Source organism: Leopardus geoffroyi, chromosome B1, assembly GCF_018350155.1.
Source record: "Leopardus geoffroyi isolate Oge1 chromosome B1, O.geoffroyi_Oge1_pat1.0, whole genome shotgun sequence".
In the NCBI taxonomy this organism is placed as follows: domain Eukaryota; kingdom Metazoa; phylum Chordata; class Mammalia; order Carnivora; family Felidae; genus Leopardus; species Leopardus geoffroyi.
Window position 1 is genome coordinate 5,327,082 of NC_059327.1, and position 72,089 is coordinate 5,399,170.

Genomic DNA, 72,089 nt, shown 5'->3' on the forward strand with positions numbered 1-72,089 from the left:
AGTGATAAAGGGCAGTGATTGTGGGGACTCAATTCACAAAACCCTTTCTGTCTCCAGACCCAATGTCTCCCATGGTCTCCAAACTTCAGTGCACATAAAATCACTGGGGTGATCAATCAGAATTACCTGAGGCCACTTGAGGATGCTGATTTCCATTCACACAGTATCAGGTAGAATAGAAGCCAACCTTTGGGCTAAGAAGAGGTCACGTGGGAGTAGGAAACGAGTAGTTAAGAGAGTTCCGGGTACATCTGCCAGCCCTGGCTTGACCACCATGAAGTTCCTTTACACTTTGGGGCAATGTTCCGACATTTGCAAAGGTGATCTTGTGTACCTAGGGAGTAGTTTCCCAGACCTCGATTTTTGTTTTCCTTATGGATTTTTTTCTTTCAGTCAGATGCTTCCTGCACAGAACAGGAATAAAGAGCTAACAGAGGGATTGCTCAGAAGCAAAAAGAAGCAGCTCTCACGCCCCTCACCTATTCACCCACAACACTTTGGTGACCAGAAGTGTGGGCCTTCCCCCCACGCCAAACAATTCCCCAACTATCCTGACACACGGTGGGTGTCCCGCAAGTCAGTTAGTTCCATTCTGACACTATCAACCTACCTACCTGCAGATCCCACAAGACAGCCGTCACTTCACATGCCAACCACCAGTCCCAGGTTGTCACCTGCCTGACTGGTTTTAAGTCAGGGGTCACATGACCCCCTCCTCAGGCTCAATAATCTGCAAGATGGCTCAAAGAACTCAGGCTACTTAGACATTTCCCACTTTATTACATAAAAGGGATATGCTAAAGAATATAGATGAACATCCATATGAAGAGATGCATATGGAAAGTTCTAGAAGCATCCAGAGCAGGAGCTTCTGACCCCGTGGAGTTGGGGGGGGGGTGACTTCTTCCCAAACGTGGATGTGTCACTAACCCAAAAAGCTCTCAGAACCTTTTACTTTAGGAATTTTTTATGGAGGCTTCTTCACAGGCATGATGGATTGTGAACAATCCCTAGCTCCTTCCCCTCCCCAAAGGACAGGAATGGGGCTGAATATTCTAAGCTTCTAATCACACTTGATCATTATTGTGACCAGCCCAGGTCTGGAAGCCCATCAAAAGATGCTCCTATCACCCAGAAAATTACAAAGAATTTAGGAGCTCTATGGAAGACACTCCTATCACCCCCATTCCTCAGAAAATTATACAATTTCTGTGTCAGGAACCAGGGTCAAAGAGCAAAGAGTAGCAGTTATGGAGAACAGAAACCAATACATGTTTCTTATGATTTCCCAGGGTGGGAATCCTGGAACCCCACATAGTCTCTATCCCCTTGCTGAGGAAATACCTGAGGCACTCAGGAAACGGGCCAGAGCCGTGCTGCTACGTGGAAAGCCCTGGCACAAATAACAAGCTGTGGTGTAGACAGAGGACAGAGTTGGCAGAGGACAGGCTTCAGGATACAGCCCCTGTACAAGTGCATCATAAAGAAGGCATGGTTAAATGTTTCTCCACCAAGCTTGATGGGACGTTGCTCAGAGTAAAGTTGATGATACTGCAATGTTTCTTTTCCCCATGAGTTCACACATTTAGCCTTACTCTTATAACTGAAAACAAAGTAGTTCCCCCATACAGAGAAGTCTCCAAAGGCCAGGCATCATGTTTGTTTTGCTCGATGATGCATTTGCATCCCAGAGTACAGTCTTCGGTATTTTGTAATTGCCGAATGACTCTCTTTTGAATGACAAGATGTGATGAGAAGAACACGAAGAGCAAATATATTCAGCCACAATGTCTGAAAGGCAAGCAAGAGGTAGAAAGTGTAACTTCAGTGTATCACACAATCACCTTCTGGGCAGAGAAAGGAGTCTGGGAAGGAACCAAAAAAGTACGAAGTAAATGAAACCCATACACCCTGTAGACCTTAGAGTCTACCAGGCCATCCAAAACCTTGCAGTCAAGTTAGAGTAGACTGCGCCTCGCCAAATTCACCTGAAAATATCCCAGGGAAATGGCACAAGAAAAATGGGCATAACACGTGCACATCTCATTCACATGCATCTATAAGTGAAAGTCCTGATAAATGATCGTGTCTCTGACCTGTTTTAGACTTTCTCATTGAAGGTGATGAATTGGAGAAGGAAAGCAGCTGAGACATGGCTGGAATTATTTGGTACCTAAGCTGCATATTTTAGAGTTGATATTTACTTTGACCTACAAGGGCAGCCTTGACCATTCTTACTCATTAACACATCTCCTTCAGAGGCTCACATACACATTCCGGTTTCTTGGAGGTAACTGGTAAAAATCTATTTGGCTGCCCCTAAAATATATGAAGAGTCTGTACACAAGAGAAATGACTTACACCAGCAGCACAGAGATCGGAGACCATGAAGGGGTTAAGAGATGGATTAAGAGAGAGAACAGCACTGATTCCCAAGGTGATCCATCACCTGCCAGGCATGTGGCTTAGAAAACTCCACAGGTAGCCAAAGAGCACTGGTTAGCACAAACAGATAAGGTACTCGCAGCTAAAAGTTAAAGGCTCACGATTCAGTAGGTTTTGGCTTCTTCCTGAGTGGGACATGTCCAAAGGAATGGAGTTTATGGTGATTATACAATAATTATTAAATAATACATTTGAGTCACACCATCTTGAGGTGAACACATTGCATTAGCTCTGGTTTTCATGCAGCCAGCCCAGAGCTGAGGCTTAATGAGATTACATGAATAAAGACGAATGACTTAAAACTGAAAAAAAAAAAAAAAATGATGCACAATCTGGAGAAATACTGAAAAATAAATGCTATCATCGCTATCTTCCGTAAAGAATTAATAGCTATGTTAATCTAATACTTTGGTCTGCTTCAGAGTTTTGCTGTTTTCTTTAAATATATATTTTTTGATTTTGATATTTATTTTTGAGTGAGAGACAGAGTGTGAGTGGGGGAGGGGCAGAGAGAGAGGGAGACACAGAATCGGAAGCAGGCTCCAGGCTCTGAGCTGTCAGCACAGAGCCCGATGCAGGGCTCGAACTCACGGACTGAGAGATCATGACCTGAGCCAAAGTTAGATGCTCAACCAACTGAGCTACCCAGGTGCCCCTTAAGTATTTTAAAGTAATCTCTCCACCTAATGCAGGGCTCAAACTCAGAACCCCGAAATCTCTTCTGACTGAGCCAGCCAGCCGCCCCTGTCTCCTTCATAGTTTTTTTTTTTTTTAAAGATTTTATTTTTATTTTTATTTTTTTTTCAACGTTTATTTATTTTTGGGACAGAGAGAGACAGAGCATGAACGGGGGAGGGGCAGAGAGAGAGGGAGACACAGAATCGGAAACAGGCTCCAGGCTCTGAGCCATCAGCCCAGAGCCCGACGCGGGGCTCGAACTCACGGACCGCGAGATCGTGACCTGGCTGAAGTCGGACGCTTAACCGACTGCGCCACCCAGGCGCCCCTCCTTCATAGTTTTAAAGCCATTAAAACTTGGACCATTTTCTGTCCATCCATAGGCCCGTGTCTTTTAAACAACATTAGTCACTTGGCTTTACAAGTCCTTCTTTGTCTAGCTGTCATTCACTTGTCCATCCATTCATTCCTGTATCCAACCATTCATTCGTGCATTCATTCACACATACACCCATTTCTCACACCTGTCTCTGTCTACATAGCTTTCTGTCCCCCTCTGCTGCCTGAGTGTCTGGAGCATTTGGAAAGCTGGCTACTGGTTCCTCTTTATTGTGCAATTATAATACAAAGGCCCTCGTGACAGCACATCAACGCAGCTATTTCCCCCTCAAACCAAGAGTTTGCCCGGAAGACTCAGGACATGGTTGGCAAAGCCACCAAACTCAGAATTGTCCCTTTGCTTTCCTCTTCTTAACCGTTCAAGAAGAGCTGTTGAGGCTGTTTCTATGAATCATGTTAAATATGAGGCTAATCACAATATAAATGAATCCCCAGCCACGGAAAAAATGGGAGCAAAGAAGTCCACATCAAATTGGGGAAAAGAACGCAAGCCAATCCAAATAAGGACGCCAGAACCATCAGTAAGCGATATGGAAAAGGAGAACACACGTCATTCTCTCATTTTTAAGGCTGCCGGGAGAAAGAAAACAATTAGCATTGGCACTAATAGAAAGTTACGGAACACACATGGTGATACAAGGATTGTCCTTCCACTAAGAGCCCTCTTCCCTCCCCCCTTTGCTGTCTTTCACTTTTAAATAGTACACTGTGGGTATTTCATGTTTACTTACTCTTCTGGCTTTCACTATCTGCACCTGCGCTGAGTTTGCAAAAAAAAAAAAAAAAAAAAAAAAAAGTCATCTTCTGCAGAAAATGTATTACTGTACTATCCCACGTGCCGTCTTAGAATATTTCAGTTCTAAAGCAACTGTTCCCGATCTAAGAAAAAAAATATCAAGGGTGTCACTTTCTTTGTATTAATTTTTAAGCTTTCTGTTTTATCTTTCTGAGATGTCAGGGCTTTCAAGAATGTACCACGTGAGAAGATCCACACTTCTTATCTTTTGCTTTAGTCTGTAGGCCCCGCTTGCTCTGAGAAGCATAGAATATTCCTTCGCCACTTCCTCCAGCTCCACGTGCCGATGCTTCCGTGTACAATAAACTCCGTGGGCTTACTACATAGGTTTGAAAAATAAATTTGACCTCAACGGAAAAGAGAGGATTTGACCAGATTTTGTGAACTTTCTCAAGATCTTTAAAATCGATTTATGAAAAGTTTGTTCTTGTAAACTTACAGTGAGGAGGGCATCGTGCAGAGGGAGGAACAGAGAATGTATACCAATAACCTTACTCCCAGGGAGAAAGGGAAAGGAGTTAGACCAGAAGGAAGGAAATGCCAAAGTAATTAGTTGAGACTTTAATGGTAGGTATGGAAGATTTTTAAGCAAAGAAATAACCATCAGTGCTGTGTTCTAGGAAGATCTTGGAAGCAGAGGGTGTTTCTCTAGATGTGGAATGAATTCCAATGATGTCCACATCACTGATGTGCCTAACTCTTAAAGATTTGTGGGATGATACGGCATTACCAGAAGACTCTTTGTGACTATTAATACCCTATCCTCACAGAGTGCTTCCTAGCTAAAAAGTTTTGTGTTTCCTCTCTGATTGTAGCTTAGAAATTGCCTCACGAAGCACCAATATCCCTGTTAATCAATTAAAAATACATTTTCAGTCCTGAAACTTTTCACACACATCGTAATTGGGAGAACAAAGACCAGAATCCAGGATTGTGAAACCAAAATCTCATGTGATGTCAACAGCTATACAAATTAAATGTCAGTAAACGAGGAAGGAAATCAGGGACTTTGGAAATAACTGGATAAAAAAAGTAAAGTTTTTGGAACAGAGGTGCCAATTCAGGAAAACTTCCTGCTTTTACATTTGTCCTACTTAGAACACATAATTCTGCTTTAACGAGAAAAGAACAGGAGTCAACGCAGAGGAGTACAGATGGGAGATTAAAAGGAGGGAGCCAAACTCAGTGCCACGGTCCCTGAAATGGAGCATGTGAGGCGGCACATTTAAGTTCTGTAAGATCATTTCATTCTGACACTCTGCTGGTGTCTCTCTCAAGACCCTAAAACTCTAAGAGGCGTGACGCTTAGGTCAAAGATCACCATGCTCTTCGCAAAAGCCACTGCAGTTGTTTGACTAGCAAACTTCGAGAATTTAGAATCAGCGTGAATTTCAGAAGGAAAACTCGTTGAGAGGAGGAATTTTAAGATCCGCCCACCCCCTAAGATTCCTGGCCTCTAGTGTGCACACACCTTCTTCAGTTGTTCAAACACTAGTCTCGAATATTGCAGGCATAATTAAGGTCCCAAATCAGCTGACCCAAAAATAGGAGAGTATCTGGGTAGTCCTGACCTAATCACCTGAGTCCTTTAGAAGCACAGAGTTTCCTCCTGACGGTTGCGGAAGAGAAACACACTCTGGCCACCCTGGGGCAAAGCAAGTTTGTGGTATTTTTGTAACAAGAACCACAAAACAAATACACCCTTTGTGTTAGAGACAACAAAACAGGCTAAGAAAGATTTCATTATTTGATTTCAGGTCACCCAGCTAGCTAGTGAGAGATGTGTAACTAAAACCAAGGTCTCCTGACTCCTACTACAACGTCCTTTGTTCTTCCCTGCTCTGGTACGCTCCAAATCTCTGGCTCTCGTGCCTTCAAAGCACCTTTTCCCGGACCGGGTCTCCAGTATTGAATTTCTTACTTAGCATCTGTGACGATTAATCTTGTGTGTAAACTTGGTTAGACCCCAGGGTGCCCAGGTAGTTGGTCAATTACTATTATTTTGGATGAGATTAGCATTTGAACCCATATACTGAATAGAGCATATTGGGCCCCTGATGTAGGTGGGCCTGATCCAATCAGTTGAAGTCCAGAATAGAACAAAAAGACCAAGGGATGCCTGGCTGGCTCCATCGGTTAAGCATCTGGCTCTTGGTTTCAGGTCAGGTTTTGATCTGACTGTGCTGAGAGCAGAGACCCTGCTTGGAATTCTCTGTCTGTCTGTCTGTCTCTCTCTCTCTCTCTCTCTGCCCCTTGCTCACTGCTGTATTCACGTTTGTGCTCTCTTTCAAAAAAATTAAAAAAAAAAAAAAAAAAAAAAAAGACTGAACTTCCTATGGAGTAAATTCCCACCTAATTGCCTCCAAACAGGGACATTGATTTTTTCCCTGCCTTGCTCCTGGGACAGAAGCATCAGCTCTGCCCAACATCAGTTCTCGTCAATCTTTGGCTTCCTGAGTGACAATCTCGGGGACTTCTCAGCCTCCATCATCATCACATAAGCAATTTCCCTTTCACATATTGTATCAAATGTCATAAGACACTGGCATGCTCTCCTTCACGCCATCGGTCCTATTTCTCGAGAGAATCGTACCCCCCCCCACCCACCCCCACTCCGCCAGCCTGACACACTGGCCACAACACCCACCCCATATCCAAAGCTGTGCCCTCTGCCTTGACCACACTGCTAAACCTTAGTCCACAGCGAGGCAATTTCACAGTTGTGTGTGCCTGACCCGGCTGAGACCACGTGAGGAAGCAGAGGCAGTGTAATGGCATGGCATTCAGGGTGTGACAGGGCCACAGAGTCCATCTGTCATCAGTCTGCTCTCTCGAATTCCACAACTGGCTTTCTGGCAGGCCTCTCCATACTCCCCTCGAGAACCGTGACTGCTCCCTTTTTCTTCACCGAGTTGCGGTTTCTACTCTGGTGTCTCTTGTGCCCTCTGTTGACAGATCGACTTTCAGAATCATCACACGTGACCCCTATGGCTTTCATGAAATGGTGCAGCTCATTTCTGTCTCATCCTAAGAATACCACGCAAACTCAGAAGGGTACTTATTAATGCTTTTTGTTCTTACTGGGGTCAGTTGGCACTTCAACATGACATCGGTTGGAATCAAGAATAAAAAATAAAGCGGTTTCAATCAAAATAAACTTTTGCATTTGCCAAGGATGAAAAAAACAAAATCACAGGCCATGAGATCAAAATTAAAAGTACCATTCTTACTGGTAATGCTAACAGCCAACAGCCACAAAAAGATTATGCCCCAAGCTGCGATTCAGTTCTATTTAAGGGCTGAAGTGTACATGCAATATCAGAAGGAGAAGACAAAATTAACCTTATTTATCAAAACTAAAAGATGTTCCAGCCTAGAGAATTGTCAGTGCTTAAAAACAAGATTTTTACAACCTCATAGTACTAATGCCCTTCAATTTTCTTAAGGGATTTGAATTTCAGTAATGTTATCAATCTAAAAAACTTCATCCAGTTGACTTTTACATGGTGCCTCGAATTAGAAGTTACTGAGTCATGCTCACATTGTAAGTACATACACATAGTTTAATTTTCTTTCAAAAGTTAGTAACGTGCAGATCAGCCCATTGAAAAATAACTAACTTGCTTTTATCAGCACATTTTTTAAATAACAGCTAATCCAAGGGTAGACATTCATGTTCTCTGAACAAAAACCACTTGCTTCATTAAGCAATATGTTGACAGCTAATATGATAAATTTAAATAACAAACATGAATTTTTACAAGCACATTAATGGATAACAAAAGATGCAAAAGGGCATACTTTTGAAAAGGGTGATTACCTCATGTAGATAATTTTTGTCAAACTTACTTGAAATACACATAAAAGCATACTAATGGTGCATAAATTATCATAGTAATCCACCTTTAATTTCTATTATGATACGACTTATAACTACACTCATGCAAAGATAAAAAAAAAATTATGAGTAGTAGATGAAGCAGTGGAAAAACAGATAAATTGATGCTAAATGTGTGGCCAAAGTATTCAAAGAAAAATTTAATCCTTAAATTTGTTAAGAATATTACATATAATAACTCAATTGAAATCCACAACCCTGTTTTTGAAGTTGTCTTCATCCATTTATCTATTGCTTCTAGAATAAATCACTCCTTTTTAGCAAGACATAAGCACCATGCCTCCCAATGGGAGTTCAGTGAATGGTGGGCACAGAGTGTTTTACCACAGGGAAATTTCTCGTTTGCGAGGCAGCATCGATCTGGTAATAGATGAAGATATTCCAAACAAACTTTTTCACTTTTGAAGAACATCCTGTTGGCTTTCTTCTCCCTACCACTACTGATCAAACGTTGCTAGCACAGAATGTTCCCTGTGCTTCCTGAGCTCTAAGGTGCCCCAAATCGGTTGGTAGTCAATCTGTGACGAAGTTCTTACAGAAAATCATTTCATTTTCATAGTACATGAAACTGATCTCAGAAGATGGCTTCCCAACTTCAACAAAGCCAACTAGGTACAGGGTCCAAAGAGTCCCTGGTTTCAAAGTCCGTCCTTCAGGCGGTGCCTCTTGTTCAACAACGTCCAAGTGCATGCTGGTGTTGAGGACTGATGCTGAGTCACCCAGAGAAGCCCTAAAATGTGGAACCGACAGCAGTACTGTGTTCTTGCAGAGACCATCCGGCAGGTCCTGACCGCAGTAGGAGAGCAAGTCCTAGATAAAAGAGAAAAGTCTCACAAGGACCTGGCACCTGGTTTGGCAAGATCGAGACCTGCCAGGCAGGTCAGATGGAGCCCCTCAAATGATTCAGGAGGGACATCTGCTTGGGAAGCTTTCCATTTTAAAAAGTAAATCTAAATCTCTGACAACAAGGCTGTGTGACAGGAAACCTAGTGACACTGGGTCAAAGTGGGCTGCATGTCACCACTCAGCAGTGCAAATAGCTTCTCCAGCAGGGCATCTTGTATCAGAGGTGGAATTAAGCTTGTTTTCTTTTAAATACTGAGAGAATGGTGTCTTTGTTTCCATCCTGATACTTATCATCTTGAATCCTGTATTCAAGATGTATTGGCATTAGCTGGTAACTTAAGGGAAGTCGTTCTTCCTGATCCATTTTGTATTCCCTTAGTGCCTAACACCACGCATTACATGGCAACCACATGCTTGTTGGTTTATGCAAGCTAACAAATGACTCTGATAATTTCCTAAAATATTCAAAGTCCAAATGTCAACACTTGTCATTGCACCTCCAGATCAGCTCATTCAGCTCCTAATGAAGGTTTAGTCTATCACCAATGGTCCCCTTTTACAGCATCTTCTCGTACTATGGTAGTAGGTGCCATATTGTCACGGTTTCCCGATAAATCTGCAAGTATTACACGTTCTCTGAGATTCCTGTTGTCTGTCCAGTTCAAGACAGTGGAGCTGAATTATCTATGGGTTTTAGAACTTTTGAGGAAAAACTATAATCCTTTATTCAGAAAGCAACAAATAGCCGCTCAAAATGCATACTTAGAGCGTATAAATAAACACCGCGTGGAAAACCAGTATTTTCCGAGGAATGTGACCATGCAACTTGATGGCACATTTACACAACTGCTTTCTTCTTTTCATGTCATGGAGAAGACACACAGAGGTGTGTTTGGGTTGTTTGGTAGCCTCCCATGTGGCCAAGGAAGGGCCAGGCTCTGAGGTGTCAAGGACCTGCCCTTTGCAAGGTTCAGAGCCTTTGCATTGAGTCACTGGCTGGAAGGAGTATGCTGATCACGTCCACCCCCTTCACGGGCTAGAAATCAGCTCCAGGGTAACCACCTGCAAGGGAGGCTGAGGCAGGTGGAGTAACTAGGACTCGAAAGAAACCGAGTCTGGTCAACAGCTACTGTCACTGACACTTAAAATGTACAACAAGAACAGGGAGATCACTTAACAAGTCTGTCACTGATAAGGTTTCCTACTGCTTTCGCCAAAGTTGCCCATGAATATGGCAGGACCCGCGTACGAACACAGCACGGAATATATTCTAAGTGTCTCACTTTTAAATTGTTCGACAACTCCTTCCTTCAGTCTTCACATTTACTTGAAAAACTGACTTCTTTCTTAACATTCACACTCTTCTGAGGAAAAAGTCTGCACTTGGTGCCGCTCATCAAGACTTCCCACAGATGTAAATTTCTCTTTAGAATCCCAGACATTTTTTCCTGCACATTTATTTGCTCGAAAAACACCTTTGTTCCCACATACCTCGATGCAAGCTCTCTCTCTTCTTCTCAAGTCAGAATGACTTCCACTCAGGTGGGATTCCCACTTGCTGAATCACAAAGCTGTCCTCAACATAATTTAGGAACCATTTGATAGCTGTATTTGTAACCCGACAGATTTCTCGTAGTTGAAGGCCCCTGGAGGATAGTGCCATGCAATTTGGAACTCTTTGAAAGTGGTCCAGTATTTTTCATCGTTGCTCTCGCTCAGTCCCAAGGGACCCCACCAGATGCAGCAGATGCCCATTGGAGTTTCTTCTGTCTTGTTCATTCTTTATATCCTCTCCTAACACCCAGTTTTGTTTTGTTTTTTTGTTAAAGTCCCTTGGCGATCCAAGTTGAAATGACATCTTGAACAGAACCAGTTCCTTCTAAAGAGGTCAAAAGGATTCATGCATGAGATATTTTCCGTATGCGACGGAGACACAAAAAGAAGATATGGCTTCATCACGTGGAACCATAATTTTGAGAATTCAGAAGGAAAAGAGCACGATCATAATCTAATATTAACATTCAACACTATGTAAAATTACAAGTGTACACATGTTAAAATTGATGTATGCTATTTCATTGCTCAAAATGATAACTCGTAGGGAAAAGTCATTTGGCTTTTAGCAGGGGCAAGTGCTGTTTGCTTTCCCTCCAAATACTTTCTTCATTATCCACCCTCCGTGTCCTCTTGTTCACATGCGTGCTCCGCACCATGTGCGTGGTCAGTCATTCACTCAGAATGCAACATTCCTTCTTCCTATTCCACAAGCCTCTTTCCCACTCTGTTTCTCACACAAACACACATATCCCCCACCCACCCTCTACAAGATAATCCAAAGAACTGGCATACAGTTGAGACAAAGGCACAGATGCCAAGAACCCCACGCCATATTTTGTGGACAGAATATTTTAGCCAACAATTTCTTTGTGATATGATATGTACTTGTTGATTGGCCAAGATGAAAGGGACTCAGCTCAGAAATCACATTTTCTGAGTGTCATGAGAACCTGACAATACAGTGACTAACAGAAGGGAAAATATTATTATGGGATCATTATTATAGGATCATAAGTATGAAGGAGTATGAAGCCTACAAGGAGGCCAAAAATTCTTGGCTACCTTCTTTAGTCAGAGAACAAACACAATACTTAAGAACAAGGAGAGATAGATTTCCTCTCACTTAGCAGTTGAAAGACCAGTTTTACTTATCACATACACACAGAAGATTCCAATCCATAGGTCACGTTTCCATGTAAACAAGCACATAATTTACCTGTTTAGGGCATCAACTCTTCATCAAAAAGAGTAGTGCATATTTAACAGAGTATGTCTCTCAGTAAATTTAATATTTACTAAATAGAGCTTGAGATTTGGGAGATTCTTAGGACACTTGCCCTCCAGGGATGTTATTTTCCAACTCCTCTCACTAAAATGAAGCTATAGCAGGGAAAGACTTTGTTGTGGTGATAAGAGTCATTCATTCATGCATCTCTTGGACCTAGAATAAGTCCTAGCACATAGCAGGTGCACAGAAAATTGTTGTGTCTCTAAATAAAGACCTCCAGGACTTTAGGCTAAGTGAAATAATCCACACAAAGAAAGACCAATATTGCACGGTCTAATTTATAAGTGGAATTTTAGAAAACAAACCAGAAAAAGGCCAAACTCCCCAAAACAGGAAAAAAAGTGGTTGTCAGGGGCGAGAGGCAATTGGGAGAAGTTGGTAGATGGGTACACACTTCCACCTATCAGATGAAAAACATCTTAAGGTCTAATGTAAAACATGGTGACTCTAAGTGTGTAACACTCTATTACATAACTGAAACCGGCCAAGAGTACAAATTAACTGTTCTCACACACAAAATAATGACAAATTTAGTGTCAAGGGGAACAGAATGGTTCTGTTGTCATGAATGTTTATGGTGGAGAACTCAAAGGAAAGTGCAAACATTTACATTTAAGTGTTCATAAATAGATATACACCTCTTCATCTCATCAGAGAGGATTCATCCTCTATATTATTTTTATTTGATTGGGGCTATCAGATATTTAACAGAAAATTTATGCACTTCATTGATCTGTCACACTTAACCCAGAAAAGATAAATAGCCCCAAATTAATGTGACATTGGTGGAACTCTTTCCTTATTTTTCTAGGAATGACTTGGCATGTGGGCACCAAAAGGAACAAGATGATTCACTAAAAGTGATTACATCCAATAACTGACTGTAGTTCAGCCAAATGCCTGAAGAAGGAAAAATGATAAAGTTGATTCCATGTATTTCTGCATATCTCTCTTTTGCATAGATCTGTGTGGTCCTTAAACACAAAGACAAGTTAAAAAACAAAAGTATTTATTCCAGTCTCCTGGACTTAGATTCAGTATCATTCATATCAGGAAAAGCCTTCTGTAATTTCTTCCACATGGTTTCTTCATTTGAATTATATGTTTAGTCACACGAATTTATACAATAAAGTAGATTCAATAATATTAGATCTTTGTTTTAATCATATCACTGCATATGCAGTTGCTTTTTCTGAACCAAACTAAGGCAAGTAAGTAGCCCTCTGATGCTCAGAGTTTTGGGTCTTTGTACTCAAACTCAAAGCTACTTAGAGGGCCCATGCTTCATTCTAAACATCCTCCCCAACAACACATTTGAGAGAGAATTTCACACAATTTTTTTCTTCAAACCATCCAAATAGTAGACCAATGAGAGTTAAATTCTCCTTCCTATGCCTTTAGAGGCTTTTTTCCACATTTTACTGTATCAGCCAGTGGGCCTCAAGATGTGAGAAAGGGGGTGATTTCAAGTTGACTTTCGAGATAGTTTCAAGTATCATTCCCATCATCTGTGGAAAAAGATAGTCAAGAGATGCGACTATCTTGGGGACTCTCTTTAGTTATATATGTATACAAACCAAGATCAAAAGGCTTACCACACTGCCAGCAAGCTTCCTGCAATTCCCCCATCCTCCAAAGCGTATATGCCCACGCTGAACTCAAAGCTCTTTCTTGTTCCACCACTTTGTTAAGCTGCAAATGCCTAGTCAGCTTTCCCAGGCTCAACTCAAGACTTAGAAAACTCTATGGGCCCCTCCTGACCCCATCAGTGTCCAGGTAAACTTACCTATACCAATGTACTCACACTACACCCCACACAGACCGTGATTAGAATTTGAGAATACTCCACCAGATTCTGAGATTTTAAGGAAAAGAACCATCCTTATAGACACAAAGCAGAGCATCGTTTGAACACGGGATTTATACTCAATAAATATGGGTTGAATGGATCAATGAATCAGTAAGTCATGACATTCAAACGATGCACCAGCTCGTCCAGTCCCCCAAAGATCTTCCCGAGTTATTTGAAATCAGTTGAGAGACCATAACCAAGTTTCCTTTTAATCTGCCAATATCTGTCGGGATACTTTCACTGAAAACAATGGAACCAAATGCTAATAAGAACAAAGCATAGTAACTACAAGTAGATTTATAGCTAAGAGAACCAAAGGAAGGTTAAGAAGTTCTGGGATTTGGCAAACGCCAAACCAAGTCCAAGGGCTACTGGGGTATATGCTGGATGCCACTGTCAGGATACATAAGCTCCCTTAGTTTTCAGACCTTGTCATTCCATTCAAAATTGCAGTTCCAGGAGAATACCTGATCTTGGTCTAATTTGAGTCAGATACCAGCTGGCTATATGGGAGAGTCAGTCAACTTTCGTGGCTGTGTCATCTGCATTTTTATGATTGGGAAAGGATTTGCATTGAAACAAAAATTAGTCTACCTTTCTAAAAAGGCAGCAAAATATATATTGGACAAGAAACAAATTAGATGTCCTCTACGCTAATCATTTGCTCACTGGTCCTAGCCAGCTTTGACTTGTGTCCTCTATCTTTATCTTTGTTCTGATAGAATTTTATTGCTTATTCTCTCATTCGACGAATACACATTAGGAATCTGCTGTGCCAGGAATCACTCAAGCAGTAAGGAGGCAGCAGTGAATAAATCTGACATCTCCTCCTCTCAGGCATCTTACATTTAATAAAAGGAGACGGAAATAAACTAATATGCAATATGCCATGAGGCAATTAGTGAAATGGAGAAAAATGGATCAGAAAAAAAAAAAATGCTGCTGTTGCTAAAGGATGGATGTGGTTGCTATTTCATAAAGCATGTTTAGAGAAGAAAACCTTCTCTGATAAGGTGACATGTGAGCAAGAACCTCCCAGAAGAGATGATAAGCCATGGCAACACCTGCGGATGTCAGCAGGGACATTTTAGGCAGGGGGTGGGGATATTATTGGAAATTTAAAGTAACAGCAAGGAGGTCATTGTCCCTGGAATGGGGTGAGGAAAAGTTGTAGGAAAAAGACCATAGGGGTAACAGCAAGGCCACATTATATACATTTATAATTATTACGAACATTATAAATTTAAGTATTATAAGCATGTTATATTTAATATACTATAATTAATATATGTAATTATAACTTTGTCAAATATTCTTGATGATCTTGGTAAGTACACTGATTTTATTCTGAATGAGATGGAATTTCTTCGGAGGCATGTGAACCACATCTAATTATATTTTAAAATGGTCCCCCAGATTTTAGTGTGCATGACAGACTACGTGGGCAAAAACAGGAGCACGGAACCCCATGCTGTTGCTCTTACAATCCTGGTTAGATAGAGTTTTGCCTTGGAATAGAACAAAAGAAATAAGGGATAGTTTACTGAATGTATTTGGGGGGAGGGGGGTAGCATTAACACAATTAGCAATGAATTCAATGTGGGCCATCAGGGAACGTGTCTAGCTTGATCCAAGGCAATAATGGAGTTTCCACTTCTTAGAAAATAGAAGAATGTGTAAGGAGGACATTCAAAAGCCAAGTGTGAGCAGGAATCAGGAACGCAGTTGTGGACCCGCTGATTTAGAAAGGCCTCCTATAAATCCAAGGGAAGATATCCAGTAGATAGTTAGATGTGAGGTCAGACCTTTCTCCTAAATGAACACTAAGGACACAAATATAGAAGTAATTAAGGTAAATGATGTTTCCACACCACATTTCTTCCTTTCAGTCTACAGTTACATAATCAAATAGTTCACCCAGCCCTAGGCTTTAATAATTAAGTGCTGTGGCCCTCCAATTTTACAGGTCAGGAAACTTATTAAGACCCATCAGAGGAGACTAAGAGATATGGCTGATGTCGTCACAACCTAAGAAAAGGACGTCCCAGATGTCAAAAACAAAACAAAACAAAAAAACAAAAACATAATCCATGAAAGAGTGACAACTGGCGGGAATGTATAGGTGGTTTAGCTACTTTGAAAACAGTTTGGTACTTTTTCTTTTTTTTTTTTTTTATAGAGAGAGCAAGCATGTGCATGAGTGGGGGAGGGGAGTAGAGGGAGAGAGAGGGAATCTTCATCAGACTCCACACTCAGCACAGAGCCTGACATGGGGCTCAGTCCTGCCACCCTGGGTTCATGACCTGAGCCAAAATCAAGAGTTGGAAGCTCAACCAACTGAGCCATCCAGGCGTCCCCAGGTGGGCACTTTCAAAAATATTTTAGAAAAATTACAATCCTACAATTCCATTCCTGACCATCTACCCAAGAAATTAAAATCTGTGTTCACACAAGGACATGGGCACAAGGGTTCACCACATCATTATGCCTAATAGCTCACAGAGGGAACAATCACTATGCCTACCAACTAACAAAATGAACAAAATGTGGTACATGTGACCATGGAATACTACATGGCAGTAAAAAGGGAAAAAGAAAAGCAATACATACTACAGCATAGACGAGTCCTTAACCTATAGTAAGCGAATGCTACTAACTGAAAGGGAACAGAATAAAAAGAGACCGTATAACCTATAATCTACATAAAACCATATAACCTATAATCTATATAAAATGCCAAAAAAAAAAAAAAAAAAGGCAAAAGCATGTACACAGAGTTTAATGGCTGCTGGGGACCAGAGATGGGAATGGAGAGTAAACACTAAGGGGCACAAGAGGCTCATCTGCGTGGCGGCCATGTTCTCCCCTTACATCGTGCTGATGGCTACTCAGCTCAGTTTACTAACAATCACTGAATTGTACTCTGAAAGTGGTTGTGGTTTACTGTATGCAGGTAATACTTCAATCAAATTGTTAAAAAAAAAAAAGGAAGTAATCAAGTCAGATGACTTTGGGATTTGGCCACCTGGGGTTATAAGTAGAGTTTACAAGAGCTGCTTGTGTGGTCTGGGGCAGGAGGCCCTGAAGACAATGGGAGGGTAAACACTACAACACAGAAATCATTCTCCAAAATAAATTCGAGCCTGAATCCAGGGCAAGGTGCCAGGCAGATGGCGGGACGCCACCCACACTCAAGTCCTCGCGGCTCCCAGCCCTTTTTGTTTTCACAACTTCATTCCCGTCTCTTTTTTGTTTCATTGTGTTTTGAACTTTTAACATCTACTCTCTCAGCAACATTTAAATATTTATTTTAGTGTTTATTTTTAAGAGAGAGAGCATGAGCACAAGTGATGGGGGAGGGGCAGAGAGAGAGAGGGGGGACAGAGTATCTGAAGGAGGCTCTGTGCTGAGAGCAGAGAGCCTGATGTGGGGCTTGAACTCTCACGAACTGTGAGATCATAACCTGAGCTGAAGTCGGACACTTCACTGGCTGAGCCACCCAGGTGCCCCTAATGGACAACACAGCATTATGAATCGTGGCCATCTCACTGTACCTTATCTCCCCATGACTGGAAGTTTGTACCCTGTTTTGCAAGCTCTTTTTGTTACCTGAAATTTGTAAGTCTGAACTCCCCAGGCCACTCATTTTTCAGGATCCAGTTCAAAGGGCATTGCCTCTGTGAAGCCCTTCCTGGCTCCCCCAGGTTCCAGGAACACTTTATACAACTGTCTATTATGACAATACACTTTGTCTTGTCCCTTTGTTCTTTACCAGTCTGCCTCCCAACTACTCTTCGAATTTCTTGCCAAATGAGTCTGGCATCTCCTGAACCCAGCATTGTATTGGCACAATGTAAGATCTCAATAAATATTTGACAGTAAAAACCAACAAACAAACAAATAAATAAATCTGATTAGTAGGGGTACTTGGATGACTCAGCTGGTTAAGCGTCCAACTCTTCATTTCAGCTCAGGTCATGATCTCACAGTTCATGAGTTCAAGTTCCACGCTATGCTGTGGAGCACAGAGCCTGCTTGTGGTTCACACTCTCTCTCTCTCTCTCTCTCTCTCTGCCCCTCCCTCCCTCTCCCCCCTCTCCCGCACTCACTTGCTCTCTCAAAATAAATACAACTGTTAAAAAATTTTTTAAAAATTCAAGTACTAGATGAAAATTTAGTATCCCTGGAACTGCTTAACAAAAGCTAAAGAAGAATCACTTTACAATAAGTGTCTAGTTTCCCAAGTTTTTCATGCACAATGTCCAACAATAAATCTATCACCAGATGCAGGGTCAAGGAGAAATGACATATTAGAATCACTGTCTGCAATTAGGGATACTTAGTCTTACTCAAAATAGTGGTGATTAAGATCTTCAGAAACACAAATATGTGAAATAATAAACTTTGGTGATCTAGAATTTTATAAATTCTAGAGAACTGTAATTTATAAAAGAAAATAGTGGTAATGATAGAATCAAATAATAAAAGAACATTAATAATTATTGTGTTAAATAGTAGATTAAATGCGAAGAGGATTAGTGATCTCAAGTATTGGTCAGTAGCCAATATCCAAATCCTTCAACACAGAGGGAAAACAGATGGGAAATACAGAAGAAAATTTTGAGTCATACAAGGCATGAAAAAATACTGTCATGTATATATTATCGGAATCTTAAAAAGAATCGGAATCTTAAAAAGGAACAGGACAGAAGCATATATAAAAAAGTGACAATTTCCCAAAACTGAAGGAAAACATTGACTCTCTTAGATTTAGTTTAATAAGCAGTAGGAACCACCAAAAAAAAAAAAAAAACCAAAGTACAAAAAAACAAAAACAAACAAACAAACAAAAAATCCTCACCAACAATTCTTATAGTAAAAGTGCTAGAACCTGGAGATGAAGTAATCTGAAGAATTCAGAGTAAATGGCACCTGGGCGGCTCAGGCGGTTGAGCATCCAACTCTTGATTTTGGCTCAGGTCACAATCCCAGGGTTGTGGGATTGAGCCCCGTGTCAGGTTCTGTGCTGAGGGTGGAGCCTGCTTGGAATTTTCTCTCTCTCTCACCTCCCCCCTCCCCCTGCTCAAGCAACTCACACTCTAAAATTCAAAAAAGAAAAAAAAATTAGAGCAAATAAAGCACATTGCCTCAAAAGGAGCCACGATTAGGTTTACGGCCGGTTTCTTAACAGAAACGATGGAAAGAATTCAATGGAGTCACACAGTCAACTTCTGGAAGAAAATCAGTGCCTACCAAAGAATGTATGTCAAGGAAAACCATCCTCCAGAATACAGGGGGAAGAAACTTAAAAAGAAAGAACAATTCCACAATTATAGTCATCAGCAGCAGACACATATTAAATGAATTGTTGTAAACCAGTTTCAAGAGGAACACAAAAGGAAACACGGAAGTTTGAGAATGAATACAGAGCAGTGAGTGGCAATGACAAAAGGAAGTAGGCAGATATAGCTAAGTGAATACTGATAGTAGAAAACAAAAATGAAAATAATAATGATGAATTTTAAGTAGATGTCAAATTTAAATACATAACCGCAAAGCACATAACAGACACTAAAGGCATCTGTATTTGTCCAGGAATGGTAAAGATCATGTTTCTATTAAGTCAGGCAAGACTGAATGTTGTCATCGATATAGTAACCACTGAAACGATAAATGAACAATTCCTCACTCTCTCAGTCTGTTCAGGCTGGCATGACAAGACAATACCACAGACTGGGAGGCTTAAACAACATAAACTTAGTGTCTCACAGTTCTAGAGGCTGGAAGTTCAAGGTAAAGGTTCGGCAGCATTGGTGGCTGATGAGAGCAGTTTTCCTGGTTTACAAGCAGCTGTTTTCTTGCTCACGTGCACACACGGACAGAGAGAAAACTCTGGTGTCTCTTCGTCTTCTTAAAAGGACACTGATACTATCAGAGTAACTCCTCCTTTAAGCCTCCAGTTTACCTTGACTAACTCCTTAAAGTCTCTATCTCCAAATACAGTCATGGGGGTTAGGGCTTCAACATTTATTTTCAGGGGGGACATTATTCAGTTCACTGCAATAACTAAAGAAGACTAAACGGATTAAAATATTTTAGTAATGCAAAATAATTAAGATAAAGGTGAGGAAAGCAAAGAGAGAAACATGGGGCAAACAAAAATAGAATGGCATTAGAAACGGACATATATCACTCAAGATAAATATAATTCCTCCAAATACTCCAATCAAAAGATTGTGAGAATCTAAAAAACCAAATCCCAACTATGTGAAAAATACAGAACATAAAGGAATACAGAAAATTAAAAACAGAATGGAAGTTTAGATCATAAAATAGTAATGAAAATAGTGATGGTGTTGAAGATTAATTGACGACTTTGCTGTCAAAAAATTAAAAATATAACTACCCTGGGTTCCAGTAATCACACAACTGGATATTAGCCAAAAAAATACAAAAACACTAATTCAAAGGGACACATGCAACCTGGTGTTTCTAGCAGCATTATTAGCAAGAGCCAAACTATGGAAATAGCCTAAGTGTCCATCGATAGACAAATGTATAAAAAAGGTGCTATAATCCTACAATGGAATATTACGCAACCATAGTAAAGAATGAAACCTTGAGATTTGTGATGACAAGGATGCAGCTTGAGAGTATAATCCTAAATAAGTCAAATAAGTCAGTTAAAGACAAATACCACACGATCTCACTCATATGTGGATTTTAAGAAACAAAACAAATGAGCAAAGGGGGAAAAAAACAAAGACAAACCAAGAAACAGACTCTTAACTATAGAAAACCAACTGATGGTTACGGAGGGGTAGTGGGTGGGGGTGGGGGTGGGGGACAATGGGGAGTAAGTTGTATTTGGGGTGTGGTTGCATCTGGAGTAAGGAAGCAGTGAGGATTAAATGAAGTCATAGGATGAAGCCCTGATCCAACAGTATTCGTGTCCTTATAAGAAGAGACACCGGAAAGTTCTTTCTGCCATGTAAGGACACAGTGAGAAAGTAGCCAACTGCAAGCCAGAGAGAGGTTTCTTAGCAGAAATGAAATCTTCAAGCACCTTGATCTTGAACTTTCTGGCTTCCAGAACTATGAGAAAATAAATTTCTCTTGTTTAAACCACCCAATCAATATTTTGTTTTGACAGTCCAAGCAGACTAAGGCAGATTTTAATCTATATTGACATCAGACGAAGTCAATTATGGCAGAAACCATATTGGTGATTGAGGTATTTCATAATGACAAGTGGGTAACTAATAGAAATTATAAAAATTGTTAATTTATTTGCATGTAGTAATGTAGATTTGACATATATAAAGTAAAATTTAAAATCCACAAACATTTTTTATATGCCTCTCATAGTATTTATAGAACAGGAGACAAGATCAGTAAGCAAACAGAGGACTTTGAAAACATAATAAACGTGCCTTAAGTAACATATATAAAGCACTGCCTCTAATAGCTTCAGAATATGTCTTAGATTCATAGAAAAACATCAACCAAAAGTGCCAATATGTAGGAACTTAGCAAATCTGTAAAATGTCAAAGGATTGTCATATAGTAGGGCATGTTCATTAAAGGAGTGAAATTAAGTTAGAAAAGAATATTTAAAAAGATAAAACATCCCAAGTATTGTGAAATATAGAAATACACTGTATAAACGTGTATGTAAATATACACATTTAAGAAAATGTTTTACCAAAGAACGTAAATGGTCACGTGAAAATATTAAATGATCATGAAAATTAGTCCTACTGTGAGATGCAATGAAATCTATAAATTGGATTAAGTGTATGTCCCTATACCTACATTAGAAAAGACTGAACATCAATGAGAAAGAACTAAAACAAATAGAAGGCAGGAAATAATAAAGAGCTAGGTTTAATGAAATAGACAAGAAATAGTAGAGAAAGGCTGCCATGCTCAATGGTTGTTTTTTGAAAAACTAATAAAATTGATAAACTCTTACTAAGACTGCTAAGACAAAAAAAGAAGATACAAAGTACCAATAACCAGAAATGAAAAAAAATCACTGTAGATTCCACACATACAACCTTTCATAAAAACATTTAAGAACTTTTTGTTGATAAACAAATGTTTAGGGGATTGACAACCACGGTTTTAGAAAAACACAAATAACCCAACCTGCTATTTAATAGTTGTTTAATAAATTCTTTCCTCTGTGTGTTAAGTAATTAAAAACTTCTCAAAATGAAACTCTTTACTTAAAAAGCTTCATCAGTGAATTCTTCCAAACCTTCAAGGAAGAAATAAAGCCATATATTTACAGACCCCCCCGCAAAAGGATGGAATAATTCCAACTGTTAATTTGTTATGAGGTCAGAAGAGCTTATTGCTAAAATCTGATGAGGACATGACACAGGAAAATTCAATAGCAGATTTCTCTTATAAACATGAGCGAATGTCCTCAAGGAAATACTGGCAGTAAGATCAGGACTTTCATGTATTGAAAGACCAGGCATGTCTGCTTCTGCAGAGACTGGAGTAGATTATGACAAAACCATTGTCAGTAGAAAATCATGTAAAACACACTCCTAAAGGCATAAGAGAAACACTGAAAAAGGAGAACAAGAGGGCTTCAGATTCTAGCAAATGCTCTGCAGTCACATCATCCTGGGGTATTTGCCCAGTTTCAGGTGCAGAGCATAAACATAAGAATCTAGAACCACTGTTGCAGCTCTGAGCAATCAGTTGAGGTTCTGGCCATCTTCCAGAGTTGAAAGATCAAAGATCCAGCCTGAGGGACCAGAGAAGTGTGGGCACATCCCTGCTTGACATCTACTATATTGTGAAGCTGCACAGGGAGGAGGCTGAAACTGTAAGGAGTTAGCCTCTGAAGAGCAAGCAGGATTTTTCAGTTTCTACAATGTGGAAGACACAAAAATTAGAGCTCAGGAGAAGTCTTGCAAGCACACCACGCTCTCAGCTTAAGGGTGGTGGGTGCCTGTGAGGACACAGCCGGGAGAGCGAGAGACAGGCTACCCTTACCAAAATGGCAGCTCGCACTCTCCTGAGTCCAGTTCCTGATTTTGATCCATTCTATCTTCCTGGCGGAGGAGAGCGCAAGTCCTCCCAGGACCCTCTACATTATTTACAAAACCTTTCTCATTCAATAAAAATGAACAAGCAAGCCAAGAGAAATAAGGGCATCAAACCAACAACAAAAATGATGCTAGAAGTAGATCCATAATTCATGCAGATATTGAACTGAAAATACATGATGAATAGGTATGATGGAGAAAAAAGATGAAACTATGGAGCGTCTCACAAGAAAATTAGCCAAAAAAGTTGGTCCTCTGGAGCGAAAATAAGCAGAAAACTGGCAAACATCTGGGGCACCAGGGTGGCTCAGTTGGTTAAGCATCTGTCTTTTGATCACCTGTCATCACTCAGGTCACAATCTTACGGTTCAGGAGTTCGAGCCCTGCTATGGGCTCTGTGCTGATAGCGTGGAGTCTACTTGGGATTCTCTCTGCCCCTTCCCACTCTCACTCTCACTCTCTCTCAAAAATAAATAAATATTTCTAAAAACCTGGCAAACATCTAGCAGGAATGGTTTGAAAGCAGAGAAATAGAAAATTTATTATCAGGAATGAAAAGAGTATAACTCAAGTTAACAGAAACATGGAAAAAAAAGAATAATTTTATCTTAAACAACTTTACACATACAATTTTGAAAAGTCACTTGAAATAACTAAAATCTATAAAAAGTACCATTTAGAAAATAAAACATTAAAAAATAGAAGATTTGGTTAGGTTTATAAAGGAATTTGTAGGTAAAAATATTTTCTAAAACCAAACTCCAGGCTCGGGTATCTTCACCAGGAAATTCTACTGAAAAAATCATGGCAACCCAACCAAAATTGCTCACTTATTTTAAGAAAAAAAGTGCTTCCCCGAATTTTTCATGGTGATCACTTTGATAGCTGCAGATAAAGCATTTGAGAAGATTCAAAGCACCCTGTGTGATTGAGAAAATTACTAAACAAAAAATAAAAGACAATTTAATCTGTTAAAGAAGATCCACAGAAATACCCAAAGAACACGCCATACTCGATGATAAATTACACCAAGTTCTGGTGTTCTTTCCATGCCTGCAACTTTCTGTAAAATACACGTAACAATGAGGGCTTATGAAGATTGTAGATATATACACATACATGTATATATGCATAGATTCGTAAAGCACTCGTAACTAGAAAGGTCCCAATAAATGTTAGTAATTATATTAAAATTGATGCTACTTGTCAATTGCCTGTGATGGTTGATGTGGAAAAGGAAGCAAACATTAACTCTGAGGTTTCAAACCTGGGTGACTTTGAAGTTGTGGTTTGTGAGCAACTCTAAGGAACTGACCATCTAACCAGCTAGCCGCCCACGGTTTTCCAGGCACGGGTGAGGCACTTGACTCCTGGGTCAGCAGTGAGGGAGGGGCTTGTGCTGACAGCAACAGCAGTAGGCAGAATATGTCAGTTTCATAATTAATGTCCGGGGGGCACTGAATGAGTAACCTTTTTCAAGTATGTGCAAGGTAGAGATCATGAACAGTGGTACCTCCTGATGTGGCAGGGTGACTCAAAGAGTTACCTAGACGTCAGCACATTTTCTTACAATGATAGCGTGTGAAAGACCTGAAGGAGATCTTTAGGTCTGTTACTAAATTCAATATACAGGTCCCCACTCTCACCTTCACCCTCCAGTAAGTTCTGACCTTGGGTCGTTGATGGGACTTTTTTCAGATAAAAAAAAATTTAGAATTATGATCATCTTGTGATGTATTTTAAGGTTGAGACCTGTCTGGCCATTCTTAGATATATAATCATACATTTCTCTGTCCTCAAGAGACAGAAGGGACCAGACCTAGGCTGGATCAAAGAATCAGGATAATTTACTCGCCCTGACCAAGGAAGGTCTTTCCTTTCCCCACCTTACTAGAGATTCAATGTGTTATCTTACAGGCATGGTTGCACAGAATTTGAAAATGTCTTTGTACAGCCATCCTCTCCCTCTGCCCTGCCCTAGAAAGGCACTTTATAGACAATACTAACTCAGTAGAATTCTAGAGTCAGTTGTAAGTATGTTTTATGATGTTATCAGTCTTCTCTTATCAGATCATCATCGAATTGTTTCTAAACTCCTGAAGCCATGCAAATGTTATCCTTGCAAGTTCTAAAACTAAAAAAAAAAAAAAAAAAAAATGCATAGCTTTAAATAATTTCTTAATATTCACTTCACAGAATATTGAGCACACTGTCGGAGTAATAACAACTACTCCTAACATGCTGACAAAAGCAGTCAGAATATGGACAATAAATTCTATTTTGCTGAAAGCAGTTAGCTGGTGGAGTTGAACTTCTGTGAGAATATAAAGAAATAAGGAACCTAGAAATACATGGATTTTGAAGATGGGTGATAATAAGCCAGTATACAGTAAAATTTCCCGAGGACATTCAGATTTTGTAGTTAGCAACACACAATAGGAAGGTGTTTCGGGTGAAATTTAACTCAACATGACGGTGGTCCTGGAAAAATGGAACTGTCAGGTTTCAGGACGTTGCAGCTAAAACTAAAAACAGGAGGCAGGGCAAGAGAGCAACAGTCTCAAATGATCGTTCTAGTTCTCAAGTCGCCTTTCAATCCAGAGACGCACGATTTTTGCATGGGGAGCACAAACCACAGCTGGGTCGTGGCTCACCCCTTCTGTTCCCTTAGCCTGAGCCTGTTTGCTCCACGTGGAGACATTTCGTGGGTCCCTCGCACTGCTGTGACGTTGTGTGAAGGGAGGACCTGAGGTTCCTGTGCTCCAGGCCACCGTCTTGGGAATGCCCGTATAGACGACACACTCCCTGTCTCCCGCTGGAGTAACAGCCAGCTTGCCTACTGGCCATGGGAGAAGATTTGCTCCCTGACCTCAGGGGTTCCATCCTGGAACAGAGCCATCGTGCCAGCCAGACTCCGTGGGCCACCTGGAACGAAGCAGGGCTTGGGGCACTGGCGCAGAAATGACGGTCCTCCATCTACTGCTATCACTTACTGCGGACCCAGGAGTCTCCAGTCTCCCGTTCACGTGAGGAGCTAGCGGGTTCAACTACCAGTTCCTGACAAACCACAACCTCAAAGTGCCCCAGGTTTGAAACCTCAGAGTTCATTTTTTCTTTCTTTTCCGTCTCACCCCTCAGATGCAACTAATTGACAAGTTGCATCAATTTTATTAAGCCCATGTGATAAAAATAACAATTAACGGTCATTGAGACCTTTCTACTTAGAGGTGCTTTACAAATATATGCATAGATGCGTATGAGGCTCGCACCCATGCTCACAGTCATAGCAGTAGACAGAACACCGTCATTTAGTGCCAGTTCCCTGAGCCCTACTTCCCTCTGAGTGACACACGAAAGCCCTGCTTTATAGAAACTTGGAAGCACAGGAAGAACGCATAACCTTTCCTGAGCCAACCAAGTTCATAACTAGTGGACCCGGGAGTCCAACACACCACCCCTTGATCTCTCCGCCACCGCCCTGCTATGTTTCTTTTTCGTTAATTCCTCCTCCCCCCGCCCCCCGTCTTTCTTCCATGCTGTAATTTCTACGCTCCTAGGGGACCAATAGTCTAGGGGACCTCACAGTCTTACTGCAGATTCCAGCTGCAAAAGAGGCACACAACTTGATACATGTCAAGTGAGCTAATCCCTCTAGGCCGTCCAAAGAGAAGTAAAAGGGAGGTGATGATACGAAGGGTTTTGTTCTAGCTTAAAGTATCTAGGAAAGATTTCTAGAGAATCCAATACAAATCCAAGTGAATTAGTGTCACTGAAAATTCATGGCCGGGGCGCCTGGGTGGCGCAGTCGGTTGAGTGTCCGACTTCAGCCAGGTCACGATCTCGCGGTCTGTGAGTTTGAGCCCCGCGTCAGGCTCTGGGCTGATGGCTCAGAGCCTGGAGCCTGTTTCCGATTCTGTGTCTCCCTCTCTCTCTGCCCCTCCCCCGTTCAGGCTCTGTCTCTCTCTGTCCCAAAAATAAATAAACGTTGAAAAAAAAAAAAGAAAAAAAAAGAAAATTCATGGCCTCACATCTCAGCTGGGCTCTCAGCCCCACTGACAAAGCGTTCTGTAGACCACAAGTCAGCACTTCGCCCCATCCTGCTCCGTGGTGCTTCCCAATCTTCTCTAGCCCATTCCCAGACCCCAATGACTGTTATTCTAGCTAGGTAAATGCATCAATGACTGGATGAAGACTACATGTTATCACACCAAAAAAAAAAAAAAAAAAAAAAAAAGAGGAAGAAGAAGAAGAAGAAGAAATACACAAGCTTAAAGAAGTGAATCTGAGAAGGCTACCAATTGTACGATTCCAACTAGATGATCTTCTGGAAAAGGCAGTAAAGGCAGTAAAAAGATCAGTGGTTGCCAGGGTGGGGTGAGGGGTGGCGGGGAGATGAATGGGTGAAGCACAGAGAACATTTAGGGCAGTGACACTATTGGCACGATGCTTGGATTATGGATAGAGGTCATCAGGTATTTGTCCAAAGCCACTGAATATATGACAGCAAGAGTGAACCCTAATGTCAACCATGACTCCTGGTGATGATGATGTGCCTGTGTATGTTCACCAGTTATAAAAAATGTACCACTATAATGAAGCATGTTGAATAATGAGGAAGTCTGGCCATGTATGTGGAGATGGTATATGGGAAATCTCTGTACCTTCCCTTCTCTCGTGTTGTGAACCTAAAACTGCTCTACAAAAATAAAATCTATTAAAAATCAAGTTCGAGAGTTCTTGGGTGGCTCAGCTGGTTAAGCCTCTAGTGGAAGCCTTCACTAGAACTGGTCTCCATTCATGGCCTCTTCTAATCAGGACATCCATACACCACACTAGGCAGAGTCAAGTGTTTGAAACACACACCGGTTGCGAAAACACTTGCTCAAAACACTTGTATGCCTCCCTTTCAACCGCACAGCATGAAATCCCAAACCCCTCAGCTGGATGCTGTATCTTCCAACATCATCTCCTTCTGAATCCAAGGTCCTTCTCTATCTGAATCCAAGGTCAATCCCTTTCAGCAGCACCCATGCCTCATACCTCATACTCTCTGCTCCAACCTGGGCAGAAAGCACAGGATTCCTGACACATACCGTGGCATTCACTCACTTCATGCCATCTCACATCTGATTTTCTCTTCTGTAATCCTCCCGATCTCCTCCTCCACAAAATCCATGTTCCCCATTGTTCTCTTGTCACAATTTCCACTACTCCTCCCTCTGCCTGCTTGGTCACTCTCTTCATACTTTGTCAATGTCTAACCATATTGAATGTATCTCTGTCCATGTTCCTCTTCCCTGCCAGTCCCGAGACTTGGGAAAGGCAATGGGCAACAGTTTTATCCTAAGCAGCTAACACAGTAACAAGTACTCCGTGGGGCTCACTAAATGCTGCTGAACTCACTAATAGAGGTTTTAAATATCACCAAACTCATGTTTCTGTTTTTTTTTAAGTAAACTCACGACATTAGTATTAGCAGAGAAAACGTAGACTAGGTATGTTAAAGTCATACAGATACATGACAGAAAAATATACGTCAGGGAAACCTAAGTTTTTCAAAAAAGAAAAGTACAGGTGGAGATTTATCTTAATGAATGCAATTTTTATCTCTTTCCTGTAAAACACACCTCATCGAGAATGTTATCATAGGAGATGACTGACCATTCATGACATCTTGCTTCCATTCAAAGTTCAAGCCTATTTCCTTATTTCCAAATGAGTTTGGGAAAAATCTCATTAATATTTAAATGCAATATTTCAGAAGCTGTAGTTTGAATGGGTGATTTTTAAAACAACTCTAAAACAGGGTTTCCATATTTAGCAACTAAAAATACAGGACACGGAGTTTAATTTTAATTTCAGATAAACAATGATTTTTTGAGTTGAAGTATGCCCCACGTAACACCTGAGGCATACCTATAATTTAAAAATCCATTGTTTATATACAATTCAAATTTAAATGGTGGTTCTCTATTTTATCTGGCAATACTACTTTAATTATGAAGTTACAGGAAGTTACGAAATCACAAAACTCCTAACTAATACTATGCCAGCCTGTCTTTTTTTTTTTTTTTTTTTTTTTTAATTTTTTTTTTTTCAACGTTTTTTTTTTTATTTATTTTTGGGACAGAGAGAGACAGAGCATGAACGGGGGAGGGGCAGAGAGAGAGGGAGACACAGAATCGGAAACAGGCTCCCGGCTCTGAGCCATCAGCCCAGAGCCTGACGCGGGGCTCGAACTCACGGGCCGCGAGATCGTGACCTGGCTGAAGTCGGACGCTTAACCGACTGCGCCACCCAGGCGCCCCCAGCCTGTCTTTAAATACAGATATAGATGTAGAGAGAGACATAAATTCTATGCAAATTCCTTCTTATTCCATAAAATTATAATATTCCCAGACGTCCCTTCTTCTTGATAAATAAAAAAGAATAATGATGCCGAAATATTACTCAGTTTAAGCCAAGACCATACTTTCTTGACTTGTGGATAGTCTGTATTCTGGGAAGCTGTGTCACAGTATTCTAATTATTTATCATAAAGGTCACTCTACTGTGTTAACATTCACACTGAAGCGTGACCCTGAATAATCTCAGGGCAATTGCTTCCAAATAAATTCTCTTTCTGTACAGCCTAAATTCACGTAGCTCTTTTTGGACTAATTAGTCTAATGAGGTATTCAATAAAGGGATCCAAGTATCTTTCATAACCACATTCTAATTTAACGATGGAAAGATCTCTTAATTCCCTCATCACAAGGAAAATGCCACAAACAGTTTATCCATTCATCCTCTGTAGACATCTAGGAGCTCAGTAGACCCTTAAAAGCCTGGGACTGGATTGAGTTTCTTCTATCGGTGGTTTGTAAACACATGTTTGAAGTCAAAAAGTTAGTCACTAAGAACATAAAGAAAAGAAAAGAGATACTGTAAGAATTGATCCTCTCTCTTTATATGTGAAGGACTAGATATGGATAAAATTTACATGACTTAAATATAAATCAACAGGAAAAAAAACTTATAATAGAAGATTCTAAAACAAAAAGGGAGAAGAACATAGCTGAGGAAAGGGGAGGAAAATAGTGTTACTGCAAAAGCAGATAGACTTAGAAATTCGAATAGAAAGTAAAATTTTTGTTGGAAAACAATATGTGAAATACTAGACTGTTAGACCACAGATTCAGAAACATATGGCTAAGAGACAATTAAAAGGGAGTCAGATGAAATAAAAAATAATTTGTAATTAACAGAAAAAAAAGTTCCATTCTACTAATTGAACCAGCATTAGAATTGTAATGAACATGGGGCATCTGGGTGGTTCACTTGGTTCAGCCTCCAACTTTGGCTCAAGTCATGGTCTTGCAGTTCATGCGTTGAAGCCCCAGATTGGGCTCTGTGCTGACAGCTCAGAGCCTGGAGCCTGCTTCCAATTCTGTGTCTCCCTCTCTCTCTGCTCCTTCCTTATTCTCTTTCTCCCTCCCTCCCTCCCTCTCTCACTCTCTCTCAAGAGTAAGTCAACATTTAAAAAAATTTAAGTAGAATAGTAACGAACAGAGGCACACTGCAGAAATTGAATTAGGAGAGTGAATTACAAACTGGAAAAATGGCTGTGTTTTCATGAATGACAAAGAGTTAACCATTATCTGAGAGAAGCTATGGGTATGATGGACATGACATTGCCTCTGATTCATGTTCCTTAATAAGGACACAAAGAACCAGAAGTAGAAATGACACCAAATGCATATCCACCATTCAGGAGAGCAACAAAATATATTTTTTGCAGCAAAATTACTTACAAAGAGGAATTAAATATCCAGATTCCATCTTATGAAAATTTAACTCTTAAAGGCAAAGGAAAGAATCTTACAGATATGAAATCTAAACAATTAGATTGAGTCAGAAAAAAAATTTAGATCGAACTAAGACTTCTTCTCCCCAGCATCAGATAACCTTCCAGAACTATGAATAGAGAAGTTTATGACTTACAATTCTATATTCAGCAATTCATTCAACAAAGATTTATTAAGGACCAATTTTGTACAAAAGGGAGACAAGGGGTGGCTATAGCCAGTAACTTCGTTCTTGTTTACGGCCAACAAGAAAGTTTAAGAAGTAAACCTTTCATGTCCCTTTGCAAGTGGCATTCAGAAGCACTGTAGGCTACTAGGCACTAAGGAACCCCAAAGAAGAGAAGGCACATGAATGGTAGAAACAGAAAATACTTAACCAGTCTATTGCTCCTTGTCACCGGGGTAGAGGCTGTGGCCTGAGTCAACCTCCCATCCCTTCCTTTTTCAACTGTTAATGAAGTTTCCATCTATCTATGCAGTGGGTGCATTACAGTAAGACCATTCTGCTTTTTGGGGTGCCTGGGTGGCTCTGTCAGTTGAGCGTCCGACTTTGGCTCATGTCATGATCTTATGGTTTGTGAGTTGGAGCCCTGAGTCCAGCTCTGTGCTGACAGCTCAGAGACTGGAGCCTGCCTCAGATTCTGTGTCTCCCTCACTCTCTGCCCCTCCCATGCTCACATTCTGTCTCTCAAAAGTAAACAAACATTAAGAAAAAAAAAAAAAAGAACGTGCTGCCTTTGGACTTGCTCTAGGAGGAAGCTTTGCACACTGCCCATTGGTCAGCAACCTCTATGAACTTCAGATAAAGCCACATAACCGAAAATCATAGATACAATCAAGAGTGTTGGCTAAGTTTTGCCATTGAGTTCAAGTATGAAAGAATTGATGAGCAGCAAAACATATCATTTCAACGTATATTTTTCTGAATAATTTTATAATAGTTATAGAACAGAATGCAAATCTCTTTTATATTGACAGATAAGTTTGTGATATATATATATATATATATATATATATATATACGTATATAGATAAATACATACATACACGTTTTTAAATTCTAGTTATTTAATACCATAATACCAGTTTCAGGTGTACAATAAAGTGTTTCAACACATCCATACCTCACCCAGGGCTCAGCAAGTGTGCTCCTTAATCCCCATCACCTATTTCTCCCATGTGCTTACTTACCTCCCCTCTGGTAACCATTAGTTTGTTCTCTGTAGTCAGGAGTCCATTTCTTGGTTTGCCTCTTTTTTCCCTTGTTTTTGTTTCTTAAATTCCACATAGGAATGAAATCATATGGTGTTTGTCTTTCACTGAGTTATTTCACTTGGAACTATACTTTCTAGCTCCATCCACGTTGTTGGAAATGGCAAAATTTCATTTTTTATGGCTGTATACTACCCCATTGTATATGTGTGTGTGTGTGTGTGTGTGTGTGTGTGTGTGTGTGTATGTATGCGTGTATATATCACCTCTTCTTTGTCCATTCATCACTTGGCCAGCCCTTGGGCTGTTTCCATAATTTCACTATTGTTGATAATACTGGGATGCATGCATCCGTCTGAATTAGTGTTCTTGTATTCTTTGGGTAAGTATCTAGCAGTGTGATTGCTGGACCATAAAGTGGTTCTATTTTTAATTTAAAAAAATTTAAATATATATTTTGAAAGAGAGCAAGTGGTGGGGGGGACAGAAAGAAGGGAAGAGAAAGGATCCCAAACAGGCTCCACACAGTTAGCTCTGAACCTCACCTGGGGCTCAATCCCACCAACTATGAGATGACAACCTGCGCCATGATCGACAGTTGGAGGCTTAACCAACTGAGCCACCCAGATGCCCCAAGTTTTAACTTTTTGAGGAACCTCCACACTGTTTTCCACAGTGGCTGTACCAGTTTGCATTTCCACCACAAATGCAAGAGGATTCTTCTTTCTCCACAACCTCACCAGCACCCGTTGTTTGTTTTCTATTTTAACCAAGCAAGAGATGCGAAGTGACATCTCATCATGGTTTTCATTTGCATTTCCCTTGTGATGAGTCATGTAGTCATGCTGAGAATTTTTCATGTGTCTGTAGGCCACCTATAGGTCTTCTTTGGAAAAATGTCTACTCCTGTCTTATGCCCATTTTTTAATTGGATTATTCAGTTTTGGGGTGTTCAGTTGTGTAGGTTCTTTATATATTTTGGATACTAGCCTTTCATTAGATATGCCATTTGCAAAGATCTTCTCCCATTCCATAGGTTGCCTTTTAGTTTTGCTGATTGCTTCATGCACTGTGCAGACTTTTTATGTTGATGTAGTCCCAATGGTTTATTTTTGCTTTTTGCTTCCCTTGCCTCAGGAGATTTATCTAGAAAAAAAAGTCGTTTTGGCCAATGTCAGAGACATCCCTGCCTGTTCTTTCTTTTATGGACTTTTATGATTTCAGGTCTCACATCTAGGTCTTTAACCCACTTTGAATTATTTTTGTGGGTGGTGTAAGAAAGTGATCCACTTTCACTCTTTTGCATGTTGCTGCCCAGTTTTCCCCACACCATTTGTTGAAGAGACTGTCTTTTTTATATTGGATATTCTTTCCTCATTTGTCAAAGATTGTTTGACCATATAATTGTGGGCTCATTTCTGGGTTTTCTATTATGTTCCATGAGCTAGGTATCTATTTTTATGCCAGTACCATACTGTGTTGATCACTATAGCTTTGTAATATATCATCAAGTCCAGAATTCTGATGCCTCCAGCTTTGCTTTTCAGTTTCAAGATTGCTTTGGCTGTTCATGGTCTTTTGTGGTTCCATACAAATGTTAGGATTGTTTGCTCTAGTCCTGTGAAAAGTGCTGTTGGTATTTTGATAGGAATTGCATTAAATGTGTAGATCGCTTTGGGTAGTATAGACATTTTAAAAATATTTGTTTCTCTGATCCAGGAACATGGAATGTCTTTTCATTTCTTTAAGTTTCTTCAATTTCTTTCACCAGTGTTTTATAGTTTTTATAGTGTAAGTCTTTTACCTCTTTGGTTAGGTTTATTCCTAGGTATCTTATTGTTTTTGGTGCAATTGTAAAGGGATTGATTCCTTAATTTCTCTTTCTGCTGCTTCATTGTTGGTGTGTAGAAATTCAACAGATTTCTGTGCCTGGATTTTATAACCTGTGACCTCCTGAATTTGTTTATTGACAGGTACGATATATTATTCAAAATAAGAACCTTCATTCTAAGATTTCAGAATAACCAATAAAAACTAGTTTAAAAGAAATAAGGGTAATAATTGCTTTTTATTTCATGAGGGTGTCAATGGAGTTTATTTCTGACATTGACATTAGAAAATACAGTTTAAAACATGTTTTTGAATTTGGGGAGAATAACTCAAGTTTATATAAAAATAGTGTATTAGTCTGCTCAGGCTGCCATAACAAAATACCCTAGACTGAATGGCTTAACCAATAGAAGTTTACCTATTCATAGCTCTGTAGTCTAGGAAGTCCAACATCAAAGTTTCACCAACTCAGTTTCTGGTGAGGACACTCCTCTTCGTTTACAGATGGGTTGCCATCCCTCTATGTCCTCACAGGGCCTGTCCTCAGTGAGAACTCAGAAAGTATGAGCTCTTTAGGTGTGTCTTCTTAGAAGGATGCTCATCTTTTCATATTAGGGCCCCACACCCTTATGACCTGTTTTAACCTTACTTATTTCCTTACTCCAATGCAGCCACAATGAGGGGTTAAGGCTTCAGCATGTGAATTGGAGAGAGGGGCAGAGACACAAAATTCAGCTCATAACAAAGAGCACATGTAGTCTCTGTATTATAGACAGGACACATGTAGTGATGGGATGGGATAAAAGGAAATGAGAGAGTAACAAAGCAAGAATGATGGCAAAAGTAAAATAGACTATCGGGTTAAGACTGTAGACAAAATGGAGCAAATTTCTCTTTCAAGGGGAAGACTTTCAGATCAAATTATTTACTTCCCCAAATAAGTGAACCCCGTCACCTGAACAAAACATCTTACAAAAGTTAACATAAAATGGCCATAAATTATGCCACGCCACGGTAACCCAAATTAGAGGATCACACTGTATTAAGAACAAGACAAAATTCAGAGTCAAAATAAAGTTAAAAAGCGAGATTTCATATGTGTGGACATAATCCACCATGATGATGTAACAGAGATATGCATGCCCCAAGAATACATACCATAGAAATAAAGAATGCAAACGCTAGGTTTTTCACAAAAGGAGAAATCGACAGGCATAAGAGAAAACATTGAGGCTTCTTTCACTCTACTACATTTTAAGCAAGCAAAATCTAGAAAATCTGTACTAAATTCATTTGCATCATATCAGATTATCTACCACAGAAACAGAACGATTATCTACTTGCAGCGTTAAGACAGACAAATGGAAATGTATTTGAACTAATAAGATCTCAGTGGGATATACGGGTTGCAAAATATTATTTTAAAAAAATCAATAGCTTCCCTTTATACCAGAAATGATAATCAGGAAAACCTATTGAAAAACATCCTGTTCACAAAAAATAAATATTGCCAAGCAAATCGACTTTAACATATGCTTGACTATATAAGAAGACTACAGAACCACAGACAAGGTCCTAGAAGATGATTTAAATAAATGGCAAGAAATCAATAGGATGCATCTGTTACTTCTTTCACAATTATTCCATAAATTTTAAGTTACTGCTCTTACAGAATTCTAGTTTGATAGGGTTATTAAAATAAGACACCATAGACCGGGTGATCCCCAGAGCAGGAATCTATTTTCTCACACTTTTAGAGGATGGACATCCAAAATCAAGGTGATGACAGGTGTGGTTTTGCCTGAGGTCTCTCTCCTTGGCTTGCAGGTGGCTGCCTTTTCCCTGTGTCCTCACACGGTCCCTTCTCTGAGCCCATTTGAGTCCTTAGCTCTTCTTCTCATGAGGACACCAGCCATATTGGATCAGGACCACCGTAATGATCTCACTTAACCTTAATTACCTCTTTAAAAGGTCCCATCTTCAAATACATTCACACTGTGAGTTACTGAAGGCTAGAGCTTCAACTCATGAATTTGGGGGGAATGTTTTCAGCCCATTACAAGCACATGGCAGGGACTTAATGATTTGTGACCAATCCCATTTTCTCTGCTTCCCTTGTCACTTATGCAAGCATATAACCAGAGTCCTCTCTGATGGGGTTAGGAGTTGACATTGGAACATTATCCTCATTGGAAAACTTTAAAATACTTTATAATTATTCATTATATCTCCCATTAAGTATTTAAATACTGCACTGAAGAGGAGTGTTAGTCTAACAGTAGTTAAAATACGAAACCCTATAAACTTCAGTTACTCGTGAAAAACTGACCTTACAGACCGTATCACCCCAAATTCATAGGTTAAAACCTAACCCCCAAAGTGATGTTATCAGGAGTTGAGGCCTTTGGGAGATTATATCATTGAGTACAGCCCTCTTGAATGGGGTTAGTGCCCTTATAGAAGAGACCCCAGGGGCACCTGGGTGGTTCAGCCAGTTGAGTGTCCAACTTTGGCTCCGGTCATAATCTCATGGTTTGGGAGTTCAAGCCCCGTATCAGGTTTCCTGTTGTCAGCACAGAGGCTGCTTTGGATACTCTGCCCACCCCCCACCTCTCTGCCCCTCCCCTCTTCTCTCTCTCTCTCTCTAATAAATGAACAAAACAAGCAAGCAAAAAAAAAAACACAAAAACAAACAACAACAACAAACCAGAAGAAACCCCAGAGAGAGCTCCCTTGTCCCTTCTGCCATGTGAAGACACAGCAAGAAGCTGGCCTTCTGTGCAACAAAAAAGAGGTGCCTGCCCAACACAGAATCTAGTGTCCTTGGTCTTGGATGCCCCAGTTCTCAGAACACTGAGAAATAAATGTCTATTGTTTAAGCCACCCCATCTAAGGAACTTTTGTCATAGCAACCTGAACATACTAATGCAACCTGCTTTACCTGATTACCACATGATCACAGAAAAATACGGCCTCTCTGAAGGCATAGGGGTAGGAGAGATTTTAGAAAATCCCCAGGGATGAACTGAAAGAGTGCTACCTATGCCCTATCTATACAGAAAAGCCTTTAAATAAGATCCAAAGTGTAAAGGGATATCAAAATAAATTAGTGCCTGAGATGCAGCCGCAGCCACATGTCCTCAAATATAAGCATCTATTGACGAGGATATCGTGACCAGATACAAAAAATCACCACCTTGCAAAACTCCAGGCCACTGCAGTTAGAGATGCTCAGTAGTGTTACAATGGACATATGGTGGAGCCCATTATTCTGCCAACTTCTGCTTTAATTCAATCTAAAATTATCCTCCCACTGAAAAGCTAGGGACTTGAAAACTTTTTTCAATCCTTTTAAAGGTAGACATCCAAGGACACAGAGACCTCCGAGCAGACACGCAGCCTCCTAGCCAAGCTACGGTGCCACACGCCTGGAGAAGCACTTTCCAAAAGCAAGTTTACAGCGCTTATTGATGAAAAGCGCCTCCTTTAATTAGTATTGATGAAGGTTAAAATTTAGCCCTCGAACACAGGCGTAGGCAAAAACTGGGAAATTTTTGGAAGAAGTCACGAAAACCCTTACACAAAGCAAGAACCAGTCCAAAACAAATTGGCGTGAGGCAAGAACAGAACGGTAGGCCAAGAACAGGCCAAAAGATAGGCATTAAAAAAAAAGATTTTTCTTAGCACAGGTGATACTTTACAATTGCTTTAATAAAACTATAATAGAAATTATGTACTATTCCCATGCGTGTAACTATGCACACGAGGCGACTGTATTCTGAATAGCATCATGTTTTAATCCCCTTGGTATAACTTCAGATATCTTCAGTGTTTCTTTTCCAAACATGTCACACCTGGAGTATGTTTTAACCAGTAGCAGCCTTGGCTGTTTGTATAGCTCTAAACATCACACCTATTTGAAACCTGCAGCCAGGAAATATTTGCAAAATGTCATTCCAACACTCAGTATCTTAAAGATGAGTAATATGCTCCTGAAATTACCGCATAGATGTAAATTGCAGATTATTTTGACAGTGCTTTGGCATTGGCGGGGCGAAGTCGTATGCCTTTGTTTTCTTTTACAAATTCATCATCTAATATGGAAACAAAATGCCTAAATTCATAAGAACAGCCAATGGACTCAAATCATTCATACTAACAAAAAGTATTCTGAAACTCTCGCTAGCACTGAAACGTGTTTCTATTAAGACACAGCAGTCCTGTCTTGTTTTAGGTTATCTCCATCACGTTGAAAAAAAAAATTACTGTAGCAAAGTCAAGATAAAGCTCTATGCACCATAAGGGCCTGGCAGGGCTGGAAGACAAGTGGGGGTAGAGAAACGTGGCTTGATGCGGAAGATCACTTGCCGCCAGAGTGGAGGGGTTTGTTCGGGACAATGGGAATGTCACTCTGTGCCAGAAACCTAATGCAGAAAAAAATGAAACAAAGAGCAATTAAGAAAACAGCCAAAACAGTGGTCTTCTATCCTCAGGAATGAGTTAGAAGTGTAGTAACTGTGGAGCATCCAAAACTAAGTGACAGAACGGGACTGGAGCGAAGCCAGTCCTCCCTGCAAGGACTACGGGGACATGAAACAGATTAGGTGTCTTGAGCAGTGAGCTGCGTCAGATGACACCTGTGACAGGAAAACAGCACAGGTATGTATGAGAGAGTCAACAGTGCCAGCAGAAACCAATAACGGGAGCCAGAGCAGGAGAAGGAAGCCATAGTGTTCCAGAAGATCTTCAATGATCAAGAGGATGGCTTCTGCAAGCTCATGGGAAGTACTAGCAAACCCAGAACGGATTGGGGCTTGGGTGGACCTCCCTGGGGACAGAGCTGAAAAACAGTGGGATAGCTCTCGTACTGTTTGAGGACATTACCTACCTATTGTGGACAAGAAAACATGAATTTCACTTAGAGAAAATAAATGACTGAACTAGGTCTTTGGTATACTGCTGTTCGTTCTTTATGGTGATGTTGCAAAGAGAACCCTTCAAAATCTCAGTCCCTAACACAGGAGTGCCTCTCTCATTTCTGGCAGGAACATAGCAGCAGACTGGAATGCCTCTCAACTGTTGGGTGGGGGGCACCAGGGTGGCTCAGTCGGTTAAGCATCTGATTTCGGCTCAGGTCGTGATCTCAAGGTTTGTGGGTTCGAGCCCCACATTGGGCTCTGTGTTGACAGCTCAGAGCCTGGAACCTGCTTCAGATTCTGGGTCTCCCTCTCTCCCTGCCCCTCTTCTGCTCATGCTCTGTCTCCCTCTGTCTCTTAAAAATGAGTATTACAAAAATTTTTTTTAGTAAACAAATACAATGTTGATTGGATGTGGTACATCTCATGACCGCTCATACTTTGGCCAAAGCAAGGCAGTTCCAAATTCTACAGGAAGCGCATTGGGAATAAGAACTACATGGCCCTTCAAGGGAAAGGGGTTGTGAGATAAAGTGAAAATAATAATAAAGCCCATCACACAAATTGTCTATAAAATCTATAAAGCACAGATACTAACACTATTACTTATTAGGCAGTAAAATAATTTTCTAGAATAAAACATAGCCCTGCTGATTAAGCTGGTCAACGAAACAAGATTGAACACTCCAAAATTAGATGCACATACAGAATTTTAGTCAATAAAAATGAGGTTTCAAATCAGTGGGCAAAAAATATCAATCATCATGTGAAATTAACAAAGACATTTGTGGAAAAATTAATGTCCATCTCCTATGGACATCCAAGAAACAGCAGGTGAGACAGATTTTTCAACTTGAGAAGAGAAAAAGTGCTAAAAGAAGGAAATTTTTTTAATATTCTTTGAGAGAAATAATTTCTGAGTAAGGCATACAATTCAGATGTCATAAATGTAAAAATTTATGTAGTTTTTTGTAGACAAATCTGACTATAAAAATAAATAATTTCCACAAGGCTAAAAACAGCCCGAGGTAAGAAGCCAAGAAACAAGCAGAGAAAAGTATTTCCAACATTGCCATAAAGGAAAAGTTAGTCTCCTTAGTTTATAAGGATCTCAACATCAATAGCAAGCAACGCAAAAGAAATTGGACAAAAAAAAAAAATAAAGCTGAGAAGTCATTTTACAGAGAAGGAAATACAAAGATATATTTAATAAAAGGCAGTAATTCTCAACATCATAAATACACAATTTCAGTGAGATACGCTTCACCTGCCTCACTAGGAATTTCACACAAATGATAGCATTCAGTGTCGATAGGAACAGGAGTTAATAGGTATACTCATGTATTGCCGAAGGAGGTGAATGTAAATTCAACCTAGAATATTGGGCAGTGGCTGTCAACATTTAACATTCAAATATTCTTTGACTAAAAAGTCTACTTTTTGGGGCGCCTGGGTGGCGCAGTCGGTTAAGCGTCCGACTTCAGCCAGGTCACGATCTCGCGGTCCGTGAGTTCGAGCCCCGCGTCGGGCTCTGGGCTGATGGCTCAGAACCTGGAGCCTGTTTCCGATTCTGTGTCTCCCTCTCTCTCTGCCCCTCCCCCGTTCATGCTCTGTCTCTCTCTGTCCCAAAAATAAATAAACGTTGAAAAAAAAAAATTAAAAAAAAAAAAAAAAAAAAAGTCTACTTTTAGCAATGGTAAAAAGATAGATTTGCATAGATATGAAATAATGTATGTAACAAAAAGAGGTACCGTATTTTTCTCCATTTACACCTCAAGGCACAGGATTATCCCTAATACTCATTTATGACATGCTTTCATCATTGGTCCACAATTGATCCTTTAAACATTGTTCTTCTCCATGATGTTAGACATGTTACAAATATTCCTTCTAACATAAAAGCTATGACCTTGAAGATAACATGCCACCTACTTCCCACCTTCTTGCCCTTCCCACACCCAAATTAACCATTGTCCTGAAACCATATTCATATGATTAACTGTATCTCTAATAGGTATTCCTGAAAATTCCAATGTATACATATAGAACACATACTTAAACGTATCATATTTTCATACATATCGTGTATTTTATGTCGGTAAGTGGTTTAGACTTAAAAAAATATTTATGTAATACTGGGAGATTCATTTTTCCACTTTATAATGCTTACTAAAAATCATCCAGAGTTCTCTGACACTATAGGTTCAGTTGTTTGAGGTCTGTTCTGATAATAACTCATTATAAAACATACAACTTATTCATTCACCTACGGATGGGCAACCGGGTGGTTGCTAGGTGTTTATTTTTCTGAACAGTGTTGCTAATATTATTGTTCATGTCTCTTAATGAACATGTGCTAAGTTTCACTTGGGTGGGATCGCTGGGTCATAAGGTCAGTAAATATTCAACTTTAGGAGTAAACACTAATGTGTTTTTTAAACAAAATAGGGCAATTGAGACTATTCCCAGTCATGTCTATAAGGTCCAACGGATTCATATCTGCTATAAAACTTGATAGTCTCAGGCTTTTAATTTTTTGAGACTCAAACAGACATAAAATAGTAACTCACTGAGGTCTTTAATTGTATTTTCCTGATCACCAATGATATTAAAAATCATTTTATGTTTTAGTATCCAAATGTCTTATGTTCTATCAATTATCTGTTTATTTGCCAATTTTTTTTTCTTATTAGGTCGTATTTCTTATTGTTCAGTCAAAATTTTACGTATGTTCTTGCTATGTCTTTGTCAGTTGGAAATCTTGTCTTATACCCATTTGTATCTTTTTACTTTAAGTACCCGTCGATGAAAAAGAGCTTAATTGTAGTAGTTATATTTGCCATTTTTTTCGTTTTGCAATCAAAGTATTTTGTATCCCAACTTTTTCGCTCAGAGGTCCAAAGACATTCACCTACATTTTTTTTTTTAATTTTTTTTTCAATGTTTATTTATTTTTGGGACAGAGAGAGACAGAGCATGAATGGGGGAGGGGCAGAGAGAGAGGGAGACACAGAATCGGAAACAGGCTCCAGGCTCTGAGCCATCAGCCCAGAGCCTGACGCAGGGCTCGAACTCCCGGACCGCGAGATCGTGACCTGGCTGAAGTCGGACGCTTAACCGACTGCGCCACCCAGGCGCCCCATCACCTACATTTTAAAATGGATGTTTTTTCTTTAATTACTTCATCCTTCTGCAGTGAGATCATTAATAACGCACGAGATGGGAAGTCACTGTCTTCAGAAAGATAGCTCTTCTCCAGTTCTAGGAATCCCACCACCTCTCCTGACTGATCTACCACATGTGTGGGTCTTTTACTCATCAACTCTAGTCCACTGGCCAATTGATCCCAAGCCATATAAATAAATTTTATAATAAGGTCTATTAGGGTAAGTCTCTTCTTTCTGCATTTTTCTTTCACAAGTATTCTACCATTCCTTGCCATTTTTTTGTTCCATATAAATGTAGAATCACCTTGAGTTCCACGAGGTAAAAAAAAAAAAAAAAAAGAGTCTGTAACATCTTGATTGGATTTGCGTTGCATCTATACATCCATTTGGGAAGAATTAAAATTTTCTCAGTAGTAAGTCTTATTATGCATTCACATGACAAAGAATTAGGATCACAAAATATCATGAATTACTACAAATAGATTCGTGTGCATATTACTTTAGATCTCTTTATAAAATTTTATGACTTTTATATAGAACTTCGTATACAACTACTGTCTAGTTTTAGTGCTACATAGAGGATATTTGTCAGATGCTATTATAAATTGGCCTATCTCCGTAATTGTGTAATTACTGTACTTTTGTGTTTACTGTACTTCTATTTCTAATCATTTTTCCATAGGTTTTCTGGGACTTTTTAGGTAAAGAATTGGCAGTGGGAACCCATGGAGTGGGGCCAAATCTGGGGGAGAGGAAGCTCCATCAGAGAAAGAAAAAGAAATTCTAGGGAGGGACTCCGATGCTAGCTGTCAGCAGGCAACACTTCCAGCAGCTGGCTCCTGGAGACATATGGACCTAAACTGCTAAAGTAGGTGGAGGCTTCGGGTATCTGGGTGGTTTGCTTAGTGTCCACTAGATTCTGACACTATTCCCCACTGTGCCAAGATACTACATCAGCAATGCTGCATCCCGTGAGCATTTTCAGAGACTGGACCACTGAAGACACACCCAGGGATACACTTCCCTAGAAGGCCCCCCTTTCGAGGTGCCTGTCTAGCTCCTGCAAAACTCAGGTGGCTTGTGATGGATGACAGTTGACAGCTATAAATGTGACCAAGTAAAGCCCAATAGCAGCTCCTGTACCAGACGTGGGATAATCACAGAGATGGACACAGGCTCTGTCACTTGATGTGACAACTGATGATTTAGTGAAAACATTCTTCTCAGTAGGAAAAAAAACAAGAGTTTATCTTCACATAATGAGGAGGGCAAATTCACTGTTTTGCACTCAATCTATGCCAACTCTTATTCTCTCTTATAATATAGTTCACAGGGACCTCATTTATCTTAACATGCTTTTGAACATCACTTTGATCCAATATATTGATTAAATCATTAGGTCTGAACTTGGAGAACAACAAGGAGTGAGTACCTGAGTGCCAGAGGGTACCATTAAGATTCAGGGACTTCATTTATTGATAAAGTTTTAAGGGTCCAGTCCTCTAGGACATACCGTAGTACTCCAAGATACAGGGCAAGTTGCTCAATCTCCCAAAGCATATTACTCAAGAAGAATGGCATTTGGCAGGACTCTCTGGATTTTTTTTCTTAAATCAACTTTATTTTTTAGGGCAGTTTTAGGGTTACAAAAAAAATTACATAGAGGATAAGGAGAGTTCCCATATATTCCCTTTCACCCACAATTTCGTCTATTATTAATACCTTGCATTGGTGTAGTCCATTTGTTACAACTGATAAACCAATATTTATGTATTATTAATAACTAAAGTCCATAGTTAAAATGGGGTTCACTCTTGATGTTGTACATTCTAGGTGTTGTGACAATTACACAGTAACTTGTATCTGCCATTACAGTAGCAGAAGGAATAGTGTCACTTCCCGAAAGATCCCCTGTGCCCACCTATTCAGACCTTTATCCCACCCCTGGAAAATCCTGATTTTTTGTTTTTACTCTGTACATAGTTTTGCCTTTTCCAGCTTTGCTTTTTATCTCAAAGTTGGAATCATACAGTATGTAGCCTTTTCATATTGACTTCTTTTACTTAGTCATATGCATTTAAAGTTCCTTCATGTCTTTTCATGGCTTGATGGCTCATTTCATTTTAGCACCGAATAGCATTTCATTGTTTGGATGGACCACAGTTTATCTTAGTATCCTCAGCTTGACAACTCATTTATTTTTATTGTTGAGTAACATTCCATTGTCTGGGTGTACTGAGGTGTCCTAGACATTCTTGACCATGTTTATTCTATCTAAATTTTATCATTGTGTTGTTAATTTCCATGAAAAAGTACTCAAATATTTTTATGAATTTTCATCCCTATATCAACTCAGGAAAAATTGAACAACATTTTGATTGCTTCCAATTTGGGGAAATTACGAATAAAAATGCTATAAACATCTGTGTGCAGGTTTTGTGGGGATTCATGTTTTCAACTAATTTGGGTAAATACTCAAAGCACAACTGCGTCTTTGGATTTTGCAGAGAGCATACGTGACACCTGGGAATACCTGTTGGCCCCATTTATTGGCTAACTTAGAAAGCTTCATGTTTAATTTCAGCCAGAGCCAGAAAGAGTTTCAGCAGGTTCAGACTCAGGGCAAGCCACATGGCCATAGATCCCTGTAGATCAGCAGTGGTGAAAATACTATGTGCCATCTCTGGCAATCATAGACCCTGATGGCCTGACTACAGGACACAGGTGACGAGGTATCTGCAGCTGTCCATTAGAAGGAGGATATTACCAGTGCCACTGAGGCACTGATTTTCATTGGTCCGTCAACAATCCACCTTGAGATAAAAGCAGCATATTTTGGACACAGTCTATGCAGGTTCAGAACATAGGAGTCAATTAAATCTACATCACAATGACCTCTTCCCTTCGACTCACATAACGTAAGGGTTCCTTATGACCAACTGATGAAAGAGCAAAGAAGGTGTACCTAACTCATACATGGGGTCAGTGCATCGTGTAGTTACTACTGGAAAAATGAGAAGCTGTCACATTACAACCACTTCCAGAAGTGACCTGAAAGGGCAGTTCTGAGAAGAATCCCTTCAGTGGGAAGATCCAGTTTAAATGGAGACAGGACTGGCTGAAGTACTTACTCCAAGGCAGAAGTTACTCCCTTAGCTTTTTGGTCAGGAGAAAAACAGAGAAAAAAATACAAAGACAGAAATCAAGAAAGTATGGGAAAGAGATTAATGGATCCATGGGATAGGGGTAGAATAGGCAGATCTCCAAAACTCATGGTCATGACCACAACTGAGCTTTCACTATAAATGATACTCTTAACCACGCGCCAAGAATGACTTCTGTCACAGGTATTGGTCTCTCTTCCTACCCTCCATAGAACTAGGTCAATAAGCCCACAACTTAGTCACCAATTAAGTGGTAAAGAAGCTATTTATGATCCCAAGAGCACAAGCTCCCTTTGATAACAACTAATATAGGGACAATTTCTAATCTGGTATCAGCAAAGGCAAACAGTAAGTCTTCAAAAACATACCATCTTCTGAGTAACCCGCCTGATACAGGATGCTATCAGGAAGATTACACTGCACGTTTTTCACCTTGGAGGAGGTAGGAAATTTATTCTTACTAGAATCAATGTGTATTTTGCTTCAATGCCTACCATGCCTTAACTAGCGCCACTGTCTGAGGACTCTCATGATGTTTGATCTATTAGCATTATATCCCAAATAATATTATCTTGGATCAAAGAATTCATCACATGGTAAAACAATGGAAGCAAAACTATAACCTATTCTATGCTTCAGCCTAAGTTTCTGATAAAGGCTCAGATAAGATTCCACCTGCGTTCCCAAAATCTAGAACGAATGAGCCCAATAACCAAGGGTGGAAGAGGCAGTTCAAGATGGCAGCATATAATGATCCTGAGCTCACCTACTCCCATGGATACAACAACTTTACAATTACATATGGAGCAATTCCCTCTGACAAAGACCTTATTTTTTTTTTCAACGTTTATTTATTTTTGGGACAGAGAGAGACAGAGCATGAACGGGGGAGGGGCAGAGAGAGAGGGAGACACAGAATCGGAAACAGGCTCCAGGCTCTGAGCCATCAGCCCAGCTGACAAAGACCTTAAAACAAGCTGAACAGCTCCTCTGCAAGTAAGGATAACAGGGCCACATCAAGAGATAGGAAAGACAAATGCCCCATCCCAATATGGCAACCCTTGCTAGGGAGGGTTTTCATAATCTGGAGGTTTTCCCTGAGAAGTTAGGGGATTGTGCCTCACATCAAGTACCCCAAGCCTTGGGACCTGCACAAGAGAGACAAGCCCCAAAAACATGTGACTTTGAAAACCAACAGAGCTTACAAGCATGAGTGTAGGGAACTGAGATTCCACCCTTAAAGGACTCACATACAGACTCACTAACCACAGGACCTGACCCAACACAGAAAAATAGGTTAGAAGGGGCTCCTGGGTGACTCAGTCACTTAAGTATCTGCCTTCAGCTCAGGTTATGATCTCATCGTTTATGGGTTCAAGCCCCACGACCATCTCTGTACTGACAGCTCAGAGCCTGGAGCCTGCTTTGGATTCTGTGTCTCCCTCTCTCTCTCTCTGCTCCCCTCCCCCACTCATGCCCGTTTGTTCTCACTCTCTCTCTCTCTCTCTCTCAAAATTAAATAAAATTTTTTTTAAAAAGAGAGAAAAAAGAAAAAGAGGTTGGAAAAGCACCTGGACCATACGCAAAAGAGATTCATTTGATAAACAAAGCATCATCGGGACAGTCAGTGGCTTGTTGGAATGCTCTCCAGGAACAGAGGTGTTAGCAGGCACCATTTTTGTGCTCTCCCTCTACCTTACTAGCACCAGCACTGGCATACCCCACCCTCCCACTCCCCTGCAGCCTCACTAAAGCCAGCAGGTGTGCCCTGGCCCTGTATTATCCTTATGCCTTGCTAAAACTAGCAGATACATGCAATCCACAGAGATAACACTTAGGGCTTGGCTCCGGTGACCACGGGGCTTATATTTCTGTGTCCCATGGGACTGAAAAAATAAAGGAGACCATTCTTAGCAGGCTAATCTCACAGGGCACAACACAGACAGCAAACTGAAACATAGTACCAGTGTTCCTGTTAAAAAAAAAAAAAAAAAAAAAAAAAAAAGGCTTATTTACTCATCCTACAGTGTTAGCATGAGAGGCAGGCTTCAGAAGCTATGGAGGGGATCTCAGGGAATGGTAGGCCAGATATAACCTCTTTGCATCCTCCTTTCACCTTGCCACAGCTTATGGATACCACCCGGAAAGAAGCTTATATGCTGGAGCCCTGATTTTTGCAACTGTAGCCTAGGAGATACCTCCAGATTGCCTGGTCTAAAGGCAAGCAGGGTTCTCAAAGGTGGTCCCACAGGAGTGTACGTATTTGTCTATTTTAAAAGCTTCTGCCTATTGGTCTGGTTTAAAATCAGCGCTATTGAGAGTCTTCCCTTTGGAACACAGATAGGTCTTGACAAACTCAATTGGAACTTACCAAGAATAAATCACACAGTTTGGATAATTGCAAAGGTTCCACAGATAACCAAGAACTAGTACAAGGTTCAATGATAAGGTTAATCTCCTATGTAAGTACATCATTTCAAGACACAGGAGGACACCCCTTTAAAACTGGGAGAGGCAGCTGTTTTCCCTGAAACACAGAAACAGAGAGACAAAATGAAGTAGTAAAATATGTTGGAAACCAAAGAACAAGACAAAACCTCAGAAAAGGCTTTAATGAAATAGAAGTGACCTATCTGATAAAGAGTTCAAAGTAATGGTCATAAAGATGCTCACCAAAATTGGGAGAATAATGAATGAATATAGTGATCACATCAACATATAGAAAAGATAACCAAGTACCTACAAAAGTCCAAGAGCTAAAGAACACAACAGCTGAATTTAAAAATACACTAGAAGGGCTCAATAGCAGACAACATTAAATAGCAGAACAAATCAGAGAGCTGAAAGACATAGCAGTGGAACTCACCCAAACAGAGCAGGGAAAAAAAATTAATAAAAAAACCCCAAAGAATTAAAATAAAGACAGCTTAAAAGCCTTAAAGGAAAACATCAGGTGGAATAACATTCACATTACAGGACCCCAGCAGGAGAAGAGAGAGAGAGAAAGGGGAAGAAAATTTTTAACAAATACTAACTGAAAACTTCCCTAACCTAGAGAAGGAAACAGACATCCAAGTCCAGGAAGCCCAGGGAGTTCCAAAAAAGATGAACCCAAAAAAATCCACACCAAGACACATTACAATAAAAGTATCAAAAGTTAAAGATAGAACATCTTAAAAGGAGCAAGAGAAAAACAACTTGTTATCTACAAACAAACCCTCATAGGGCTATGAGTAGATTTTTCAGCAGAAACTTTGCAGGCCAGAAGGAAGTGTCATTACATATTCAAAATGTTCAAAGGGAAAAAACTTCCAACCAAGAATACTCTCTCAAGGTTGTCATTCAGAATTGAAGGAGTGCTAAAGAAATTTCCAGACAAGCGAAAGCTAAAGGAGTTCATCGCCACTTAACCAGTCTTCTAAGAAATGGTAAAAGACTTCTTTAAGCTTAAAATAAAGGGCACTAGCTAGTTACAAGAAAACATTTAAAAGTAAAAAAAAAAAAAAATCACTGTTAAAATTAAATATATAGTAAAGGCAGTAAATTAATTACTTATAAATGTAGTATGAAGGTGAAGACAAAAGTAGTAAATTAATGAAAACTGCAATCATTAGTTAAGGGATACACAAAATATAAAGATGTAAAATATGACATCAGAAACAAAAATGGAGGGGGCGCAATAATGCAGAGTTTTAGAATGCATTCAAACTTAATTTGCCATCAACTTAAAGTAGACTGATATACATACTACACAAGTATGACTCATAAAGGGTAACACAAGTAAGACTCATAAAACCACAAAGCAAAAACAGCAGAAAATGAAAAAGCACCCTAAACACAACACTAAAGAAAGTCATCAAAACATAAGGGAAGAGATTAAGAGAAGAAGAAAGGAGCAGAGAGGAACTACAAAATAGCCAGAAAACAATTAACAAAATGACTATAAACACACACCTGTCAATAACTACTTTAAATGTCAACGAACTAAATTTTCTAGCAGAACGTTTTTTTTTTTTTTTAACTCATCTATATTCTGCTTGTAAGAGACTCACTTCAAATATATGGACACATCCAGACTGAAAGTGAAATGAAGTAAGATATTCCATGCAAATGGAAACCAAAATAAACCTAGAGTAGCTATACTCAGACAAAATAGACTTTAAGCAAAGATTGTAATAAAAGACAAGGATGGGCATTAATCATGATAAAGGGGTGAAACAAGAAGATACAATATTTGTAAATATTTATGCACCCAATATAGAAGCCCCTAAGCGTATAAAGCAAGTATTACCAGACCTAAAGAAAGAAAATGATAGAAATATAGTGACCGTAGAGGATTTTGATCCCCCACTTTTATTAGTGGATAGATCATCCTGACATAAAAACCAATAAAGAAACATCAGACTTTAACAACATATTAGACTAGGTGGACTTAATAGATATATAGGAAATATTCCATCCAAAGACAAGAAAATACACCTTCTGAACTGCATATGGACCATTCTCCAGGATCTATCCAAACCCAAGTTAGGCCATAGCAAAGCCTCAATGGGCAACTACATGCAAAATATTTCAACCAGACCACTTTCTTACACCATACACAAAAATAAACTCAAAATGGATTAAAGTCTTAAATGCAAGAATTAAAGCCATAAAACATAGGCGGCAGGCTTAGCAATATTCTTGGGGACCAGTCTCTTCAGGCAAGGGCAACAAAAGCTAAAATAAATGGGACTACATCAAACTAACAAGTTTTTCCACAGCAAAGGAATCCATCAACAAAATAAAAAGGCAACCTCAGAACGGGAGAAGACATTTGCAAATCCTACATGTGATAAGGGGTCAATATCCACAATATATGAAGAACTTACACAACTTATTATCAAAAAAAAATGGTTAAAAATTTTACAGAGGATGTAGATATTTTTTCAAGACCTACAGATGGCCACAAGGCATATAAATGGTATTCAATATCACTAATCATCAGGGAAGTTCAAATCAAAATCACATTGAAATATCGCCTCCTATCTGTCCAGTTGGCTATCATTGGAAAGACAAAAATAAGTGCTGGCAAGAGTGTGGACAAAAGAAAACCCTCTTGTGTTGTTGGTGGGAATGCAAACTGGTACAGTCACTGTAGAAAACAGTGTGGAAATACTCAAGAAAATTAAAAATAGAACTACCCTCCAACCTAGCACTTCTGCTTCTGGGTATTTAACAATAAAAACACCATTTGAAAAATGTTCACTGTAGCATTATTTACAATAGCCAAAATATGGGAAGAAATTAAACATCTATCTATGGTTGAATGGATAAAGAGGATGTGGTGTGTCTGTGGGTGTAGACATATATATGTATATAATAAAATATTACTCAGCCATAAGAAGAATAAAATCTTGCCACGTGCAACATGAATTATACAGAAGGCATTGGGATAAGTGAAAGGCAAACACAAATACCTTAACGATTTCAGTAAAAGGTGGAATCAAACAAACAAATGGAACAGAATCATTAATACAAGAAAAAACTGTTGGTTACCAGAAGGGGGGTAAGGGTTGGGGTGTGGGTAAAATAGAGGAAAGGGGTTAAGAGATACAAACTTCCAGTTAAAAAGTAAGTCATGGGGGTGTAATGCACAGCATAGGGAATACCATCAATAATATTGTACTAACTTAGGGGGCAGTCGGTAACTAGATTTATCACGAGGATCATTTTGTAATGTATAAAAATACCAAATGATTATTATACACACTTGAAACTAACAGGACATCGTATGGCATATAGACTTCAAAACAAATGTTCTGCCCTTTCAAATACCAAAGAGAGAAGAGGAGGAGAAAGAGAATGAAGGAGTGAGTGGGGAGGAGAGGAAAGGGAGTTGTTGTTTGTTGTTTTTCAAAGCAGCGTTGCTTTGGACTTCTTTACTACCAATCTTTAACGTGGGGATATTAGGGTAGGGTAGTCTAAGAATCCTAATTTTGTGATCCAGGAATGGTAGGGATTGAACAAATTCAAGCTGTCACTTCTGTGCAAAGGCACATAATGTGCATGCAGGGACCTGAGAGCTTCACTTCCACAGTGCAGCTCTGTAAGGATCAGCAGAGAGAAACACACAGAATGTGAGTGGAAGGTGGACCAGGGGAGTGAGCAGACGTGACCTTGCCTGGAAAGACTGGCACCGAACCTCACTGACAACGATGATGGAGATTTGGAGAAACCAAACTGTCATGCATGTGGGTGGTCTTTTCCTGACAGACACCAAAAGCAAATAAAACTAAACAGGAGAAGATAGCTAATTAACATTATGTACCATATTAATCAACGAAATACGGGATTTTTTTTTAAAGGACGGATCCAAGTGTCACCCCAAATCCACAAACTTAAACTAATGATGAATAGTAGGAGTCAAGGGATGGGAAGAGGAAATAGGGTAACTAGAAAGCTCAAAAGTCTGCCTTCTTGCCTAAGGAAAAACAGACAAACCAGGGGCGCCTGGGTGGCTCAGTCGGTTAAGCATCCAACTTCAGCTCAGGTCAGGATCTCACGGTCGGTGAGTTTGAGCCCTGCGTCGGGCTCTGGGCTGATGGCTCAGAGCCTGGAGCCTCCTTCCAATTCTGTGTCTCCCTCTCTCTCTGCCCCTCCCCTGTTCATGCTCTGTCTCTGTCTCAAAAATAAATAAACATTAAATTTTTTTTTTTTAAAAAAACAGACAAACCACATGAATGGAGATCAAACAGAAAGACGGAAATGGAGCTATAGACGATAGTCCTTCTGGTAAACAGCAGGAAGGAGCTTTCTCTCAGGCCAGTGTTCAGCATGGCCTGCACCTAAGAGTGAACTTGCTTAGCCCATCAGCCCTGGGGACACTGGAAGCCTCTGCTGAGATGCCCAGATTTGAGGGTTCCAAAGACCATGTGTTACAAGCTGAGGTGTAAGGAACAGGGCCTCATACAGATTTGGGGAAAGCTACACTCGTGCAAGTTCTGGACACCACCAGATGTACTGTCGCTTTCGCGAAGCTATAGCAGGTACTTGATTTCCAAAAACCCAGGGAGGCCGTCACCAACCACCCCCCCATGGCCAAATCAAAGGGGGACTCAGCAAGTAAGCAGGCAGTTGCTGGCCTCTGGTACCAAGTGCCAGAAACTTGACACTGCTCTCCTGTTCCTTTCCTGGAAGGACCAGTATTTACCCTGGTCATTCCCTGAGCCAGAGGAAAGATTCCCTCCATTTTCTAGTAGGCAGCGGTAAGTATCAGCTACCATCATTTACCACAGGGCCAAACGTACCTCCCGCCACACACCCATATACACACGCTAAAAGGATGCGGCGAGCCTCAGTCTGTTTGGGCTGACAGAACACGGGGAGGCTTATAAACCACAGACATTCGTTGCTCATAGTCCTGGAGGCTGGAAGTCCAAGATCAAGACACTGGCAAGATTCGGCGTCTGGTTGAGAACCCACTTCCTGGTTGACGGACTCCATTTTCTCGCCATGACCTCACATGGTGGAAGGGGGGAAGGGAACATTTTCTAGAAGCACTGATCCCATTCAGGAAGGTGCCACTAATTGCCTCATCACCTCCCAAAGTCCCCACCTCCCAACAGCCTAATACTGTCACACGGAGCATTCGGATTCAACCTACGAATGTGGTTGGGGGAGGGGGCGGACACAAACATTCCGTCCATGGCAGGGCACACGTGGAATCTGGATACTGAAGATCCCTGTACAGTATGAGCTCTTAAGGCTCTGTCTACTCTCAGGGGCTGCTGCACCAACAGGCCGAGGATCTGGGCCTCAGCCGATTTGACAATTCTTCGTTCAACCCAATACTGTGGTTCACAAATACAGTATGTAATTGAGACCTGGGTGCTCTTCAAGCAAGGGCTCTCATGGCGGCTGAAGGTGTAAGCGTAAAATACACTAGATTTCTGGGATCTAGTATCAAAAAATGTAGAACATCCATGTTTATGTCAGTTCCTTATTGAAATAATTTTGAGTATATCATGTTTAATAAAATATATTAATAAAATTAATGCCACCTGGTTTTTTTCCTTTTTCTTTTTACTAGGACTACTAGCAAATTAGAAGTTACTTGTGTGGCTCAGATTCCATTTCTTTTGGACAGTGCTAATCTAGATAGTTCTTAATAGATTCTGGATGAGCAATCAACCTTTCGACATGCATGTTGGTGTCTGGGGACACGCCAACATGGCCCTCAGACGGAAACACCTGCAAGAGAGGCTGATTCAGTGGGTCTGGAGTAGGTCCAAGTAATGGCATGTTGAGTAGGTGACCTTGATACCACTGGGCCAGGGACCAGACTTTGAGAACCACTACTACAGCATGTGGTCAAATTTGCCATTTCATGTGGCCTGAGAATTGACTGGAGAGCAAGTTTTTGTTAGCATTGTGTAGGACTTCTGGTTAGCTGCCATAAGTTTAAAACAAAACCAAAACCTTCCTGAACAAATCATTCGCAAATTTATCCTCGGATCTCACAACATATGTGATTAAAGTCATAAGATGTTCCCTGGTATTCTGAGGGCCATTAGGAGGTAGAGTGCCCCCAAAACATCCCCATTCATCTAGAACAACACAAAAAGCATGTGAGAATGGGCCTGATTTCGTGCTCAGGGAGCAAGAGTTTGTGTGGAGGAAAGCTGGAATAGGAAGGTGGGGGTGGGGGGGAGGTGGCAGAGGACTTATTAAAACCTGACCCTCGAAGCTCACACCGCCTCTATTTCTCTCCACTAACCACGTCAGACAGCCTGGCATATTGCTGTGCACACAGTTTTGTTTTTTAGCCGAGTCTAAGTTAATATCCCCCTCTCCTTCCATCATGTTCTATATTCATAACTTGAAAAGTGACTGAAAAGAGAGAGTTCCAGGCACTGGCTTGTCCCTTTCTCCTGATGGGAAGTCAAGGACTGTCTGAGCCTCAGGCGAAGGCGGATTTGTCCCGATATTAGAACAGATCCTCAACAAAGCACCATATAAGGTCAACCAGGAAAGGGCTTGAAAAGTGTGTCTGTGGGCGTCTTACAGAAGATCACCTCCTGTCATCAACTATGTCACTGGACTTCATATGGTCTTCATTTTGTACCAACAAGGGGGTTCTTAGTTCAATGCTACCTTTGTGGCATTATAAAGCCGAGCTCTACAGTGTTCAGGAGACAATGAGGTCTGCCATCCACATCCCTCATTAGGACGACGCAGATGCGTTCATTCTTACAATTGAAGTATAAATTTAGCGTTTTTGATTTAGTTTAGCTCATTAATTCCCAGTGAAATTCGGTTTCTACAGAGTTCACACCCAGCTCCCCAGAAGGCAGGGATCCAAACCTGCTCATGTGCACATGTACCTTCAGTGGACAGCAATCAATACGAAATGTGCACCCACAGACACATGCACATTTGCTCTGCCCGGGCTTCCAATGTGCCCATTGAGATTCATAATTGTATCAGCTATATAGATGAACGCGGAGCGTTTTAATTCTACCTCTTAGATGACCATAGTCCCTAGGATGTTAAGATGGTCTTCTAATATACTAATACAGTCTCGAGTATTTCTTACAGAAATATACCAATAAAAAAGTAAAAATCTCCATTCACCATTCCCTGCACTGTCCTTTCTAGAGCCAAATTCGGTCACTATTTTGTTGTGTTTCTGGAACACCTGCTATGTGTTTACATGCATATCTGTACATATGCAAATCTTTTTTTTATCTTTTACATAAATGGGATTATGTGCAACACACTTGTTGGAGTATTTTTTGTGGTCCTTAAAAATAACATTTTAGGGGCACCTGGTGTTTCAGTCGGTTGAGCATCCAACTTCAACTCAGGTCACGATCTCGCAGTCCGTGAGTTTGAGCCCTGTGTCAGGCTCTGGGCTGACAGCTCGGAGCCTGGAGCCTGTTTCAGATTCTGTGTCTCCCTCTCTCTGCCCCTCCCCCGTTCATGCTCTGTCTCTCCCTGTCTCAAAAATAAATAAACGTTAAAAAATTTTTTTTAAAAATAACATTTTAATGTTTGGGATGATGTGTTCACGTATGTACTTATGTGTGCACAAGCACGCAAATCTAGCAGTCCTACCCATGGAAAGTACTTCATAGTATAGATGTACCTTTTTTTAAGTCCTTAACATTACTTAACCATTCCTTTTTTTTTTTTTTAAGTTTATTTGAGAGAGAGAGAGTTGACGTGAGCAAACAGGGGAGGGCCAGAGAGAGAGAGGGAGAGAGAATCCTAAGCAGGCTCCACACTGTCAGTGTGTGAACATTTTTCCAAAATAGAAAACTAAAAACAGAATTGCCCATGTGTTTTGCCAGCTGCTTTTAAGATTGAACCAATTTATATACACAATATCAATACACCTATATCAATACTGGATTTTTTTTCTGTTGAAATAGGATACAGTGAATATGCATAGGTCGTTTCAGAATAACAGTATCATCCCACTTTCACCTTACCCTCTCCCAAGCATCTTTCAACAGATCTGTCCCTGGGCTAAAACCCTATTGCTTAAATAACAGATTTAAGTTGGGATTGTTTCTCTTTATCAAAGTTTCTGTCCTGTTTTCTTAGTTATTTACTTTTCTAGATCAATTTTTTAAGTCTATTGTGAGGCTTCATTGAAAAACTCTTTTGAAAGTTGTGGTTTATATATACAATGGAATACTACTTAGCAATGAGAAAGAATGAAATATGGCCTTTTGTAGCAACTTGGATGGAACTGGAGTGTGTTATGCTAAGAGAAATAAGTCATACAGGGAAAGACAGATACCCTATGTTTTCACTCTTATGTGGATCCTGAGAAACTTGACAGAAGACCATGGGGCAAGGGAAGGGGTAAAAAAAAGAGAGGGAGGGAGGCAAACCATAAGAAACTCTTAAAAACTGAGAACAAACTGAGGGTTGATGGGGGGGTGGGGGGGTGGGAGTGTGAGTGGACATTGAGGAGGGCACCTGTTGGGATGAGCACTGGGTGTTGTATGGAAACCAATTTGACAATAAATTTCATGTTAAAAAAAATCTTTTGAGTTTTTATTGCCATCATGTTGACCTTACAGGCTGATTTGGAAAAAAAAAAGTTATGAAATTAAAAATCTTTAAAATATTTGGGAACATATTTTCTTATTTTTCATGTTTCTTCGAATAATGTATTAGGTTTATCTCAGTATATCAATGTTTGTGAAGATACAGTTATTCCACATAGTGCTGTGTGACCTTAGAGAATTTACCTATCCTTATATGTGCTTCATTTTTTCCATCTATTACATTGGGAGAACACTAGCTACCAAAATAAATGTGTTCCTTAGAACTGTTGACTTTTAAAAACAAGGTCTATACTCCCACTCGTTTCTAATGTTATTTATGTAAATAGATTCTTTTCCTTAACAAATTTAACAAAGACATTCATATTATTGGTTCTTTCAAACTACCAGGTTTTTTGTTTCATTGATCAAGAGTACTCATTGTTTTCTACTTTTAGTAACTTTTGCTTTTAGCTTTGATACTTCCTTACCTTCGTTTTCTTTAGATTTGTTTTACTACTCTATCTTTTTGAGGTAAACACTCAGTTCTAACACAGAGCTGCTTCTTCTATGGGACCGATTTCCAGCTATTTGCACGTACAGCTGACGCTTGAACAACTCAGATTTGAACCGCGGGGGTGTCCATTTACCTGCAGATTTTTCAACAAAAAGAATGCATGGCTACAAGTGTGTTTTCCTTACGAGTTTAACATTTTCTTTTCTCTACCTTTATTGTAAGAACACAGAGCATTATACAGATTACATACAAGATAGGTTATTGGTAAGGCTTCCAGTCAACAGTAGGCTAGTAGGAGTTATGTTTTGAGGAACTTAAAAGTTACACATGTATTTTCAACTCTCCAGTTGTTCCCAGTCCCTAAGTTGTTCAAGGGTCGGTGTGTGCATGTGTGTGCACACGCACACATTTTTAAAGATGTTGTATATACTACTAGCCTAATTTTAGAAAGGAGAACACTGAGAGGTTACAGAGCTTGTTCAAGGTCAGCCCAGGAAATAAACGCCAAGTACATGACAGGCAGGAATAAGAAGCAGGTGGTTTGGTTTCAGAGTCTGTGTGCTTCGCCAATTCAACATTCTGCCTCTGCATCAATGTGATCTTATTGCTGGACCCCCCCCCCCGATTTTTAGGGGAAATTCCATCTTTGTTATGAACTTGAAAAAGAATTTTCTTCTTCTTTCACATTATTTCTTTTTAAGGGTTTTGGTTTGTTGTTGTTTTTTAACTCCATAAAGGGTTTGGGCATAATAATAGCATTTGGTGTTTGTTCTTGCCGGTCTTTGCTGTAATTGCCAAGTGTGTGGTGTTGTTTTAAGTAAATATTGTATATAGGAATTTTCCCTTTTAAAAACATGAGCTTCCCTTTCTTGAATAATACCATATCATTTTTGGTAGATATTGAATTGTGTTTAAAATGACTACATATTATGTGTGGGGTACAAACACATCACACTAATTGTTCTGTTGAAGTATTCACATCATTACTTGCTGTATTGCTTGCCCTGTTGTTGTGAGTGAAGATTTGTCTTCCGTTCTGTCATTTTTATTTGTGTGTTAATTACTCCTATGTATTTTAAAGCTATATTGAGAGTTTAATAAAGGCTTAGTTATAATTTTTGGAGTAAATATTTTACCATCATGAAATATCTTTTACCCAGTTAAAGGGTTTGAGGCTTCCTAATTTTTTTATACTGTCATACTTTTCCCTTTTGTTTGCATTGGTATTCTTTTTCAGTCTCATTTCTTTATTTGCATAGGCTCTCCAACATTTATTATAACTTTATTTCTTACACTCCATCTAAGTTTGTAAACCCCTCTCTTTTACTATGGAATTTAACTCCTTTACATTTATTTGGCTGTCATTATGAACTGGGTTCTTCAACCTCTGTTCTCTCCACCTAAAATCTCTAGTAGAAAACATATGGTCAGCCTTGTAGACTCATCAGTAAGATCTTTAATCCTTTTTTTTTTTTAACTCATTTTTGTTTCTTTTTGTCCCATAGTCTGAGGCCATTTCTCAGTATTTTCCAGATTACTATTTTTGTCTTCAGTTATAGCTATTTTGCTATTTTTTTAAATAAGTAGCATAATTTGCAAGACTAATTCTTGTTCTGATTACTTTGTTTTGTAATGTTTTTCTTCATTTTTGAGAGACAGAACACTAGTAGGGGAAGGGCAGGGAGAGAGGGAGATACAAAATTGGAAGCAGGATCCAGGTTCTGAGCTATCAGCACGAAACCCAATGTGGAACTTGAACCCACAAACCATGAGATCATGACCTGACCCAAAGTCAGATGCTTAATTGACTGAGCCACCCAGGTCCCCCTGATTACTTCTTTTTAATGGTATTTTTATTTTATAAAAGCACAATCCTCTCAAGTATCTTTAAAAGTTCTCTTTGAAATACTTTTTACCTCTCTCCTGTACCCTGAATTCTGTTGTTTCTAGAATCAGTCTTTCATTTCTTTTGCTGCACTTTGATCCTACTAAGACTCATGTAAAGCATAGTGCACATGTAATGTACATCATGGTGACTATGGATAGTAACACTATTGCATATTTTGAAGTTGCTAAGAAAGTAAAACTTAAAAGACCTCATCACAAGAAATAAAAATTGTTTTAACTATATATGGGGATGGTTGTTAACTTATTGGGGTAATCGTTTCACAACGTATACAAATGTCAATTTATTATGTTGTACACCTCAATGTAGTTAATTGCTCAATTGAGAAAAAAAAAGACGCTTGATTTTCCTCAATAATTTGGTAATCCTTGCTCTCTATTCCCCCTTTAAATATAATGGCCTAAAATCACTTATGCAGGCAGTTTTATGGGTTCTTTCCAGGGTTGTAAACACCTGTTTCTCTAGCTGAGATCTTCCTGGAATTGGAATGCTGGCTGCCAATGGATAGACCACTGGACAAAAGTGGGAATTCAGTCCCATTTGGGACTCCAAATGGCCACCACAACACAATCTTTACTCTAGAATTTGGGAATTGCGATCAATTTTTCTTCTTGGTAGAAATGACACACAGAACATTCTTTTTTACCTTTACAGAATATTCTGCAAAGCTCTAGAGTTATCTCCACATCTGACCTCAGTTCGCTGAAGCCAGTATACTCAACATGAAGCAGGTGGTTTACTTTGCTTGGTCTGTGCACAAATGCCAGGACTAGATGTGTGGCATCCACATGTGTTGACAGGGAGCGACAAAAGGCTGAACTTTGGCCCCACTGTCCCATGTTCATGTATTTAATCAATTACCCTAATCATCATCTTGGAGCAACCTCCTGTTCTTGTTTTCTCCCTAAGCATTTTTCTATATTTACTCCTGGGTTATAGTAACTGTTAAACTTGTGTTTTGATCCATATTTATTGTTGAACCTATCAATCCCACCTTTTTAATATAAAACATGTATCTATTTTCCAGAAACTCCTCTTAATTTTGTTCTGAAGTTGACAACCCTTCCTACTACAGAGTAAGGTTTTATTCTTTGAAATACAGATTAAGAAAATACAGGGAGAAACAACTTTTAGACCTTTGGAAAGATGTAACTAACTCTGAGAGGTTCAAATCCATGATGCTGAAGTGTGAATCACAGCATGGATGAGGTTATTAAAAATATTTGAGAGTAAGAGATAATAGCAAAAGAATAAGAACAAGGGCAGAAGCTCAGAAGGGGAAATTCACAGGGACCAAAAGAAGACTGAGGTCCTTCTAAAAGACAGGGGATCAGGGGGAAGGATGTCAGAGAGGCAGGAGAAAACCCTAACATAAACACATGAAAATTATTAGAGAATACAAATGGATTCCTTGATAGCTATCAAGACATGTACATTTTAAAGTATCAACAAAAGAGCTTTTTCGAGAAGGAATGCCTATTCAGTAATGGTGAACGCTCTAGAATTGTGGTGCTCAAACTTTAACATGCATCCAGATCACCTGAAAAGCTTGGCAAGCCACATACTAAACAGGTGCCAAGCGTGGCCATGCTGCTCATCAGGTGGGGGGGTGGGGGTGGGGAGGATTTACAAAGAGCAGGAGATTGAACAAGTTGCAAGGCCTAGATCATGGTGAGAGCAGCAGGTAGGAATCAGAAGAAAATACAAAGATGGGGAGAATGTGCGAGGAGCCCAGAAGTAAAAGGCAAGAATGAGAACCCATGACATTGTCACCACAGAGACTTAATTCACCTCCAAGCTTAAAGTTCACAAAGTTAGAGCCCTTGGTTGTTCAAACAAACCCACACAGTCTCTTTACAAAAGAGCAACACAATTGGGTTGGAAGGTTGTGGTTACCTCCTGCAAACCATGACCTCTATGGAAATGGAGGGTTGGGTGCAGAAGGTTTCTGGGTGGTAAAAGTGAGAAAGGAAGGAAAGGTTTAATGAGGACCAGGCCACTGCTTCTGGTTCCTGGCTGATATAAACCCCGGTAAACTGCAGCTCTATTTGTTGAGGAACTTAATGCAATAAAATTATTTTTAGTAAGGGTGAGATCCTATCATACAAGAACCTTGCAAACGAGTGTAAGGAGTTCCAGATGATTCAGTATTAAGAGTAACCAATGTAACTGCAGCAAACCAAAATAAAATTTTGGCATCTATTGAACAAAAAAATCATGAAATTATTATTTTGAGAAAAGTGTGCATCAATATTTTATTTGAGGAGAGAAAAATCAGACACAAGAGAATTTACCTGGGTAAATTCAGACACTCACTGTGTGTGGTCTTTGCCAAGTTAAACTTTGACCTGCTATTACCTTATTTACAAAGTGAGGTTTCTAATCACTTCTATTCCACTGTTTCAATTATTAAGGATTACATATATAATAAATGTCTGGCATAATTTACAGGTTTACCACGGAGTAGCTGCTGCATTATTTTTATTATCTCCCCTATTTTTTAAATTATGTTTTATTTACAGCAATTAATAGCTTGATTTTACTCCTCACCTTGCCAAGAGGCCATTCAAGATGAAGGCTTTGACTGGAGGGCTAGTGATGCTGAAGGAGATGGGGAGACACCAATGAGAGCTCAGTGGAGGCCATGTTAACAACCAGGGTTCCCTAAAATCCACATTTTTCCTTTTTGATCCTTAGAGCCTCAAGCTGCTGATTCAGATGTGTACTCTGCCCCAAATAAGATAACCCAAGTAAGTATGAAAATAGCAATTTGCAGTCCTCCGGACTTGCAGAGACACACTCTGCATACATGTAAAGCCCATCTTTCCCTCGAGAGGGCAGAATGTGTTCATTTCCTGATTATTAATGGCCATTAGCCTTGGATGCCAATGCACATTAACCCATTGTTTGGCGCCAACTGCTCATGCTCATGCTAATGAGTTTCCGAAAGTCAAGTGGCATTTTCAGAGCCATCAGAAGTAAGCTGGCTCACGATAGTGAGCCACACCTCAGTGCCATCCTACTCTTTGCCTCATCCAATTTATATAGGAGTAGAGGAGTCCCCCGAGAAACTAATTTTAAGCCTCCATGTGTCTATGAGGCAAACATCCTGTAGTAGTTATGGGAGGTATCAGAGGGCAAGTATCAAAGGGCAGCAGCCAGGCTTCTGAAAGCAAATTCCTCCTAAGGTAAGGAACGGTGATAAAGCCACTGAGCAACTGACCTGAGGAAAATAGGCAACCCTCAGGTAGCACAGCTGCGTTACCTCAACCCATCCATGAGCGCCCAGCAGAGTCCACGTGCTTGGGAAGAAAGGCTATACGAGTAAAACAAACTGTTTTACCTCCTACACTAGCAACCTTGATCCTCTAGAAATTAAGAGCCAAAGGGGATCTGTGCTTGTATACCTCCAAGAAGCTAACCCCTCGCACTGTGGAACAATAGCAGAAGAAAATCAATTCAAATGGCAGGATGGGAAGGGGCATCACGAAGGAGGCAGGGATTTATCAAAATGGGATGACAAAGAAAATAGCATCAGTGCAAATGACAAGTAAATTCCAAACTGAGTATTCACTGAAAACCAGCGTTGGAGGATGTCACGGTCAGTACCAGCTTGGTTATGATGCACTAACAAGCACCCCTGAATGTCAGTCACTTGAACAACAAAGTTTCTCAATCCAGTTACATGTTCATCCTGGGTTGACGGAGAGCAGGAGCCAGGACGCTCCATGCCAATTCTTCCTTCTAATAGAGCCCACATCAACAGAGATCATTAATTTCATCATCTAGAATGGCTTCTGTTACAATGATGGAGAGAAAGGGAAGCTCAAAGAAACTAAAACCACATATACAGCCCCAGGTCCTCTTGGAAATCCTCGAGGACTACAACACACAGAGGCGGATGGCCCAAATGAACCCAAGACATGCAGGAATGAAATATGAATAACTATGGTTAGTAAGACTCCATTTGCTCTAACAGACCAGTTCTTACACAATCACTGGATGGAATATTTACGCAGTACTAGCTACAGGACAGGTCCTCATAAACAATCATAACGTACAAGAAGCCCTAAAATGTGGTCTGTGTTACAGCTGTGGTGCAACAAAGCAACTGTAGAATATCTACACAGTAACATGAGTCTGGCCAGAGACACAGGAGTGGATTTCCCAACCACCCCATTCCCATTCCCAAATTACATCGCAGACTCAATTCCAACCTACCAAGCAACATAAAGGGCAACCTAGTGTCTTCTAAGGCTGCTTACCTCCTATTCAACTACATTCTCATCTGAAAATGGGGATGGCCATTTCTACTTCATGAAGCTGCCAAGGGACCTGCCATCAACCCATTTACAGGAACAATATGCAGTTGATGCCTAGTTAGTGTTCATTCTCACACCTCCCTAGTGTCTGATTTTCCGGCCCTCCTTCTCATTATATTGTGGGGGTCCTGATGTGGCCTTCTTCCTCAGAATTTCATGGAATGCCTTAGTATTAAATTGCTTTGCCCAGCATGCTGGCTCTTGGAAATAAATTGTCAGTGCTGCCTCATTAATAAATAAACTAATCCACAGCTTGGCGAGCAAGAGAACCCTTTGCTCTCTGTCCAAATGGACTCAAGATGGCAAGTCAGAGGCGCAAAATGCCAAAGTCCTGATTGGTTCCCATATAATCCCCAGCCAAGGCTCTCAAACAATTCGCAGAGATGGACTGATGACACTGAAAAATTGTGTGAAAAGAAAATAAAGAGGAACTTAGTTCTGCCTAAGCCTTTCAGCATTTGTTTGCTGCCTTTTTAGATAAGAAAATGTGCAGAGCAGTGTGAATGCCTCTGGCCAGAGGCCAGGGAACACCACAGACTCTTGGAATGGTGCCCAGAATGGCATCCAAGGGCCAGCCTGTGCAGAGGGACAGCTTGGCAGCCACGGGAGAGCCAGGAGCTGTTGTTTGGGGGACCGGGGGGCCTCGAAGGTCCACGAAAGGGTGCCTGAAGAGGAAACCATGAATTGTGCAAGTCAGAAGTGTATATACATATATACAAAGGTGTATGCACACAGAGGTTGGACAATATATACGTTATTTTTCTGACTATAGTTGTGAGCGCGTGTGTGTGCACGCACACGCATGTACATGCATTTTCCTAGGGAGAATCCCATCTCTTTCAGCAGATTCTCAAAGTGATCCAGGACTTCTAGCCAAGAAGGAAAATAAAAGGCAGAGCAATGGAATTCAGAACCCCTGCAAAAACAGGACAAGTTCAAAGCCCTCTTTTGTATACCAGACTTCTCTGAATCAGCTTCTATTTTAGAATACCCAGCCCTGTTTCATTTGCAAGAACTCAAGACTCTTCATTCACTTCTACCAGCCTTCGTGAAAATGCTTGCCCCAAACTCAGTGGTTTACAAGTTATCCTTATTTTTCTTTCCTTTGTATCTACGTTTGTTGGCTCTCACCAGACCGGATGGTTGGAGACCTTCAAGTTTTAGTAGAATTCCTTTTCTGTCTTTGCCAAGGACCTCCTGAGGCATCTTCGTGGCTCAGTATGGAAACGGTACCCAAAGTGGCTCAGGGGACAGAGGCCAAAGGCCTCGCCTCCCTGCTCCACTGTGCAGGTATCCCCTGGCAGTTCAGAAGATTGCTATACTGGGCACAGCCAAATTCCGAAATAATGGATTACCTGATGTTGCTGGATTATGCAGAGACTGTTCTTCCACTTTCTATTTTTTCTTGAGTGCATTAGTTTTTATGCATACAATTTTTTATATAACTTTTTATGTTTATCTTGAGAGGGGCAGAAAACAAGCAGGAGAGGGGCAGATAAGGGGAGACAGAATCCCAAGCAGACTCTGTGATACCAGCTCAGAGCTCGACGTGGGACTCGAACTCATAGGCTGTGAGATCATGACCCAAGCCAAAATCAAGAGTCAGACTGAGCCACCCAGGAATTCCTACATCAGCTTTTTAAATCCAAATCACCAATGATTTTTCTTCCCATATGTCTAATCTTAATCCTGTCCTTGATTTCATGCTGGACATACACATCAGTTTAGTGGGACACATACTGAAGAAATGGTTCCTTTCCACCAAGGAGATATTCTGAGACTAGGCTGTCATTCACATCTCAGAAAACCAAAATCCCTGACCATTAAGGGATGTTCATCTAGTGAAAGTGATGGCAGGTTCACAAACCACCAACACAAAGAACATGTGAGTATCCCAGAGAAACGCATGAGAACGCTCCAAAACTCTGAAAACAAAAGACCAAACACCCAGTTTAAGGCAATCTTAAAAGGCTGCCTGGAAGAGAGGTTACTTTTCAGCCTTGGGAAATGGTGCAAAGCCTGGGCAACAGTGAGTAGCTGCATTAGGCTGACGCTTGTGTTTTATTTAGGGAAACAGAAGGTAGGCGTACCTTATGTTTTTCTTTACGGAAACCATCCCATGGAGTTCCCAGCATGGAAGGTGTAAAAAACCAACTGAACTTGTTAGATGTGATTCATTTGCTATAGTAATAATAAACATGTTCCTCATTCTCCTTCTTTCATCCTTAATTAAGGCGTAGCTAAGGAACATTGAAGCAAAGTCTTTCACATACGGAGTCTTCTCCTGGACCTACATCTTGCTCTTCCCAGTGGGAGTACTGTTCATCCATTTTGAGTTACAGATCTTTCTAACCTGCAGCAAACACATCTCTCTCTGGCCAACACTCCCTTAATATGTGAGCTAAAGCTTTCTTTCCACATTCCCCTTTCTTTAGGTTCGACTCAGTTTTGCCCCCTCCAGTTGCTTTGAATGAGATTCTTTTCCTCCCCACACAAATTAGGTCTCGGGCCATGCTGGCTTCAGGGAGGGCTCTCTGAGCCACTTCATCGCTCCTGTGCCACCCAACACCACTTGTGCCAACTCCCGTCCAGCCCCAGCCTCTGCCCCGCACTCTCATTCATGTGTCCCTGCCTGATAAGCTTTCCCACTTACACTTGGGGAATGCATCTCAAACTCATATGAAGACTAAACACAGGGACATCTGGGTGGCTCAGTCGGTTGAGCGTCCAACTTTAGCTCAAGTCATGATCTCACAGTTGCAGAGCTCGAGCCCCACATGGGGCTCTCTGCTGTCAGCACAGAGCCCACTTCGGATCCTCTGTCCCCATCTCTCTGCGCCTCTCCCCTACTCACACTCGCTAACAAATAATTATTTTTTAAGACTACACACATTTTTCTTCCCACCAAAACTTGCTCCCTCTTTCTTGGGGATGGCAGTTGCCCAAACTAGAAACACATCCTACCTACATCCCTTAAGGGCTCCACCCCTCAATTCATCACCGAATCCTGTCTACCTGCGAGTCCATTCCCTTCCCCCCTACTCACCACTGGGAGAACAATCTTCCCACAACTTTAGTTGCACAGTGGCATTTTCCAGGTTAAAGCCTGTCCGTGACTCTTCGTTATACCAGTGCTGAGGTTCAGGCTTTTTTTAAATGATTTACAGGGACATCAGGGGCAGGCTGCTCTATGCCCCTTCACCGCTACCCATCGTGGCTCGCGCCCTCAGCCCAGTTCAGGGGAACATGAGCCACCTCTGGCCACCTGATCTCATCTGGCCAGGGCTCTGCCTGCCCTCTCTGGATCCTCCCTCAGCCCACAGTGCCCTCTCTACTCCAGACGCCTCCTGGCCACCTCCAACAAGGCTGGGCGCACCTCCTAGGTGGATACTCCTAGGGTATCCCCTGTGCAGCCATCTTATGAAATGAACATGTCCTAGGAGATTGTTTCCCTTCTGTCCTGCTCCCACTCGCATTAGACTGTAAGTTTCCTGAGCATAGAGACCGGGTCTTCACATCTGAACACCCACCTCTCCACTCTGAGTAGATGCCCAGCCAGGGACAGACACATGGCAGGGGAGTGGCTCACTGCATTTTCCCAGGACTCCCCCAGGAGAGAAGTGTGTGGACTGTGGAGTGGTACTTTCCGGGACCTCAGAGACATTGTCATGGGCATCTGGACCATATTTTATAAATACAAAATGGATGGAAGTCTAACTTCTGAGTAACTGACATGTTACCAGGAATTCTTTTTTATTATTATTTTAGAGAGAGAGTGAACACACACGCTAGCAGGGGAGGGGGGCAGGGAGAGAGACAGAGAATCCCAAATGGACTCCACACTCAGCGTGGAGACCAGCAATGGGGCCCCATCCCATGACCCTGGGATCACGACCTGAGCCAAACTCCACAGTCAGAGGCTCAACCAACAGAGCCACCCAGGTGCCCCAACTGCCAGGATTTCTTAAGGGTTGTTGCTAATCAAGTAGAAAAATGAACTCACTGGCCTAAAATTCCATCTTAGCATCTAAGGTTTTGTTAACCTAGAAAGTATGTACCATCCATGCTGCCCAAACTTAACCACAGCCCACTGGATGTTTCTTATACACCAGGCACTGTTTCAGGGACTTTTGCTAAGAACAGATTTAACCTTCACAACGAGACCACAATAAAAGCACCATGATTATTTCCCCCCTTTACAGACGAGAACACCAAGGCACAGAGAGGGCAAAGAACTCTCCCCTAACAGCACAGCCACTGGTGAGGCAAGCTGGGGTTTGTACTGAGGGGAAAGGGCTCTTTGCTGCACTACGGGGCTTCCCCTCTCCCTTTCTGTAGCTCAGGACTTTTTATTACTTTTCTCAACATTTCAGCCAATACTTCCCTTTCACGCACTGGGACACTAATAGTTTTTGAGTTCGCTTTAAATAAAGTAAAATAAGCCAGATCTGAAAAGTCCGTACACACCAGAATTTGCTGCCTGGTCATCAGCACAGGGTGCATCCTAAGCACTTTACTAGAATCATCCCATCAAATTCTCCACCAAGCTCATGGCTTAGTCCTCTTTTCTCCATATTTCATGTCTTAGACCCTGCAACTATTGCACACACTCAGATACAAAAATGGCTGGACGACTCCTTACGAATGATAAAACGTTTCCTAAAAATACCAAAGTTAGTCTGCATTTTTTAATAAGCCCTAGATTTTGTGGTGATTCAATTATAGATTAAATATTATAGATGATCTTTTTTAAAAATGGAGAAAGTCTGTCTTAAAATATACCAGGGAAAACCCAAGTCACAGGGAATAAAAAAGAAAAGAACATTTCGATAAAGGTAAATAAACTACCAAGGACCTGACAATCATTTAAACTTTTAGGACACGCTCAAGTGTTAGTAAGCATTCGATTGACCTTTAAGGGAGAACTCAGTGAAAGGGTCATTTTTTTTAGAATCAACTTGAAGAGCACGGATTGAATGGACAAGGGTTGTTGAAAATACGCTGGCTACAAAACACCACAATTCTCAAGCTTTCCCGGCACCTAAGACACAGTAGGTCCTCTGCACTAGTCATACAGGAGAGGGAAACACACAATTCTCACCTTTGAAACCAGAAACAGAGAAATGGGTTGCCCCGCTCACCTGCACACAGAGGTCTCCTCCAAAGGGAACTCTGAGGGTGTACAGACTCTCGGTGTTGGTGGGGCAACATTCCAGGAAGTCAAGGGAGCTGAGAACGTGATGGCTGGAAGGACCCTTGAAGAAAATCTCACCCCACACCATCCCATCAGAGACCACCGGGGCCCCGAGTGGAAGTAACGACCTACCAAAGGCCATGTGGCCAGCCCAGGGACAAACTCAGAACACAAACACACAGCTTCTAACTCTGGATTCGAAGAATTTCCAGCCACTTCACAAAAACTAGAGCGGAGCAGACTAAGAGATCTCAGCCAGCACTCGAGAGCCGCAACCCCATCCTAACCCTACCAGGGCCGAACCAGCTAGGGCTTTAAGTAGGTTTGATGTCAGAAAATGAGCCCCACGCCCAGACCCAGGAGAAGCCACTTAAGGAGGCAATTAAAGCCACTTGGCTTCCGAATTGGCCTTCCCCTCCCAGGCAACTGCAGAGGTAGCTCACCTGATCTCACAGATGCCCAGCTCACCTGTATTGAGCCTCCTCACTCTCTCCTAATAACTAGCTCCTGTAAAGTCTGTACCCCACGAGGCAGAGCCCAGCCTCCAACACTCCCTACGAGTACCCTCCCAGGCTCAGCGCCGATTGGCGCAACCTGGATTGAGAGCCGCCCGGTCTCTGACAGCTCCTTTTCCCCTGGTCCCCTGAGTGCCCCCTGTAGGCAGGTTTCATCCTCAATGAGCCACACACCCATCAACAGTTTTGTGCCAGGGACACAATGCACCTGATGTGCTGCCGACGTGAAAATAGCAGAGCAGCTTGAGAAAGGGGCAGAATTTCCAGCAGCTGTTACAGAAATAGCTCGGCCAATTAAGATTCCAGCTGCAAAGAGACAAAGATACAATCTGGAGCTATAATAACTCTGTGCTGTGGACTGGTAGGAAAACAGATTTGTTTCTTACTCGCAGGTTCGGCAATAAGGGTTTAGAGCAGGGCCGGCCAACCGGCAACCTCATTAAGGCGCTCCCCTTTCCCGTATGTTCTTGCCGAAGTCTCCCACGCTCCACCACGTGGCTCAGACTTCCAAAGTGCCTTTTGATTCCCTGCTTTTCCAGCTGCTCTCCTCCGGCTGGGGTCAAAGAACTTGCCTGAAATAGCTCTCGGGAGAAGACTTCGATTTCACGAGGAGAGAAGACTATAGGAAAAATTGCTTTCCTGGAAATAGCTGAAGGACGAGTAAACTAGCACCACAGTGGAAGCCAGCAGCAACGTCTCGCTTCGTGCACAGTTACACGATGGAAAGCAGGGCCGCCCAAAATTCCAGGGGTCTGGCAGACTCTGGCAGGGGGAACACATCACTCTTGCATCGAGGGCTGGGTGTAGGCATGCCCCAGCGTGCTTAAAGCCCTATTTTCCATCAGAGCCACAAAGGCTTACAGTTGAGTTCAAGCCCTAACATTTGGGAGAGAGTAAGCAAAATGCTTGCTGGTCCTCACAAACGGTTGCCTGCCCGTCTCTGCCCATCTCAATAAATAGCAGCATCACCCATCTAGTTGCTTAAAATACAAATCTGTTGATTTGTGAGGTGACGGATGCAGTCATTCGCTTGACTGTGGCAATCATTTCACAACATACGTGTATTTCAAAACATCCCAAGGTATGCCTGAAATGTGTGCTATTTTTATCTGTCCACGGTATCTCAATAAAACTGGGTGGGGGGAATGTGTAGCAGAGGTGGATAGAAACAGGCAGTCGGATAATTGTCAGCAGGAGTGACCTACTGTCATCTCCAATTTGACAATTTCGCAGCATGTAGAATGCGGCGTGTAAGTGGCTTTGTTACAGCGTTGCTAGTCATATGAAAAGATTAGAAACTATTTCGGTGTAGTTCAGTTAGGGAGTGACTCGAAAAGTTGTGGGTTTTCCATAAAACTGTTGGTGAGAATACATACTGATGCAGCCACTGTGGAAAACAGTACGGAGGTTCCGTAGAACAAAACAAAACAAATAGTACTACCACATGATCTAACAATTGCACGACGAGGTATTTACCCCCCAAAATATGAAAATATGAAATTGAAAGGATACGTGCACCCTTATGTTTATTGCAGCATTATTTACAATAGCTACATTATGGAAGCAGCCGAGGGTCCATCTATGGATGAATGGATAAAGAAGATGTGCTATATATACACAATGGAATATTAGTCATCTAAAGAATGAAATCTTACCATTTGCCACAACATGGATGGATCTTAAGAGTAGAATGCTAAGTGAGGTAAGTCAGCCAGAGAGAGAGAAATACCCTATGATTTCACTCACATGTGGAATTTAAGAAACAAAGCAAATGAACAAAGAAAAAAAGATAGACAAACCAAAAAAACAGACTCTTAAGTATAGAGAACAAACAGAGAGCTGCCAGAAAGGAGTAGGTGGGACGGTGGGTGAAGCATGAGGGGATTAAGAGTACCCTTATCGTGATGAGCACCGAGTAATGTACAGAATTGTTGAATTACTATATTGTGTACCTGAAGCTAATTTAACACTGTGTTAACTGTATTGGAATTAAAATTTTAAAAATAGGTATAATCCATGTCAATTAAATCTTACTAAAACTGAGGAAAGGGGCGCCTGGGGGGCTCAGTCAGTGGAGTATCTGACTGTTGGTTTTGGCTCAGATCCCGAGCTCACAGTGAGTTTGGGTCCTGCCAGCAAAGAGCATGCTCGGGATTCTGTCTGTCTCCCTTTCTCTGTTCCTTCCCTGCTTACGCTCTCTCTGTCTCTCTCAAAGTAAATAAATAATCTTAAAAAAAATTTTCTAAACCTGGAAAAAATAGGTGTAAAAAAATAAAACAAATAAATAGAGATGTATATCTTTTTAAAAAATGGAATGCTGTGCAGCCTCTAAAAGCAATTCTAGAATGATCTTAAAGCTACATTGATAACAGAAAAAGGGAAAGAAGGGGAAGAATACCTATATGCCTTTATTTGCACAGGCTATCTCTAAAGGTAAACAGCAAGGATAACAAGATAAGAAGAAACGGATAACTTACATCATCAGTTGCACTAGGAATAGAAGTAGGTAGAAAAGTACTTTGTACTCATTTTTGCACCTTCATTGTAACTTACCAATTATATATATGTATATACGTATATATATTTTTAACTACAAGTGTTGCAGGTAGCAGAAGGTAAGTCTGATTGGTGACAATAATTTTCCAGGGAGAAAATTTTGAAGTAGGTAATTGTTGATACTGTTAGCAGTATCGTATTATTAGAGCAAAGGCACCATTGAGAAATAGGCTGTCAAAATCATGCACACATAAGTACTTTTTTCTTGTCCTGAGCTCTTTTCTTTACTCTTTGTACATTACCTTCTATCGTTTAGAAGTTTTGTCCTTTTAAAAAAAACAACCACTCTCAATCTAACATCAACTTTGGAGACCCAGTATATACAGTTACAGATAGATACATAGATAGATAGAGACAGACAGATACAGCCTCATTCCAAAAAATATTTTCAGATAGTTTATATAATACATATGGTACAACACAAGTCAGAAAAGACTGACAAAGTAAATCCATGAATTTTAGAAGATACCCTGAGTGTTTCATGCTTTTTTTTTAAGACTAAACAATATTCTCTTGGATGTATATACCACCTTTTCATACATATTCATCTGTTGATGGATGTTTATGTTATTTGCATATCTTGGCTATTGTGAATAATATTGCAATGTACATGGGAATGCTAATATCTCTTCAAGACCCTAATTCCAATTCTTTTTTTTTAATGTTTATTTATTTTTGAGAGAGACAGAGACAGAATGCTAGTGGGTTAAGGCAGAGAGAGAGGGAGGCACAGAATCGGAAGCAGGCTCCAGGCTCCGAGCTGTCAGCACAGAGCCCGACGCGGGGCTCAAACCCACGAGCTATAAGATCGTGACCTGAGCTGAAGTCGGACGCTTAACCGACTGAGCCACCCAGGTGCCCTAAGACCCTAATTCCAATTCTTTCAGATACAACACGGATGAACCTTGAGGACATCATGCTAAGTGCAATTAGCCAATCACAGAAGGACAAATACTGCTCATTCAATTCATATGAGTTACCTGAAATGGTTAAACTCATAGAGAATAGAATAGAACAGAAGCTACCAGTGGCTGGGGGAGGCGAGCTATGGAGAGCAGCTGTTCAAGGGACAGAAAG